The 72,089-nt window shown below is 37.1% G+C and overlaps 1 pseudogene; it reads right to left on the bottom strand.

Annotated features, from left to right (window-relative positions):
- Positions 1–51,553: 51,553 nt before the first annotated feature.
- Positions 51,554–53,529, bottom strand: LOC102120390 (60 kDa heat shock protein, mitochondrial pseudogene; annotated as a pseudogene).
- Positions 53,530–72,089: the final 18,560 nt, after the last annotated feature.

The following is a 72,089-nucleotide window of genomic DNA, read 5'->3' as shown; positions in this document are numbered from 1 at the left end:
TTGTCTTTATTCTACTTTAGATGTGTTTACTTTATGCTATTCTTTTTTCCTGTTATTGTTTCCAATTATTGCCAATTTGATCAGCATACTAATCTTATTTAATCTTTATATTTACTGGTAATTTCTCTTGTACCTTTTTTGAATATTATATAATCTTTTTTACCAATGTTCATAATGAAATATGTTTATATGTTATTATATATATATAATATATATTATGTCCTCCTCTCTCTTTTCTCTTCCTACCATATTCAAAATCACCACATTAAATGATCTATTTAAAATTTTTTTTAACATTCATTTTCCAAATAAATTTTTACTGTTCCTTCTCTTTCTTCTACTTACGTATTTCAAAACTCTAAGGTTTTACTAACTAATATATGCAACATTTAGCTCTAAGTCTTGATTAGCATTCACGTTAAGATATGTGTCCTCTTTTCCTAATGGTTTTATTATCAATAATTACTTAATTCATTTTTTTCTAGCCCTGTGTATTTAAAGGATCTCTATTGTTTTGAATTGAATGTTTGTGACTTTCACCCAGATTCATATCTTGAAGTGCTACCCCCCAGTGTGGTCATATTTGGAGATGGAGCCTCTAAGAAACTGGTTAAGGTTAAGTGAGGTCATAAAAGTGGGGTTCTGATTTCATAGATTAGTGTCCTTTGGGTAAGAGACATCAGAACTCTCTCCCTGACTTCTCTCTCTATACTCACATGCCAAGTAAAGCCATGTGATGACACATGACACAGCTAGAAGGCTCACATCTGCAAGCCAGAGAGAGAGAGAGAGAGAGAGAGAGTTCTTACCAGAAACTGGCCCTCTCATATCTTGATGTGGAACTTCTGGCCTCTAGAATTTTCAGAAAATAAATTTATCTTGTTTAAGCCACTCAGTTTATGGTATTTTGTTATGGCAGCCCAAGGAAAATAACACATCTAATGTTCCTAGTTCTGTCACAAAAACAAAAACAAAAAACAGAAGGAAAAAATCTCTGCTGTCATGGAGTGATGTTCAGTGTCACAATGTAAGTGCTAATAAAAAGGTCAGGCTTATTCCTTTTTGCAGATGTTTGACTAACTCCTTCTGGTAGAGTGATATTTGAAGATATCTTAGGAAAGTGGAGAGATCACCGTGCATGTGGGCTCACACCTGTAATCACAGCACTTTGGGAGGCCAAGGTGAGTGGATCACCTGAGGTCAGGAGTTTGAGACCAGCCTGGTCAACATGGTAAAACCCCATCTCTATTAAAAACATAAAAAGTTAACCTGTAGTGGTGGCATGCACCTGTAGTCCCAGCTACTTGGGAGGCTGAGGCAGGAGAATTGCTAGAACCCAGGAGGCGGAGGCTGCAGTGAGCCGAGATCGTGCCACTGCACTCCAGCCTGGGCGACAGAGACGTCATCTCAAAAAACAAACAAACAACAACAACAAAACAGGAAAGTGGAGAGATCAGCCATGCATTTCCTGGATAGATAGTGATCCAGGGAGAGAGAACAAGTGTAAAGATTGTGAGACAGGAGAAATGTTGGCCTAGGCTGGACACCAGCAGAAAAGGGCAGGTGAAGATGGTGCTAAGTTGAGATCAGAGAGATGGTTCAGGACCAGAGCAAGGAACCAATTTGAAGACCTTAAAATTTGTACTTTATTCTGAATGAAATGGTAAGAAAATGGGTGGTTTTGAGTGGAGCATTGACATTGTTTCATTTGTAATTTCTAAGATCTCTAATTGTTGTATGGAGACTATCAAGACAGAACTCAAAGGAAAGAGATATAGAATTTTTTCTGTATATTTTTAATAAATATATTTCCCCAAATCATATACTGGTAAAATAATACTTTAAACTTTGCACTGCATTACTGTGTAGTGTTTTATCTAACAAAGAATTACTAGCTCGACACAGAATTATTGACATTTTATCTTGTATTTCTCTTATCTCTTAATTTAAGATGTTCAATTCTTTTCAGATTTCCATTTGTGATGGCTAATTTTATATGTCACTTGGTTAAGGTAACCCAGATACCTGGCAAAACATTATTTCTCAGTGAGTCCATGAGAGTCTTTGTGGAAGAAATTAGCATTTAAATCAGTAAACAATAAAGAAAAGCTGCTCTCACCAATGTGAGTCACAGGGAGGCATCATTCAATCTGTTGAGCAGATGGACAGAAGGGTGACATTCTCTCCCTATTGTTGAGCAGATGGACAGAAGGGTGGCATTCTCTCCCTCTTGTTGAGCTGAGACACCTATTTTCTACTACGTTTGAAAGTCCCAACTCCATGACTTACAGCAGTGTGTGTAGGGGAGCCAGACATTACTTAAAGTCCCAATTTTTAGTGGGCTCTTCAGCTGGATCTAGAGAAAAAATTGACACCAAGCAGATAAATAAGAGAAAATTACACAAATGTTATTGGTTTTACATGTACACGTGGATCTTCACAAGAGAGTAAAATCCAAAGAAGTTGCCATAGCAAGATACTTTTATAACATTTTAGACAAAGAACAATACATTTGATAAGAAATGATACAACAAAGAAAACCTGTTTAAGGTGATAAAATTTTCTAGGGGGGCCATTAGGAGACATATTTGGGTGGGCAGAGGTTAAATAGGTGGAAAATAAAGGTTACTTCATTAACTATGCTTATTCCAGTACATTGCAGCTTTTGATTCCAAGTCTCTGGTGATAAGGACAATTTTCTTAGTGTAGTATGGAACGGTTACTCTTCCCAGAAAAATCTTTATTACTTGCTGCATGCAGGAAGAGACAATTCAACTTACCTTTCTGAAACTACAATTTCTCCAATGTGTTCAACTTGGAATATACACGAATCTGACACAATTTGGGCTGGCCACATCTTCACTCTTTCAAGTACCTCCCGCTACTCTCCTGGTTCTCTGATTCTCAACTCTTCAGCCTTGGACTAAGAGTTATTGGACTGGCTCCCCTGGTTCTCAAGACTGCAAATTAAAGCTGAATTACACCACCAGTTTTCCTGGTTCTCCAGATTCCAGATGGCAGGTTATAGGACTTCCTGGCCTCCATGATCACATATGCCAACTCCCATAATAAACTTCCTTATATCTCCTTCACACATATACTATATATAATCTCCATACACACAGACACACACACACACACATACACATGCATATACCTTTGGTTCTGTTTCTCTGGAGAAGCCTGACTAATACACCATTGTTACTAATAAAGCCAATCTGCATACATAGAACTACCTTTAAGACAGTATTTTCCTCCAATATGAGAGCTTGCTTTTACCCTAATTTCTGAAATACTTTTTATTAGCATGTACATTTTTCTGGTTCAGCTCTTCAGAACGCTTGTGTTTTGCTTTCCTTCAGGATTTTTATGGCTTTGATATATACATTCCTCTTTAATCTAGATCAGGGTTGATAATCTACAGGTCAGAGGTTAAATCTGGCCCCCTATTTATTTAGGTAAATATAGTTTTATTGGAATGTAACCATGCCTATTTACTTCTGTATTTCTGTGACTATTTACCTAAGAGGTGAATGGTCACAACAGAAGCCATATGGGCAGCAAAGACTGAAGTGTTTGCTATCTGACTCTCTACAGAAAAAAGTGTTGCTGATCATTGATCTAAATCACTAATTAAATGTTGTATCCTTCTTCTTCTTTATTATAAATAATTATTCTTAGAAAATAGATTGCTAATTGCCTTGAACACTCTTAAGATTTTAATTTAATGTTGTTGCTATTTTTTTAATCTCGTTCTATTTCATCAGAATCAAGTATTTCTTTCTGGGAGACCCATTTATACTTTCTCTCTCAATAGGCTAGCTGTATTAGTTTGTTCTTGCACTGCTATAAAAAACAAAAACTGAGACTAGGTAATTTATAAAAAACAAAGAGAGGTTTAGTTGACTCGCAGTTCTGCAGGCTATACAGAAAGCATAGCTTGGGAAACCTCAGGAAACTTACAATCGTGGCAGAAGGTAATGGGTAAGCATCCACATCTAACATGGCTGGAGCAGGAGAGAGAGAGAGAGAGAGAAGGGAGGTACTACATACTTTTAAACAATTATATCTCATAAAAACTCACTCTTGCCACAACAACACCAAGGGGATGGTGTAAAATCATGTGAAATCACACCAACGATCCAGTCACTTCCCAACAGGCTCTACCTCCAACACTGGAGATTACAATTCAACATAGGATTTGGGAGGAGAAACAGGTAAAAACCATATCATTCTGCCCCTGGTCCCTACCAAATCTAATGTCCTTCTCACATTACAAAACCCAATCATCCCTTCCCAACAGTTCCCAAAGTTTTAACTCATTTTATTATTAATCCAAAAGTTCAAAGTCCAAAATCTCAACTGAGACAAGGTTAGTCTCTTCCACCTATGAGCCTATAAAACAAAATAATAATAATAATAATAATAATAATAATAATTAACAATAATAATAACAAACAAGTTAGTTACTTCCAAGATACAATAGGGCTATAGGCATTGGGTAAGCATTCTGTTTCCAAATGCAAGAAATTGGCTTAAAGGAAGGGGCTATAGGCCCCATGCAAGTCCAAAACCCAGCAGGGAAGTCACTAAACCCTAAAGCTTAAAAATACTCTCTGTTGACTTCATGTCTCACATCCAGGGAACACTGATGCAATGAGTGGATTCCCAAGGACTTGGGCAGTGCTGCCTCTGTGGTTTTGCAAGGTTCAGCCCCTGCAACTGCTCTCAAGGACTGCTATTGAATTCCTGTGGCTTTTCTAGGTGCAGGATGTAAGTTGCCAGTGGATATACTATTCTGGGTTGGAGAACAGTGGCCCTCTTCTCATAGCCAGAGCCACTACACCCGGCCAACTGGCTCCTCTTTACTCCAATAGGCAGTGCCCCTGTGAGGACTCTATATGGGGTCTCCAACCCACATTTCCACCTCTGCACTTCCCTAGTAGAGGTCCTCCATGATGGCTCCATCCCTGCAGCAGACCTCAGGTATTTATTTACAGCAGTGTGAGAATTAACTAATATAGCTAGCCTGCTAAGAGATAAGTTATAAGTGGATCTCCAAGAAAGAAATAAAGTCTAGACATCCAGACTCTTCTATACATGCTCTGAAATCGAGGTGATGTCTCCCAAATTCAACTCTTGTACTCTGTGCACCTTCAGGCTTAACAACCAGTGAAAGCCACCAATGCTTACTGTTTGCACCTTCTGAAGCAGCATTCTGAGCTGTACTTGGTCCCCTTTTAGCCATGGGTGGAGACAGAGCAACCATAATGCAGAGTGCCATGTCTTGAGGCTGCACAGAGGTGCAGGTCCCCGAACCTGGCCCAAGTCACAATTCTTTACTACTAGGCCTCCAGGCCTATGATGGGAGGAACTGCTGCAGAGGTCTTGAAATGCCTCTCAGGTCTTTTTCCCATTTTCTTGTCTGTTAGCAACTGGTTACTCTTTTTTTTTTTTTTTTTTTTTTTGAGACAGTCTCTCTCTGTCACCCAGGCTGGAGTGCAGTGGCATGATCTTGGCTTACTACAAACTCCACCTCCCGAGTTAATGCCATTCTCCTGCCTCAGCCTCCTGAGTAGCTGGGACTACGGGAACCCGCCACCACGCCTGGCTAATTTTTTGTATTTTTAGTGGAGATGGGGTTTCACTGTGTTAGCCAGGATGGTCTCACTCTCCTGACATCGTGATCCACTCACCTCAGCCTCCCAAAGTGCTGGGATTACCAGCATGAGCCACCACGCCCGGTCAACTGGCCCCTCTTTACTTAAGCAAATTTCTACAGCCTGCTTGATTTACTCCCCTGAAAATTAGTTTTTCTTTTCCATCACATGGCCAGGCAAATTTTTCAAACTTTTATATTTTGGTTTCCTTTTAAATATAAGTTCCAGTTTCAGGTAATTTCTTTTCTCATGCACATTTTACAAGCAGCCAGGCCACATCTTGAGTCCTTTGCTGCTTAGAGATTTCTTCTGCCAGATACCCTAAATCATCTTTTTCAAGTTCAAAGTTCCACAGATTGCCTATAGCAGGGTGACAATGCCACCAATTTTTTATTTTTGCTAAAGCATAACAAGAGTGACTTTTACTCCAAGTTTTAATGAGTTCCTCATTTCTCTCTGTGACCTGCTCAACCTGGATTCACTGTCTGTTTCACTATCAGTATTTTGGTCGCAACCATTCAACAAGTCTTTAGGAAGTTCCAAATTTCCCACACCTTTCTGTCTTCTTCTGACCCCTCCAAACTGTTTCAACCTGTGCCCATTATCCAGTTCCAAAGGTGCTTCCACATTTTCAGGTATCTCTATAGCAATGCCCCACTCCCAGTATCAATTTTCTGTATTAGTCTGTTCTCACATTGCTAGAGAAAAATAACTGAGACTGGGTCATTTGTAAAGAAAAGAGGTTTAATTGGCACATGGTTCTGCAGGCTGTACAGGAAGCATGGCTGGGAGGCCTCAGGAAACTTACAATCACCAGAGAAGTTGAAAGGGATGCAGGCATGTATTACATATATGGAGTAGGGGGAGAGAGAGAGCAGGATGGTGCTACACACTTTTAAACAACCAGATGTTGTGATAACTCACTCTTGCCATAACAACACCAAGGGGGATGATGTTGAAACATGAGGCACTGCCCAATGATGTAATCATCTCTCACCAGGACCTACCTTCGACACCAGAGATTACAATTCAATATGAGATTTGGGTTGGGACACAGATCCTAACAATATCACTAGCCCTCCTATATGTCTTCCATTTTTCTTTGCCTACCCTTGATCCTCATCAACCCTGAGGCTCTAGGTAAGCTGGCCAGGTAACTTAACTAGCAAAGAACTTTCAAGCATAGGAGGATGTTGCAGGCAGCTTCTGTTGATGAGCTGAATAGTGTGTTAGGCTGCTGGCCTTGCCATAACAGAATACCTGAGACTGGGTAATTTATAAAGAAAAGAGATTTGATTCACTCACATTTCTGTAGGCTGTACAGCAAGCGTGATGCTGGCATCTGCTTGGCTTCTGGGGAGGCCGAGGGAGCTTTTACTCATGGCAGAAGGTGAAGTGGGAGTAAGGGTTGGGTATAGGCCACATGCTTTTAAACAACCAGATATCATGAGAAGCACTCACTAGCTTGAGGACAGCACCAAGCCATGAGTGATCCATCCCATCACCCAAAACACTTTCCCACCAGTCCCTACCTCTAACATTGAGTATTATTAGGTTGGTGCAAAAATAATTGTGATTTTTGTCATTACTTTTCATGGCAAAAACCTCAACAAATTTTCAACATGAGATGTGAGCAGGAAAAATATACAAACCATATCAGATAATCAGACAAAAGTGGAGAATTTCTAACCTGATTTAGGATAGGCAGAGAATTACTAACAGGGTGCAGGATCTTACGAACTCAAGATTTGTTGCAGGAAGAGCATGACTTTCCAAATGTCATAAGAATTCATCATCTAATTCATGAGTATAGTGTTGATTGCAACTCCTTTCCCCTTTCCTTCCATAATTTTTGAACTTCCTTTGAAAATCTGAAATGCAGAGGTCGTGGTTATAAAGTACAGCATACTCACAGGGCTTTGCAGTTTACTCTCTAGTTATAAGTAGTCAAATCACTCCTAAATGTGTCACTGGAAAGTATAAGGCTGGCAAAATACATGGCAAATAGTAGCACACATTTTAAATTAAAATAGGTTTGGGCAGGTTTTGTAAACTGCAAAAAAATTGCATTGAAGCAGGAGTGGGATATCATTTTTAAATAATTAGAGAGAGCTGAAAAATTGAAATGTGAGAGGTGATTCCAGCAAGATAGCTGCCCCATTGTCATGCCCATCTTCTTAACTTCCATCTATAAGTCAACTACTGAATACCTGTCTCAGTAGAGCTGCTACTAGGAGCAGGTGAAACCAAAGAGTTTATCCATATTCTTTGAGTATTTGGGTTTTTTGATAGAGAGAGTGAGTTCAGGCCTTCATTTTCTTTGTCAGGAATGAGGAACTGGGCCAGAAATCCTTGGTAGAGTGTTCAGAATTCCACAAAAAGTGCACTCAACCTAAAGAGATCCATGGACCCCAGACAATAATCTGTGGGTGTGGTTGTATGACAACATGCTCATGATTTCCAGGGACACAAAGCATTTCCAGGAGACTGCTAAACCTATGGTTCAAATTCTGTCCTAACCCTTAGTTTGGAATAGCCTTATGCTATTGCATTTAAAGAGGTTTAATTGCAATTACACCCCTCTTGTAAAGCCTTATGTTTTATACAAATATACATTAAAAACATAACATAAGAATAGATGATATAAGAATAGACGCATACTAAATATCAGAATCCAAAGACTAAAAGAATATACAACCATAAACTAGAGATCTAGAGAGGCCATATGGGACAGAGATATTTAGCATCATATATCAGTGTCCTGTGATAAGTCCTGTGGTAATGGTTTCTTTAGGTGTTATCAGAGTATTGACTTAGGGACTAGATCAGTCAGTAACTTTGCTGAAAAAAATCCAGTGGGTTCTTTCATCTACTTAATTTCCTTTGCCTGGGATGGAAAACCATGATAAATTCTCAACTACACAATGCCTATTTTTCTAATAAAATATAAATTAAAATTGTGACTATCTATTATCAGAGAATACAAATGTGTTTTTATCTATTTCTCTTTTAACTTCATCTTAATGGGAAATTCCTTGAGGAATCACACCCTAAACATTTATTGTAACCTTAGAAAACATAACAGATCAAAATGTCAATTATAATTAACTAAACTACATATAAGCCACTTTGAACAAAAGATGTAATAAGGTTATGTTTGGTTGTGTTAGAAAAACTCTGAGCAAAAGTAAAAATGAAATTTCGATGCCTGTTCTGGGAAGTCAGAATTTAATTTAATATTTTGTTAGTGATGTTGGATAATACTTACCATTTTAATGAAATTATTTATCATGACTTTATTTGTACAAACTAAAAAACATGATGGGATTATTTTGATATAAATTTTTTTCTGCCTAGAAGAAATGAGTCAGTGAATATATTAGATCAAAAGAAGAAGTTTCAAAAATAGAATTTATAAAGAGTGGAAAAAAGAGGGACCTTGTTTCCATAAACTAGAGAATAGCACACTCTTCTTAATGTTGTAAAGTTCTTAGTGGATTTAAAAATAAAGTGAAAACTAAATCTTGTTGGCTTCATAGCCTGGAGTGAAAACACACCGACACTTAAATATTAACATTTGGTGCCATTTCTTGTTCTATTAATGTTATGATGAGACTGACTTTCATTAATTTGTCTTCACACACTTCAGTTTCACAGTATAACTGCAGACAAATGGACTAAAATAAGCTAAATATTCTGTACATCTTATTCTTCTTTGCAATGATTTATTTCCCTAATAAAAAGCAACCAGTATTCTCTATTTTGAACAAGTATGATATAAATAATATAAAGTATTTTAAAAATGAAAAGAAAAGAGGGCAACATATTATATATAGGAAATGACTTTGGTATCATAGATCTAAGATCTAAGAAGCTAAAGTTCATTTCAATCTACACTTGGGTGAATTGGCTTAAGAACCCTGAAGGTAAAACAAAAACTTATTATTGGTAGAAAATAGAATTGGCTGCACTATTTCATTTTAGTGAGAGTTTGCTAGACATGATAAACTCTACAACATAAAAAATTGTGCCATCTTCATTATCAAGACTGCGGTTTTGCTTATTGCTTAAAACTGAACAAACAGAATTATGCATTCCTTCAATTGAATAAACTTCTGCTATAACATCAGTATTAAATGTCAATTTTAATCTTAGAAAGTTTTGCATTGCATGCATTTTGCATTGTTGCACATAATATAAGCAAAATAGGAGTAACATGTTTGCCAGTTTGTGTCAGTTGACATTCATATTTTAATTAGTATTTTTCTTCTAACATTTACTATATCATAATTATAATATGTTCACATAAACAACCTAAATGCAAGTATATTTATTTGTGTTGCTACCATAACAAATTACCACTAATTTAGCAGCTTAAAATGAAACATACATTATCTCCTAGTTCTGACATAGTATCATAAAAGTAGGGTACTGACAGAACTGCATTCTTTTCTTAAGTATCTATGGGAGAATCTATTTTCTTGCTCCTTCAAACTGTTGGTAGAATATAGTTTCTGCAAGTTGTAGACTCAAGTTCTCCTTTCCCTGATGGCTGTTCCAGGTGACCATTATTCCCAGTTCCCAGAGGCGACTCCCATTCCTTGGCTTGTGCCCCACCCCCTACTTTTTCATCTTCAAGCATGACAATGGTGAGTTGAATGCTTATGCTTTGAATCTCTCCTGCCTGTTTTTCCATACTTCCATTTCTCTTATGAAAACTTCTGCATTCCCACCTTCCTTTTAGGATCCCATCAAATTGTTAATATTGGGCCCACCCAAGCAATTCAGGGTAATCTTCTGACTCAAAGGAACCTAATTTTACCTACAAAATTCATTTTGTCATTTAAGACAGGTTCCACGGATTTGGATATGTACATCTGGGGAAGGGGCATTACTCCACCTACCATGAGTTACTCGAAAGGGTTAAGACTTCTTTAGAATCTAGACATTGGAGGGGAAAAAAAGTTGTCTTTTAACAAACAATTTGAGAGAGTTGTTTACTTTCGCAGAGGCTCAATTGGTAAGCTGATGTCCTCTGTTCTTTACCCTGTAAACCAAAAATAAAATACTAAGGCCCTCCTAACCAGCTGAATGGACCCCTCCTCTCAGCCATTGGTATTCCAAAGTTAAAGTGAAAAAGTGGTTCAGGCTAAAATGGGAAGGGAGAGTCAGAACACACTAGACCCCCCTCCCTTTTGGAATTCAGGAAAAGCCAACTAGCATTGACATCAACACAGATCTTACTTTGGATAAGAAACACTTACCATCTATTATCTCTGAAGCCTGCTACTTGGAGGCTTCATCTGCCTGGCGAGACCCCAGTATCCACAACCTCTTACTATAACCCTCTGCCCCCACTTTGAGTTGTCCCTCCCTTCCAGATCAAACCAATATCAATCTTACATGTATTGATTGATGTCTTATGTCTCCCTAAAATGCATAAAAGCAAGCTGTACCCAGACAACCTTCGGCGTATGTTATCAGGGCTTCCTGAGGCTGTTATGGGCATGTTCTTAACCTTAGCAAAATGAACTTTCTAAATTGATTGAGACCGGTCTCAGACACTTTTGGGTTCACCACCTCATTGAGGCTTTTGGCATATCTGGTGGACCTAGTAGACAAGCTTTCCCAGAGCAATTTTTCTCCTTTGGTACAATTTGATTCAAAGATGAGTCATAGACACTGGCTGATGTTCAGGTAGTTTATTCTGGCGTGACCTTACAAAATAATACGCAGGTACAAGCTGGTGACACTTGCCAAACACAGTCAGGGGTCAAATAGCTATCTCAGGGGGACAGTCTCAGTCTTGAGATTATTCTTAGATTCTTGGGAGCTGGTCCTTCTTTTTTATTTCTGTACTCAGTCTGGGTCAGTCACCAGGTGCTTCTTTAATAAAGGCAGTTTAAGCTATTCTTGCAAGGGGAAGCTTTATTTTAAGGTTCATGAAAGTTCCATCTGCGCTGAGGCAGCCTTGTCTCTAGGGTAACCAGGGCTTTTACATCCTGTTGTCATGGAGACCTGGTAATCCCTGGGCTAGGTTACATCATATTGTTAAGTGATACATGACGTAGGCCCTGCCAGAAGTCTGAGTGCTTCTTTTCATGATCATTAATCCTATTGCCAAGATATGCTCTTGTAGTGAACAACACCTATAATATGGGTTTTAATATATTAAATACTTGTCAATTCCTAGCTCAGCAAGGCAATACAGAGTAAAAGAAAGATTTTTATCATCTTCCTCCATCCTTTCCTTTATTGATTCCTTAATGTTTGTTGCCTCTAGAAAATAGCCTTTTCTTTCCTCTTTTATATGCTAGTAAATATCTCTGTCTAAATGTGTTAAATCCAAAAGATGGTTGATATTGTTTGGCTCTGTGTCCCCACCCAAATCTCATGGCAAATTGTAATTACCAGTGTTGGAGGAGGGACCTAGTGGGAAGTGACTGTGTCATGGGGGTGGACTTCCCCCTTCCTCTTCCCATGATAGAGTTTTCATGAGATCTAGTTGTTTAAAAGAGTGTAGCACCTCTCCACAGCTCTCTCCTACCGGCCATGTAAAGATGTACTTGCTTACCCTTTGCCCTCCAGCATTACAGTAAGTTTCCTGAGGATGTCCCAGAAGCAGAAGCCTCTACAGCCCGAAGAACCACCCAGTCTCAGGTATGTATTTATAGCAGTGTGAGAATGGACTAATACATGGGTTGATCCCTAGTAGATATCCCGTAAGTAGGTAAAATTTATATATTTTTAACAGAACAAATATGTTTAACCTCCATCTCACCACATCTACCTATCTTGTGTATTTGCTGCTTAATTAATGGTGTTCACCCCAATGACCAAGGCTAACCCCATGGACTATCCTTGACATTTTCTCCTTTGTAACCATCCCCAGTCATTTGTTCAGGTGCCATTCACACTACGAAATAAGTTCTCTCAAATATGCTCATCTTTTATATCAGGCTTTTAATTCTGGTTCTCGAAGTTCTTACTATTGTTCAGTGGAAAAAGACGGTTCAAAGGATGCTTTTTAATGCTTGAACTACTTGACCTCTCAGAAGTATTCCACAAGATTTAACACTTTTTCCTTCAAGGACTTATTCTTTGTATCTGTGGATTAAGATATCTTGTTTCCTTCTTCTATTATCATGTGCCCTTGTGAGGGTTAAATTTTATATACCAACTTTACTAGATCAGTGCCCAGTTGTTTGATCAAACACCAGCCTAGATGTTGCTGTAAATATATATATGTATATATTTATATATAGGTGCAGTTGACATTAACAATTAGTTGACTTTAAGTAAAGCAGATTACCCTCCATAATATGTGTGGGCCTCATCCAATTAATTGAAGGCCTTAAGAGCAGAGTCATATTTCCCAAAGGAAAGGAAATTCTCTCTCTAGACTACAATATAGAAATTCTGTCTGAGTTTCTAGCCTTCGAACTGAGGACTGCAACATCCACTCCTACCTGAATCTTCTGCATCCTGGCTGCACTGCAGATTTCAAATTTCCCAAACTCTAGAATCACTTGAACCAATTTCTTAAAGTCTATGTCTCTTTCTTTCTGTGTGTGAGTATACATAATATATATATGAACTAATAGATTATATTTCATTAATAAAACTAGTAGGAGATGTAATAAGATTTAATCTCATGTTGGTGATAACAGAAAAATTATCTTCTATTATTTCTGTTTTCATAGTGAATCTTTAAAGATATCTATTCCTTATGCCTCCATATTTAAGGATTGAAGTATTTTGGACTTCAGAGTTTTGTCTGAGGCCCCATATCCTTGTAATTTTCCATATTTTTAATAAAATAACTACCTTTTAAAAATTTTATATCTAGGTATCATTCTTCTGAACTCATATTTTAACATCTCTCAACTTGTCTATCTCACACTCAGCATGTTCCAACCTGAGCTCAACATCCCTCTTGTATCTACGCCTCCATGATTAGTTCTGCTCCTCTTCCAATACTCAACCCAGAAAGAGAAAAATCAAACTTTAATCCTTTTCAGTTTTAATCAGTCACGAATTTACCTTCCTGTTGATTTCAATATGAAAATATGTGTACCACTTCCCTTTACTTCTAAGAAAATCGTTGTTTAACCCAGTCTAATCTTTTCATAGACTACACTACATTTATATATTTTCTTTCTTTTTTTTAAATTTACCCTCCCTATAATACTATTTTATTGACTTTAGGAAAAATTATACATACTTCCCATCTTATTTCTCCAGTTTCTTTTCTCATTATTTCCCCTCTCACAAGACGTTTCTGTGGATGCCCCTTGTTTCTCTTCTTATGTTGTTTTCTTGTTCTGTAGACAAGAAAAGACACTGGGACATTATTTTCCACTTCTACCCAATTTATTTCTACCTATACTTAAATCTCATCATGTCCATCTTTTGTATATTTAGATAGGTCTTCAAGTTATTGTGTCATGTTCTCAGTGAATTCTTTGTTTCCATTTGTTTTCAGCATTCATCTGATTTAATCTCACTAGTTCACCATCTCTCTGCCTTTCTCAACTGTAGACCTTTAAAGACATAGACTGAGTTTTTATTGTTCATAATTGTATCCCTGTGGCTAGCATAGATTCTCAAACATGTCTGTTGCTCAATGCACCTTTGTTCAAGAGGGAGCTAATGGACATATGAATGAACTTCCCTCTATTTGTGGTATGTTGACTGATTCTCCTCAATCCTTTCTTTACTCAGTTGTTTCAGTCACTGCCCTAAAATATAAAATACATCATACTGTCCAAGCATGGTATCGCACTCCTGTATTCCTAGCACTTTTGGAGGCTGAGGCAGGAGGATCACATGAGCCCAGGAGTTTGAGATCAGCCTGGGCAACATAATGAGACCCTATCTGTACAAAAACAAAATAAGAAAAATAAATAAATAAAAGTAAAATTGGACCATCAGTCTTCTGCTTAAAATTATTCCGTGGCTTTTCATCAATTTATGAATAAATATACATATCTTGCTATTGTACATTAGAAACTTCTTTGTTTAATTAGAAATTTTTAAAAACATGTTTAAATAATGAAGAGCCCTCCAGCTCCATTTTTTCCTGTAATCTCAATAATGAAATGGCAGACAATATAATAGAATTAAAATCAGAAGTGGCCTGGTTTCTTATTCAGTTATTCTGAGCTCAAACAACTTCCCAGAGCATTGAGGACCCTGAAAAATTCCCAATTCTGAGGAATCAGAAAACAGTGCAAGTTTTTTCTGTCTTATTTTCCTTGTCTTGAACTTTCCACCTCTCCCCTACAGAGCCACATCCATTTGCCAAGTCAGAGAGAGACAACTACCAAAGAAACATAGCCCCAGACATTTGCACATCATCACATCCTGTCTTCTATTATTGTACTACTGCCTGAGCACTGCAGAATCAGCTTTAACATCTGCTATCCCCTTTCAGCAGTATCAAATCAATTGCAGTTGCTAAAGTTCATCGTATTCTGTCCCTCGTCTGACAAATATTCATTGAATGCTTATTGCACATCTGATAATTGTCTATGCTTGAGACACTTCAGTAAATAAAATAGGTCACTACTATATTATGAAACTCACACTGCAGTATCATGCATTTGAACCTTACATAGGCTAGTACATTTCAATAAAGCACAGTTTCCTAATTTCTGTGCAAATAATCCAACATTGTTTTCAAACTTATTTTAAGCACTGTCTCTTACAAGAAATTTTCCACATCTGTTCCCTCAATCCTATGCAGATAATTATTACATCACATAATATGCAAAATTGTAGTGTGGGTACTGTGTCATCATCACCTTTATATCTACGAGCTCTGTCCGTGGCTCAGATGAGGTTTTGAATGGAAATGATAGACAAAACTGTCACTTTTAAAGGCTATGTTTACACCTAATAAAGGCCATGGGGAAAAGAGAGTGGGGCAGATAAGTTTGGGTTATGGACTGCTAAGGGAAATAAAAGTGGGTGTCTGACTTGAAGGATAAGAGTAACAGAAATATCTTTGATAAGACTTAGTACAAGCTGTATTACAATCATGCTTGTTCTAATCTTATTCTGGCTGCTTACGTGTTTGTACTAATAGAGATGCTGAAGTGAAGTCAGTCTCATTGGATCTACTGGTGTTTGAATAGACTTAGTGACTTCTAGTTTCTCTTATGTCTCTCACATCAGAATCACAATATTGTAAGTTTAGGTTATCATCTTGGTTTCTAGAGAAATGTCCAGGGGTGGAGCCAATAGTAGTATGTACTTTGCAGGACAGGCAGCTCATATCCTTTCCTTTATCATTCTCTAAGCCTAATGAAATTGAGCATTTTGGATGCTCAAATTACTGGATCCCACCTTATTTTCTGACAAACAATAAAGCAGCATGCATTCTTCCTGCAACTAATCGGAACAGACCTTAGTGAGAGACCATAAAGAGGAATCCTCCTCTTTATCCCCGTGGTTGGATGCCTTTATCATAAAAGGTTTTTTTTCTTTTCTTTTTCATTGATGCCTATGTTGTTATTCTAACCATAGACTATTAGACCATCTGGACTGGACTCCCGAAATTTTTTCTCAAGGGTTTGAAGGCTGAATTAAAGACTATCTGTCTAGTCACTCCCCTAATGAGCAGGGAGATATATACCTAAAATTATCCTTTAGCTGACTCAGTTTTGTAAGTTCACATCTTCATTTTATGGCCTCTGAGAAGAGGTTAAGGAATAAATCAGTATAATAGAGATGGCAGAAAGCTTGCGGGTGATTCCAAGAGAATTTCACTTTTATCTTTCCCAGTGGTGGAATTTATTTATTCATAACTGGATAAATTTTCTACATTTACTATCAAAATGTAGTTCAGCAGATAAACTTAAGTCAGGAGATCTATAATCTGAGGATACTTTGCAGAGTAAAGGATCAAATCATTTAATTATTCCAGCTCCCTGTGGCTTATCAATATTCACGGATTCAGGTCATCCTTATCATGTCTTGATTTGTGCAAATTGAAAAACCTTAATTGTCCAAGTATTTCCCCACCATCTAGTGAACACAAATAGATATTCTTAGTTTATATTATCATATATATTTAGATATTATTTGCCCTGGGGATTATCCATCTCAAATTAAACACATAGCTGAATAACAAGGTTGACCTATTATTAGTAAGGAAATATATACATCAAAAAATAGTATAGCTGCTGTTGAAGGAAAAACCTCAGCTGAACTGGATTCTAAAAAATTTAATTGAGCAACGAACAATTTGTATATCAGGCAACCCCCAGAATTACAGCAGATTAAGAGACACTCTAGGGATGCCTCATGGTCAGAACAAATTTATAGACTGAAAAAGAGAAGTGACATACAGAAAGCAGAGGTGAGGTACAGAAACAGCTGGGTTGGTTACAGCTTGGCATTTGCCTTACTTGAACACAATTTGAACACTCAGCAGTGTATGACTGGTTGAAATAGGGCTGCTGGGATTAGCCAAGATTCAGCTATTGTTACAGGCACATACTCCTAAGTTAGGGTTTCGATCTTGTCTACCTATTAAGTTGGGTTGAAGTTTGTCCATAAGGACTCAAATATAAAAGTACAGCGTCCTTCTCAGGTCATATTTAGTTTGCCTTAACACTTCTAAAAACACAAATTGTAGAGTAAGACTCACTGGGTTCAAAACCTGGTCCACCCCATATAGGTCAGAGGACTTTGCACACAACACTTAGTCTCCTTTGATTTCACTTTATAGCTGAAGAGCTATAAAATGGTGAGAACAGTGAAACATGTATCACAGAGTGGTGTAAAGGTTAAATAACATAATTGATGTGAAATCCACAACACAGTGCTTGACACAGAACATGCACAATAAATTTAGAACTTTATGGTTTATGCAATGAATATTACAACAGAATTCAAGGGAGCTTGGACAGACAGAAATAAGAAATAACGGATCAGCCTGATACTCTAATATATACTGATATGGTATGGCTTTTAAAATGTCTATCACTTAAAAATTTCGCTAGTAAAAACATAGCCTTCATTGAGATAAAAAGTACATATGAGATCCTTTAGAAGAAAATAAAATCTTATTGATGGTGATATAATTTGGTTATAAGTAGTGTAACTGTACATCCTCGTCTGTCTAATAGAATCTTAATTTATACCTATCATGGTGTAATAATTAATAGCATCCTCTTACATTCTCAAAATGATTTGGTTGTGTAACAAATTATACGGTCACACTAATGTTAAAAGATGTACAATAAGATAAACATTAGATAAACACTATCTAGGCCCTTAATTAAATTTTTTACTGCATTATATATTCCACAGGCAGATTGAAACAAAGTATAAGAAATTTATATGTTTAATCACAAATCCACAGTTCAATAGGTCTATGTGGCCAGTTGGGTTTAATTGAAAATAAATTATAATCTATCACGTTATTATTGACAATCTAATTTCCATGAGGAGATTCCAAATCAAATATTCAGAGTCAAAATACTTCCAGCTCATGAACCCACAAAATACAACAAAAATTCCATTGAATTTCAAAGCTACTGCACCAACAAGGGAAGCATTTTCTTTTTAGTACTAGAGTCCTAGTATGAAAATTGGTATTTCAAAATCACATTTCCCTGATAACCAGGACAACATACACATTTAATATGAAAAACTCAATATCTAGGGTAGTTTCTTAAATTTATGAGTTATACTGCTGTTACTCTCCATCAAATTCTCATGTTTCAGTGGATCTTTATGCATAAATCCGTGTTTCATGTGTTAAACCAATGAGTAAGAGGACTATAATCTTTGTTGGAAGACAATTCTCTATGAACCTTTTGCATTTTAGCACATAATGCTAGTAGATATTGATAGCCTTTTCTTACACTATCTATCCACAAATATTTGTATAACAAATAGCATTGTAAGATAACGATGCTGCTTCCTTCCAGAACAGGGTGCCCGTGTATTCAAGTTTAATCAAGATAATATCTTCCCACTGGGGAAAGTTTGGTCAGATTTTGGGGCATCTCATTATGAAAGTTTAGTGTTTCCTTGGATCTGGGGTCCTCAGGGTGATGTAAATCAATATTTACAGCATCTGTCTAGGCCCACCTTCATTGCTTCCCTGGGATTTGTGGTACATGGAGAACAAGCATGAATGTGAAGCTCGCATTGCCTGTTCTAACATAATAATAAAGTCCTTTGTTTTTGACATAGTACCGAAACTGTTGCCAGCAACCATGAAACCATTGCAAGCTAATAAGTTAGTTCAGTTCGCAAGTTAGTAAGTTTTCTCTATTAAATTGTAATAAGAAACATATTAGTATTATTGATGTTACTGTTATTTATTTATTTATTTATTTTGAGATGGAGTTTCACTCTTATTGCCCAGGCTGGAGTGCAATAGCATGATCTTGGTTCACTGCAACCTCTGCCTGCTGGGTTCAAGTGATTCTCCTGTCACAGCCTCCTGAGTAGCTGGGATTACAGGCACATGCCACCAAGCCCGGCTAATTTTTGTATTTTTAGTAGAGACGGGTTTTCATCATATTGGTCAGGCTGGTCTTGAACTCCTGACCTCTGGTGATCTGCCCGCCTCAGCTTCCGAAAGTGCTGGGATCACAGGTGTGAGCCCGTGTGCCCAGTCCACATTTAATTTTTTTCTTTTTTTTTCCCCTGAGACGGAGTCTTGCTCTGTCGCCCAGGCTGGAGTGCAGTGGCGCAATCTTGGCTCACTGCAAGATCCGCTTCCCGAATTCACACCATTCTCCTGCCTCAGCCTCCGGAGTAGCTGGAACTACAGGCGCCCCCCACCACGCCCAGCTAATTTTTTGTATTTTTATTAGAGACGGAGTTTCACTGTGTTAGCCAGAATGGTCTCAATCTCCTGACCTCGTAATCTGTAGATTTAATTTTTATACATAGGTTTTACGTATGTCTGCCTAGGAATACACACTACACAAACATCTCTCTCTCTCTCTCTGTTCGTATGTGTGCAATGTACACTTTAAAGTAAATTACATTACTCAAAAATAAATTATATTTCCCACAGAAAATTATGACTTTACACAAATGTAAATCTGGTCATGTTATCAGAACAAGTTATCCTGATTAAATAATAGCAATTTTTACTGTCTAGCACAAAGACAATTTTTAAGACAAAGACAAAAATAATTTACCATGTATATTAGTTTGGTTTCATGTTGTAAATACAGACAGACCCCTGGGTGATTAATAAGGAAAAAAAGTTTAAAAAAGAAAAAAGGAGACATTTTCCCTATCGTCTTTGTGATGACCATTCAGCTTCTTGTTACTTAGGCAAATTTCTGCAGCCGGCTTTAATTTCTTCCCAGACAATGTAGTTTTCTTTTCTTTCACATTGACTCATGGTTCAGCGAGACTGGGGAGGCCTCAGGTAACTTACAATCGTGCCGGAAGGGAAAGCAAATGTGTCCTTCTCCACAAGGCGGCAGCAAGGAGAGGTGCAGCGTGAAGCAGGCAGAAGTCCCTTATAAAACCCTCAGATCTCATGAGAACTCACTCACTATCACCAGAATAGGATGGAGATAACCACATACATGATTCAATTACCTCCCACTGGGTCCCTCCAATGACACATGGGGATTATGGGAGCTACAATTCAAGGTGAGTTTGGGTGGGGACACAAAGCTAAACCGTATCATTGTACCCCTGACCTCTCCCAAATCTCACGTCCTCACATTTCAAAACACAATCATACCTTCTCAACTGTACTCCAAAGTCTTAACTCATTCCAGCGTTGACTCAAAAGTCCAAAGTCTCATCTGAGACAAGGCAAGTCCCTTCCACCAAGAGCCTGCAAAATCAAAAGCAAGTTAGTTACTACCTAGGTACAATGGGGATACAGACATTGGTTAAATACATCAGGTCAAAATGGGAGATACTGTCCAAAACAAAAGGGCTAAAGACCCCATGTAAGTCTGAAATCCAATAGGGCAGTCATTAAACCTTAAAGTTTCAAAATGATTTCCTTTGTCTTCATGTCTCACATCCAGGTCACATTGGTGCAAGAGGTGGGCTCCCATGGCCTTGGGCATCTCTGCCCCTGTGACTGTGACTTTGCAGGGTACAGCTCTCCTGCTGGCTGCTTTCATGGGCTGGCATTGAGTATCTGCAGCCTTTCCAGGCACATGATGCAAGCTGTCGGTGGATCTACCACTCTAGGGTCTGAACAATAGTGGCCGTCTTCTTATTGCTCCAGTAGGCAGTGCCCCAGTGGAGACATTTTGTGGGGCTCCATCCCCACATTTCCCTTTCACACTGCCCTAGCAGAGGTTCTCCATGAGGGCCCTACCCCTGAAGCAAATTTCTGTCTGGACTTCCAGGCCTTTCCATACACATTCTGAAATCTAGGTGGAGGTTCCCAAACCTCAATTCTTGAATTCTGTGCACCCTCAGGCTCAACACCATATGGAAGCTGCCAAGGCTTAGGGCTTGCATTATCTGAAGCTATGTCCTGAGCTGTACTTTCACCCCTTTTAGCCAAGACTGGAGCAGCAGGGACACAAGGCTGCACACAGCAGAGGGGCCCCGGGAAACCATTTTTTCCTCTTAAGTCTTCAGACCAGTGATGAGAGGGGCTGCCGTGAAGGTCTCTGACATGTCCTGGAGACATTTTCTCCATCGTCTTTGTGACTACCATTCAGCTTCTTGTTACCGAGGCAAATTTCTGCAGCCAGCTTTAATTTCTCGCGAGAAAATGTAGTTTTCTTTTTTTTTCACATAGTCAGGCTGCAAAGTTTCTAAACTTTCATTCTCTGTTTCCTCTTCAACACTTTGCCACTTAGAGATTTTTTCTGCCAGATACCCTAAATCCTCTCTCTCAAAGTCAAAGTTCCACAGATCTCTAGGGCAGGGGCAAGATGCTGCCAGTGTCTTTGCATAGCAAGAGTGACCTTTACTCCAGTTCCTAACAAGCTTCTCATCTCCATCTGAGACCACCTCAGTTGGACCTTATTTTCCATTTCACTATCAGCATTTTGGTCAAAGCCATTCAACATGTTTCTAGGAAATTCCAAATGTTCCTACGTTTTCCTGTCTTCTTTTGAGCCCTCCAAACTGTTCCAGCTTCTGCCTGTTATATGTTCCAAAAAAGTTGCTTCCACATTTTCATGTATCTTTACAGCAGCACCTCACTACCTGGTACCAATTTATTGTTTTTTGTTTCTTTTTACGCTGCTAATAAAGACATATCTGAGACTGAGAAATTTATGAAAAAAAGAGACTTAATTGACTCACAGTTCAGCATGGTTGGGGAGGTCTCAGGAAATTTACAGTTCATGGTAGAAGAGGAAGCAAACATCCTTCTTAACATGGCAGTAGCAGTAAAAACTGCAGAGCAAGGGGGACAGGGAAGCCCCTTATAAAACCATCAGATCTCATGAGAATTTACTCACTATCATGAGTACAGCATAATGGAGGTAACTGCCCCCATGATTCAGTTACCTCCCACTGGGTCCCTCCCACAACATGTGAGGATTATGGGAACTACAATTCAAGATGAGATTTGGGTGGGGACACAAAGACACACCATATCACCATGTTCTTAATGATTATCTGTAATAAACATATATATAACAGGCAGAAGTTCATATATATATATATGTTTGCATGTGGGTGTATATATATTCAAATGTTAATTTCATTAATTTATAACCACTACTATTAAGGGATAGAAAAATTATATTTAAATGTCTAAAGTAAAGCAAAAATGTCAATAAAGATACATATTTGCTAAAGGCATTTAACAAAGAAGTTTGAATTTTAAAACCTTAATTTTTACCAGGTTATTAGTACTTATTAATTTTCTCTCACATGATATACTCTGTCACCTGTAGTACAAAACAATATTTTTTTCTTTTAACTTCTGTTTTCACTCTGTATCTATTCTTGAGCTAATAGCATGTACTCTTTGAGACTTTAAACTCCCAAATAAGTTACTGTCAATCTGGACAGAAATACCTATTTACTGCATTAAAATAAATTTATAATTTCAAATATTGTAATTTATTTTTTCCATTAGATTTAACAATAAATAATGAATAAATAGAGAAGTGGTTGAAGTGAGCTATTTTGTAAATGCAAAGTACATGAACTGTGGGGCTAGCTTTCACTCTTTGTTTAGAACCAAACCAAAAAAAATAAAGAAGAGAAGGCTTGAGACTCTAGAAATACAGAACACCGTAAAATTCACATCACCCAAATGTATTTTAAATCTTTTCAACAAAGTTGAATTACATTCATTGTTAAATTGTGTGAAGTTCTTCTGTTTTACTTAGAGTTTACAATCATAGCTTTATTGTGCGGACTGTTGAATTAAAAAGGAAAATCATTCGCCATTTCTCCCATAAAAGATGTGTTGTATTTCTCCTCCCTTTAAGGCTGCCTGGTAATCTAATGGCCTTCAATCAGCAGAAAATATCCAAAGTGATGCTCTGTAAATTCCAAGGCTAGGCCTTAAGGAATCTTCTGCTTTTACCTCTCTTGAAATGCTCCTTTTTATGCAACATGAAGAGGTTTGGAAAGCTGATAGAAACTGAGGAATCCAGATACACAAACCCTTCAAAACTGCTCACTCCCATTAAATTCCCAGTCACCAGCCCTTCCAGCTGGCATCTTCAGCTGAGCTCCCAAGCCAACAACAACAACCAACTGCAAGTCATGTGACTGGGGCCATTTTGGACCTTCCAGCCCACTTTACCTACTCCAGCCAAAACCATATGAGGCAGTGAGGAACTATCCCTAGCAAGTCCTGCTTAATTTGCAAAATAATGAAACAAATGAGTGTAAATATTTTAGGCCAGGGATCAGCGTGCATTGCTATAAAGGGTTCTATGTGGACCACACGTGATCACTGTTGCATATTTCTTTATTGTTTTTGTTTTGTTTTGTTTTTATGAATCTTTAAAAATGTAAAAGCCACTCTTCACACATGGTGGTTCATAAACAAACTGCAAGCAAGGTTTGGCCCATGGATCGGAGTTTGTCATCCCCTGATTTAAACCACTAAATTTCATGGTGGTTTGTTATGCAACAAATAGGTAGCCAAACCAGACTATATCATATAGTCTCCAGCATGCTTACATTTAAAAGGATGCATTTGTTTGTTAAAATATTTGTTGTAGAGAATTGTGTTCCTAACTTGAAAAACTAAACTGAGTTTTCGTAGATGGTTCAATATCCTCTTCCACTTCCATGTAATTATTCCCACCGATTTTTCCTCATTTGGCTCAATAAGAATGTGAAAACAGTGCAAGTTATTTTACAAAATAATGTTTTCACCCCGGCAAAGGTAATTTTTCCAAGTAATTGAGTAAAATGAGAAAAATAGCTTACTTGTTATTCTAAGAAGCTCACTTTAAGCCCTAACATTGTATCTAGTTTTTCCACCAATCTCCAACTGATAGTTGTCTCTTTTGATTCCAGACTTTTAAATACATTCTTGTAAATATTAGCAAGTGTCTGCCACATTTGCTTGTCCTCTTTTGTAAAAACTATCTCTGTTATTGACATCACAACTCTCTCTCTCTTCGTGACATCACCATCCCTCATTTGCTCAAACCAAAAGAATAAAGGAAATCTCCAATGCTTCCCTTTTTCTCCTCACAGTCAAGCAATTATCTTTCAGCTAAATATTATTCACACCTCTTCTTCCTCTTCATTCCAATTGCCTTTAATTTTTTAATCCCTTCTTATCTGTGAACTGAGGTCATTATATATATTATTCCTGGCCACCAATGTACATGCAGCACAGAAATCCAAGAGAACTTGGCTTAAAATTCTTAATGGTAACTAATGGAGATTCCAGTACTCAATTTGTTAGACATGGCTATGCATAGGCATGGCAACAACTCTGCACTTATTAGGTTCAGTATCCTTTATATGCAGGAAACTTTTTCTCCCTTCCCTTTCAATCTTCCTGGTTATAACTTCACTGTCTGCTTTTAAGCTACTTACATTTATTCACCAAATCCTCTTATATCATCCACGAATTCCTCTGATATCAGGCAATGGCAATTTTTTCTTTGTTTGTTTAATCAACTTTCTCTAGACAAAAACATATCTATGGCTTTTTATTTTCTCCTTACTTGCAAATTCATACCCTCTAATATATTCTTCCTGTGCTAATTGCCTTTTTAGCATATAGATAGTATCCAACCACAACTTAAAACAAACCCCCATTGCCTCAAGAATGTGATCCTACTCTATAGCTGGAAATACATGCTTTTTCTTGAACTGCACCTAATCTAGTTTAACAAATCTATCACACTTCTCCTCTGAATCTTAAACACAAACCTATCTTCAATGTTTCTGAAGTTAAATATTGTCTTTCAACCTATCCGCTTTTGCACACACTGATTCCTTTTTCTATGGTACTTCCCATTACCCTTTTCTCTATTTGTCCAATTCTAACAATTCAGTCTAAATACTGACTCCTCTTGCAAACCTCCAAGACACGTGAGAATAATTACTTGTTCCATTAGCTTTATTTCCACATGACTCTTTTCATTTATTATGTAGAAAAAATAAGAAATATAGAAAGTCTATTTTCTCATTAGATTTTGATTCCTTCACGGAACATGGTAATGATGTAGTATTATAGACCCTTGAACTTACTATTTATTTGCAGGTTCTCTCTCAGTAAAAGAACCAATATTTTTCCTTCAAATATTAACTTGCCCTGGTCAAGTTGTTCTAGTTGAACATTACACACTTATATATGTCCTGTAAAAGTAAAATCAATAAGCACAAATAAACTTTTTTATTACAATCAAAAGTAAAATAAGAAAATATGGGATGAGTTTTTCAGGTTCTCTCTCCCCATGAAGATTCTCCATTTTTACAAACAGATGTCAAATATTCCTTAAATTTGATTTTTTTCCCCATTCAAACTTAATTAGATTTTACCTGACATCACTAGCTATCTGTATGATGCCTGTAACTATTAGATAGTTTTTTAAAATTTATGAAATCATTGTGAATCCATAGTTTCTATGATCTAGCAGGGAGAGTTCTAAGACAACCCCTGGCATCTCTTTCTCCTGGTGTAATCCTCTCCTCTTGAGTGTAGGTGAAAAGCTGACCTCCTTCCAATAATACAATATGGCAAAAGTGATGGGATATTAAGCCACAATTAAGTCTTAATTGTACAAGACTCTGTGGTAGCAGAGTAGAGACAGAGACAGTCTCCTGCTGGCCTTGAAGAAATATCCTGTAGGCTATGAATAGCTTATGGGGAGGGCCATGTGTCAAGAAGCCTCAGTTGACATTTAGGAACTGAGAGCCACAGCCATACAGTGACAAGAAAATAGATTTTGCCAACAAGCTGTGTGAGTCTGGAAACAGATTATTTTCCAGGTGAGCTTCCAGATGAGGGTGCAGCCCAGCTGAAAACATAATTGCAACCATGTGTGAAACTGACCAAAGGACCCAGCTAAGCTGTACCTGGATTCCTGACTCACATAAACTGTGGGAAAATACATGTGTGTTACTTTAGGACACCAAGTCTTGTGGTTATTTGTTACACAGTTTTAGAAAATTCATTCAGAACAGCAATTGAACTCTAATACACATACTCACGGCTGCTAAATTTAGGCTAATGTGAAATAATTTTATATACCATAGTAGAAATGTCTCAGAATACAAAAAAATCTAGAGACTATTCATGGGTTACTTCAATTATCTTCAATTCAAACTCAAAATATTGTTTAAATATATTCATTTTGACAACATTCATTTCAGTCTCCTGCTTATGAGATTTCTGTCGTTTTTATATGTCTTATTTTTCTTGACCCCTAACCTCCTGCAGCAGATTTACTGTGAAGCTAAATGATCCTGGCATTGTGGTCACATTTTATTAAAACACGCAACTTTGAAGTATTTTAACCACAGTTGTTTAAGACTGCTGCTTCTAGCTTGCATACTTTCCCTCTTGTGGGTGATTTTGAAATGGCTACAGTTATTTCTGAGATCCAGCCATGGAAAGATGATTTGGGATATATTTAATTAGAATTTAGCATAATATATTCATTTTCAGAGTAACATCTATATATTTTTAAGTTGTTGCCTATATTCCTGATTGTTGTGATGTCTTCCAGAAATTCTTCTATGGCCTGGACTTCTGACTCACATAAAGTCGTGACACCAAGAATTTGTATAATATGTGCTTATACAGCTCTGAATCTAATCAGGGAAAAGGTTACCTCCATGCTACTTACATTTGCCAGCTTTTACTACCTTGCAGTTTCTTATATATCCTTATTTCAAGTTCAGCTAGCTCCCAATTTGGATTTTTAAGTGTAATGAGATAATCTGCCCACTTTTAAAGCTGTTCACACTTTGCAATATGGGTATAAAATTGTTTTAAGCATTCTAAAACATATTTTCATAATCTCAGAAGTGGAATCCAAACACAAATAAAATGCTAAATTTTGTTCAAAAAGTTTATGTGGCTCAAAAATATCATTCGATTGCAATTTGAAAGACATGTCAGAATGTTTTAATAAAAACACATGGGAAATAACAGATGCCTGATTTGGACACTTACGGAGGGTTTCCTTTTTGTTGGATCAATATTTGCTTATTGAAGAACTGAGAAAAAATTTAGTTTAAAAAAAAAGTGGAATGTGAGGAAATAGTAATAAATACATTATTAAATCAATAGAAATATTTTGATATTAAGAAGCAAATTATAGCCAACATTTTCAGGTAATATTAAATGTAGTAATACTTTAAGAGGAAGAGGTAAGTTTTAAGAAGAATTCATGTATAAGGTCTTAGGTTTTGCAAATCCATTTATCGAAAAAACATAAGTACATATCTTAAAAATGGACATTTGTTGTTCATTTGAAATATACTACCAATGAAGTAAACAAAAAATAAATAACGTGCTATTTCCATAAAGATATTAAAGATACCATAGTTGAGGAGTTAATACCTAAGATCAGTCACTGCAGAAAAAATTTTGAAATAACCTGAAATCTTATATTTCATATATCAAAAATATTTGATAGTTTTCCTCACATTTGAAAACATTCCTAAAAGTTACATGACATTAAAAATTCCTTGATTTTTAAAAATACTTTTCTAAACCATTAGTAATAGTAATAAGAATATATCAACTATACTAGAGGAAAGATTGGATATTTTTTCTCTTTTTTAAAAACACAAAATATTTTATATCAGAACATGATCAGAATATATAGCCAAATATTATCAAAAATTATTGTGGGGTTAATAAAAATATTTTATTTTATAGCTTGTTGATTTGTGAGTTTATGATGCATTATAATTTATTTTCTTATACTAATATATAGTCACTTTCATGATTTATTTTATAGTTTTTTAAATTGAAATGGGCCACTCAAATTGCATAACCTTGGAGCCAACCCAACTTTGGTGTGGGGAGTGAAACAGAGTATTTTTCTTATAATTTCATGACTTTTCTACTGAGAAGTTAGTAATGTTTTTACATCCAGACTTTGAGTAGATACAGTTAGCATTTAGAATACCCAGTTTGGGATTTATATGTTCATTGAGACAGGTCAATTCTATTCCCTAGCCTCACATTACACAAAAGCCTGGAACAATTTTTGAATAGAGGCCTCTCAACTTGGCAAGTTTTTAATGTTCCATCTCTTGCAATAATATAAAAGAAGATAGATGACCCAGGTGAGATGTAAGGGACTTCATGATCTACTTGAGCATAATGCTTAGCAGTCACTCTTTGAAATTGACTCTTTTTGTCCCTTCCTTCCTTTCTTTTCTTTCTTTCTTTCTTTCTTTCTTTCTTTCTTTCTTTCTTTCTTTCTTTCTTTCTTTCTTTCTTTCTTTCTTTCTTTCTCTTTCTTTCCTTCTTGATCTTTCTTCCTTTTGTTTTTCTTTCTAAGAAAAAATGAATTTCCAGTGATTGCTAGGGAAACTTCAGTAAATGTTGAAGTCAATTTTACAAAAAGTCTGTGGAATCAACAATACCCTTAAGTAGTGTTAGGGGTATCAATAGTTAAGAAGATTCTTAGCTAGTGTTAAAGGTATCATTGATAGGTTATCTAGAGCTTAGCTTACGTAGAGCTAAGACACAAAGCATTGACCTACTGAATGTGCCTACATCTATACATAACATTTTGTAGCCTGATCTGTCCTAACCCTTATTTGCCCATCTTCTGCTTTTAGATTTAAGATAATCAATTTTCTTTTATATATTTTAAGAGAGATATGCTAAGAGAGAATCCTGTGAAACAGTCACCATTAGAAGAGTCAGATGTAGTCTTTGCAAAAGTTGTGGCCTCATGGATTCCTGGGGAAATAGAGGAGGCAAAGGCTAGTTGGTATTTATTGATTTCATGGTGTTGACTTGTGTAAACCAGATTTCTATTTGAAAGGACACACGGTGGGCCACAGCGATGTATACACATGCCTAAGATTCTTTTAACTTTGAAAAACGAAATTTTTAAATATATTTTTATAAATAATTCTCCAAGCATTGCAATAGCTTTAAAACCATGCAACTTGCATAATTTCCCAAACGCTCTTTATGATTTTGTAATACAAAACAATGCCAACAAAGGTTAGCATTTGTCATTGTTCTTTAAAGATTTCAAGTTACATATATTTTAACTGTCAATAAAACTGAGGATTTTCAATCAGAGGAACCATTGTTTGGGGCTCAACCAAGAGCAATAGGAAAATTTCATCTTTCACCTTGTAATCATCCCTAAGAACTAATGTCAGATCTTCAGGTGAGAAAGAGAGGATAGGACAGAATCAAATGCACTGTATTTGTTTGAGGCCATACCAATTCTGTTTGAATTTTATCACTTATTATTATTAACAATGGTTCTCTACAGAATAAAGACACCTCAAATTTAATATTCATCAACCCATTTCTTATCAAGTCTTTTGAGCACAATTTTTCTTACATTATTCATGTCTGCTTGAAGACGCTTGTAAGAAATTCCTCCTGACTCTTAGTTTTAAAAAGTATAATGCCACAGGGCAGATAGTTTTATTTTCATCTTATGAACATGGTGAATTACATGAATTATAAAATTTCTGAAATGCTTGCCAGAAAGCCTAGAGCTAAGATACAAAACATTCACCTACTGAATGTGCCTAGATGTATACCTAAAATTTTGTAGGCTGATATGTTCTAACCGTTATCTGCTCCTAGATTTAAGATAAGCCATTTTCTTGTATATGTTTTAACAAGTCACCTTAAAATCTATTTTAGAATAAACCATGATATTAAAAAAACTATTAATAATCAAGCCATGAATACAATGGAAGCTGAGTCATGGCATAAGTCTAGCTCTGTGGGTTTCTCTCACTAGTTTTCTGGCATAGTTTTGAAGTTGAGAAAATGTACATGAATTCCATTGTGCTATTTTTTAAAACCCAGAGCTTCTCTAGTATATTTTAGTTAGAAATGTCATGTTACCCAAGGTTCTGAGATGTGCTTTGCTTAAATAGTCATGTCTACTTCACACGTTAGTTTCTATGACCTAGATTATTTTAAAACCTTGTTGGACTGATTCATTGATTCATTGATGCTTCCAAGTATTAAGGTCTTTTCATTACACACTCAGTACTCACCTACCCAAAATTAATATTGAATGAATTCTGAGGAATACATTAAGTTTTGTCTACAATTGTGGAATGTTTGGATTTAAGTCGTGATTTCAAAGATCTATCTATATATCCAATGTTGTTAGATTAAGGTTTTATATCTACCTTCTTATCAAAGTTTTGCTTAATTTTCTAACTCATTCACTTTCTGTGAAAATTCAAACCATCCACTTCAGTTCAACCATTTTTGGTACCCTGTCTGATCTTTGCCAGAACATTCTTTTGAAACCAGACTGTTTCCCAAACTCCTACCCAGTAGTTAGATGGTTTATCCTAAACAGAAGAACCACATCCTAACACATGAATAATCGCAACAGTACCCTATTTAGAACACGATGTTTGCTTTGCCCAGCGATGATTGATTGTCTCATATCATCAATTGAATCACAAGATAAGAACTTGCCTACAAATAGGTTCATGCTAGTAGCCCATATTTGCATTTCTTTGACTTCCTTCCCATCTTCAGGGAGCAGTGCTGGCTGCTAAGTTTACAGCAATGTCACAGAGTTACAACATTTCTTTATTCTCCTTCCTATTGGGAGAATTTTTTTTTAAAGTGCTTTATTTATTTATTTATTTATTTAGAGACGGAGTCTCGCTCTGTCGCCCAGGCTGGAGTGCAGTGGCGCCATCTGGGCTCACTGCAAACTCCGCCTCCCGGGTTCACGCCATTCTCCTGCCTCAGCCTCCCGAGTAGCTGGGACTACAGGCACTGCCACCACGCCCAGCTAATTTTTTGTATTTTTAGTAGAGACGGGGTTTCACCATGTGAGCCAGGATGGTCTCGATTTCGTGATCTCGTGATCCGCCTGCCTCGGCCTCCCAAAGTGCTGGGATTACAGGCGTGAGCCACCGTGCCCGGCCAAAAATGTGCTTTTTATTCTAAGGATGGAAATTTCTGTTTTGAAAGCAAGGATTGTTTCCATGCCAAATGGGCAAGGAACACTTAACTAGTTGAGATGAGCCTCATGTTTTATCTTGAAAACTCTGGTTAAGGGCTCATGAGGTGGCCCCAAATCTGGTTACAGCGCTCATCTGATTATCTTTTGGTTTTATTTTCCCACAGCTGAGGACAAATGATGATATTTTTTTTTTTCTAAAACTCTTTTTCTTTCTCTTGAGTCTTTTTTTTAAAGGGGCATTCATTCTTCAAAAACTCAAAACATAGCAATAATGTTTCAGTCCAACTTTTTCTTAATTTTCCTGTAAAAGAAGCACATTTCTTCAATGACAGCTCTGCTTGTGCAGAATCTCTGCATATATTACACAGGAAATTTGAAAATGCTCTCACCACCAAATATTTCCACAATTTAGTCTGTTAAATTATATATCAAACTTATTGATTTTTCAGAGACAAAATAGCCTCACTGGAGGCATACTTGTTACTGTCAAGTCGGATTTGTGTGCTTTTATACTAATGGCTAAAAATCAGGGTCCCCGTGCCTTACAGACTGAAAAATGAGGGCGACGAATGGAAGTGCTCCTGACTATGCAGGCAGACGTGCTACAAGTAATGGCTGACGGTATTTCAAGAGCTGAGCAAATAACACAGAGAAGAGACTGATGGATTCAAAAGCTCTAACAGACAGATCCTTTAGACAGTTTATGTATTGAACATTCCATGGCATTTTTATACTTCGGATCACTAAAATCATCATATTAGTCTGCTGCGATCATAGATGTTTTTCATGATTAATGATCAGAAACCATTGTAATAGATACAAGAATGGAGAAGGATATGCTCTTCAAGGTTTTGGAAGACATTATAGCTGAGTAAGTACTGGGATGGCAACAGACCTGAAAACAACGTTGTGTCATCACTGTAATTTGTTCTGGATGTTCCATCATAAACATTGTCCTTTAAAGAATGACCTTTGCGATGGTTATGCTTTGCACAATATCATTTTAGTAACAAAATTAATACTTGTTGCAGTATATTAAATCTCAACACAATGGAGGCCCAAGAGTGTGCAAGACAAATTGTGAGACTGTAATAAATCTTTTGGAATGGATCCATTTGATTAACCAAAGTAGACTAGGTTATATTGCAAAAAGATATATCAGTGTCTCAATTCAGCAAATGGGTACTTCTGAGTTTGGCAGCATTCTAGGCAGGCGCTTCCCATGTATGCCTCCATGGTTCAGCTGCTTCTACCTTGTTCTTCCCCAACTCAAATATGTATTCTTGGACACCACTAATGAGGAATAGACAGCATAGATAATTCACACTTTTCTATTAAATATCTTGCACTACAAATAGCACAAATCACTTCTGCTTACCAGCCGATGGTGAATACTGGACGTATGTTCCACTAACTCCAAGAGTCCAAAAGGGCTGAGAAATGTGGTCTTCCCAGGTGCACAGGAAATTGAGTACTAGAAGTATATGCTACACTAATAGATGGGAAACTGAGGTAATTTTCTAAATGAGGTCTTATTGGCAATAAGAAAATGATTCTGTTTAAACTATTGGGGTTCTTTTTGGCTGTCATGATTTCGTATTTTATTTCATATGATAGTAAAATGTTGAATCAATCCTGCCAGGGACTGTACTACTCAATGACTGGAATTTAGGTAATTTTACATATGCATTGAATTCTTAGACACTAAGTTTAAAGATTATCTTATTTATATTAAAAAATCATACAATCATATAAGATTGCATTATATACTATCTAGATGTCAAAGCATCTTATGTTTATTTTCTTCAGAACCCATATTTCTATACTGTGTTTCCCACCATGTGTTCTATAGGAATGGAGCAGAATCAGGCATATAATAAGGAGGCCATGACAAACTAAATTTAGAACTTGTGTGAAGCAACTGTCCTTTCACTCTGCAGTATAGTATTCTTACACCACCCCCATCACAAAAGCGTTGTAAAAGCTGCTAACAATCAGCAGCCTTGCAAATTCTCAGTTTTAGGCGTTAACTGTGAATTGTGTCATCATTATCATTTGTTCTGGATGTTCCATCATAAATATTGCCCTTTATAAAGAATGCCCTTTGTGATGGGTCTTATTGGCAATAAGGATATTGTCAATGAGGATACCCATGCAAAATTGCTAACCATGTTTCAGATTTCCTGACCAGCATCACTGGTCCCTCACTCTCTCTGAACATAAAATAGAAAGATAATTGATATGTTTTATCCCATTAAGGAACATATAATAAGAAACTTCTATTCTTATATTGAATACCTTTATAGTATCTCATATCAAGAATTTGAGGTGCTATTTAGATTCCATGAGATTTCTTATGGGAAAAAATAATCTTTGTTCTAAATGTTAGTTTTTATTTTTTTTTTCGTGACTATAATATAAATGTTAAATTTATTTAAATAATCCAAAGCACATATTTGTCCTTTGTAAAATTTTAATTGAAACAATTGTATATATGTATAAAGTGCGTTGTTGTATTCCCATATGTGTATACATTGTGTAATGATCAAATAAGTGTAATGGTTTAGGGGCGATATATCTGGCTGGTGAGCACGCACCCATTCTGGATACAACTTCTCTGGGCAGGACTGCTTGTTCTTGGGGGCGGGGTCCACGGGGACTCCAGTGTCAGGTTGCTGGACCTATGATCCAAGAGGCTAGGGTCTGCAGTTTATAGGATATGGAAGGCATAGCACCTCCTAGACAGCTTGTTCTCTAGGTATAGGAAGCTGTGGCAGCTCAGTGAGTGCACTATGATGTGTGAATGTGGCATCATGGTAGCATGGACTCAGGAATGGAAAGATGTAGTGGCTACTGGCTCCTGAAGCAGGATGCACTTTAGCTGTGACTCCAGTGTCAAGATGACACCATACAGATTCAGCTTGGGTCATGGAGTGAGGAGCAGGGCACACTGTGGGCTTCTCATCTAGTGCAGTGCAGTGGTGTGGGTACAAGGCAGCTCCCAAAACTAAGCTCAGTGCCTGTGGGGACTACAGGATTCTCCATTAGCAAAGACTGCAGGTGTTTGCAATGTTGCCGGGGCTGCTGGGAGCCTCCTGCCTACCTTTTCTCTCCTGGGGAAAGTACCTTCTTTCCCTGAGTTGAATCTGGCTGGGAAGAAGATGTGGCAGAGGCAGGCTGTTTCCTTTTATTCTTCAGACCCTCCCTAAAGTTCTCCTTCCTCTACGCATTTTATCATTCTGACACTGTACTCCATCACTCTCTCTCAAACACTCCAGTTCAAATGTGTTGGTTTAATTGTTGTTTTGATCCTTTATATGGGGGTAGGAATGTCAGGCCCCTCCATTCAGCTATCTTGCTCCACCCATGTCAACTTTATTTTTCTTGATTTTGTTGGAAGATTTATTTATATTTTTGTTGAAGAGATTTTTTTTTGTTTTCCCAGAGAAAATTCAGGCAGTCATTTTAATTTCTTCCATTTTGTGTGTATTTGGCTATAAAGTTAATATTAAAATGCTCCTAAATCACAAAGATTATTTATTTATTTATTTATTTATTTATTTACTTATTTTGAAACACAGTCTCACTCTGTCACCCAGGCTGGAGTGCAGTGGTGCAATCTCGGCTCAATACACCCTCCACCTACCAGGTTCCAGTGATTCTCCTGCCTCAGCCCCCTGAGTAGCTGGGACTACAGGTACATGCCAACACGCCCAGCTTATTTTTGTAGTTTTAGTAGAGATAGGGCCTCGCCATGTTGGCCAGGCTGGTCTCGAACTCCTGACTTCAAGTGATCTACCCGCTTCGGCCTCCCAAAGTGCTAAGATTACAGGAGTGAGCCACACTGCCTAGCCTGATAAATTGTTATATCAAATGTTTAGTTAGGAAAATGTTAATATAGAAAGAGAAAAAATATACAACAGAAATTTAGATTTTAAAAAAATTACACGTTTTAAAATGTGTGGGCAGCATCTCTGACATACCAGTTATTTATTTTACTTTTTTTATCCAGAAGTAAGATATAGAATAATTTGACCCATTTTGCAATTCATGGGTTATTTTTCTCAGTTATAAGGACAAACTCACCTTAACGCTGAATTTTCACTGAATTCTTACTAGGCTCACCCTTTTCCAAAATAGTTGGAAATATTTCTTTCAAATTTGGTTTTAAGGCCTTCTCCTTGAGAAACTGATATTGATGCTTTAATTTTAGAAGATTATTTAATTGTTCTTTCTGATATTGTAATAATGATTCATTTTTGTAATAATGTTTTTTAAAACTTAATTTGAATTATATTTTGCCTGATTTTTTTTCTTTATTTCTTCTAAAAAAAAAACAAAAAATGGGATACATGTGCAGAACATGCAGGTTTGTTACATAGGCATACGTGTGCCCTGGTGGTTTACTGTACCTATTGACCCATCCTCTACCTTCTCTCCCCTCACCTCCCATCCCCCAACAAGCCCTGGTGTATGTTGTTCCCCTCCCAGTGTCCATGTGTTCTCATTGTCCAACTCCCACTTATGACTGAGAACATGCAGTGTTTGGTTTTCTGTTCCTCTGTTAGTTTGCTGAGGATGGTGACTTCCAGCTTCATCCATGTCCCTGCAAAGGACATGATCTCATTCCTTTTTATGGCTGCATAGTATTCCATGATTTAAATATACCACATTTTTTTTTAATCCAGTCTATCACTGATGGGCAATGGGTTGATTCCATGTCTTTGCTATTGTAAATAGTGCTTCAGTAAACATACTTATGCATGTGTATTTATAGTAGAACAATTTATATCCTTTGGGTATATAACCAGTAATGGGATTATCGGGTCAAATGGTATTTCTGGTTCTAGATCTTTGAGGAATTTGCCATACTGTCTTCTACAATGGTTGAACTAATTTACATTCCCACCAACAGTATAAAAGCATACCTATTTCTCCACAGCCTCACCAGCATCTATTGTTTCCTAGCTTTTTAATCATCGTCATTCTGCCTGACATGATATGGTATTTCACTGTGGTTTTGATTTGCGTTTCTCTGATGTTCAGTGATGTTGAGCTTTTTTCATATGTTTTTTGGGCATGTAAATGTCTTCTTTTGAGAAGTATTTGTTCATATCCTTTGCCCACTTTTTGATGGAGTTGTTTTCTCTTGTAAATATGTTTAAGTTCCTTGTAAATTCTGGATATCAGACCTTTGTCAGAAGGGTGGATTGCAAAAATGTTCTCCCATTTCGTAGGCTGCCTGTTCACTCTGATGCTAGTTTCTTTTGCTGTGCAGAAACACTTTAATTAGATCCCATTTATCAATTTTGGCTTTGGTTGCAATTTCTTTTGGCATTTGTCATGAAGTCTTTGCCCATGCCTATATCTTGAATGGTATTACCTAGGTTTTCTTCTAGGGTTTTTATGGTTTTGGGATTTACATTTAAGTCTTTAATCCATCTTGAGTTAATTTTTTATAAGGTGTAAGTAAGGGGTCCAGTTTCAGTTTTCTGCATATGTCTATCCAGTTTTCCCAGAACCATTTAATGAATAGAAGATCCTTACCCTGTTGCTTGTTTTTGTCAGGTTTGTTGAAGATCCAATGGTTGTAGATGTGTGGTGTTATTTCTGAGGTCTCTGTTCTGCTCCACTGGTCTATATGCCTGTTTTAGCACCAGTACCATGCTGTTTTGGTTACTGTAGCCTTGTAGTACAGTTTGAATTTGCATAGTGTGATGCCTCAAGCTTTGCTCTTTTTGCTTAGGATTGTCTTGGCTATATGGGGTCTTCTTTGATTCCATATGAAATTTAAAATAGATTGTTCTAATTCTGTGAAGAATGTCAATGGTAGTTTGATGGGAATAGCATTGAATCTATAAATTACTTTGGGCAGTATGGCCATTTTCATTATACTGATTCTTCCTATTCATGAGGATGGATTTTTTTTTTTTCCCATTTGTTTGTATCCTCTCTGATTTCCTTCATAAGTGGTTTGTGGTTCTCCTTGAAGAGGCCTTTCACATCCCTTGTTAGCTGTATTTCGTAGGTATTTGATTATCTTGTAGTGATTGTGAATGGGAGTTCATTCATGATCTGGCTCTCTGCTTCCCTATTGTTGGTGTAAAAGAATGCTCGTGATTTTTGCACATTGATTTTGTATCCATAGACTTTGCTGAAGTTTCTTATCAGTTCAGGAAGTTTTTGGGCTGAGATGATGTGGTTTTCTAAATATAAAATTATGTCGTCTGCAAACAGAGACAACTTGACTTTCTCTCTTCCTATTTGAATACCCCTTATTTCTTTCTCTTGCCTGATTGCCCTGGCCAGAAATTCCAATACTATGTTGAATAGGAGTGGTAAGAGAGGGCGGGTTTGTCTTGTACCAGTTTTCAAAGGGAATGCTTCCAGCTTTTGTCCATTCACTATGATATTAGCTGAGTGTTTGTCATGAATAGTTCTTATTATTTGAGATAAGTTCCATCAATACCTAGTTTTTGAGAGTTTTTAACATGAAAGGATGTTGAATTTTTTTGGAGGCCTTTTCTGCATCTATGGAGATAATCATGTGGTTTTTGTGCATGTCTGTAGTCCCAGCTAGCTTATAGGCTGAGGTGGGAGAATCACCTGAGCCCAGTTGGTTGAGACTGCAGTGAGCTGAGATCATGTCACAGCACTCTGGCCTGGGCAACACAGTAAGAGCCTGTCAAAAAAAAAAAAAAGAAAAAAATTCATGTAAAGTGTTAATCTGGTAGATACACAGATAAAAACACTTTAAAATGCAATCAACTTAAAGTAAGAATAATATACTTCTATTTTTTATCAGAATTTTATTTTTTTCAAGCAAAATATTATAATAATTAGCTTTATAATGTACAAGGAGATGAATGTCTTTACAAATTCCATGACTAACTTATGGAGCATCACTTTTTATAAATTAAGTTGGAGATACTTTGATTCAAGTAAATAGATGTTTCCATCAACTTCAGTAGAAACAGAGTTAGACTTGAGAATAAGAACTCTGTTTAATCTTTTTTTTTTTTTTTTTTTTTTTTTTTGAGACGGAGTCTCGCTCTGTCTCCCAGGCTGGAGTGCAGTGGCCGGATCTCAGCTCACTGCAAGCTCCGCCTCCCAGGTCCACGCTATTGACCAGGAATGTATTGAAAGCCAATTGTGTCATAAAGATCATCAAAGTCTCCATGGATTGTTTTGTTTTCATTTAAAATCCTGGACTTTGTATCTAGTATTAATCATCAGAGTGAAGAAACAGCTTTCTGCTTAGCTTCTATTAATCATTTCAAATCATTTTTTCCTCAGTTTCCTTAGGGAAACTATAGGTTTGAAACAATGTAGGGTTTCTCCTACTCTCTCTCCTATATACCTTTATTATTGTTAACATTATTTTTTCTTTTTGAGATAGACTGTCACTCCATCTCCCAGGCTGGAGTGCAATGGCACAATCTCAACTCACTGTAACCTCCACTTCCTGGGTTCAAGTGATCCTCCTGCCTCAGACTCCTGAGTAGCTGGGACTACAGGCATATGACAGTATGCCCCATTTATTTTTGTGTTTTTAGGTACAGTATGTTGGCCAGGCTGGTCTTGAACTCCTGGTCTCAAGTGATCCACCTGAGTAGGCCTCCCAAAGTGCCGGGATTACAGGCGTGGGCCACCGCACCTGCAATACTTTTATTGGTAAACAGTTGAAATCATTGACAGCGCACATGCCTTTTAAAAGAAGATAGTAATTAAAAACAACACCCTTCCAGCAGACCATCTGCTGTCCATAAACATCACAGAAAGCCATCCTAAACTTGAAATGATGGTTTAAGGTAAGAACAGCTTATCTCTCAAGTTTTAGTGAGGGAGAAACAATTTTTTTATATCTACTTAAGAAATAGCACAGATTTTAAAATAATATTAAAAGAAAGTTTAGAGATCCTAATAAACATAGTATGGGGATGCTTAAATATTATCTTTTATCTTACAAATATATATTTTAAGTATTTCAAAATAAATAACAAAGAAAGCTTCCTATAGTCTATTGTCCCCATGTTATCGGCCTGTTTTTATTCTCATTTTTTCCTTTGGGATTTTCTAAGATGTCTGTTTACCTGAAGGGGCCACTTTAATAAGGAGCTATCAGCAGTTTGTTTTTTAACAAGCTATCTCATAAACACAACTATTTTATTTCCATGCGAACTTAAAATTATTAAAATTTAGGCCATGAACCTACTTTTTTCAATTAAAAAATATTTTGTCTTTTTATTAAGCCAATATACTACTGAACCAAATGCATTTTGAAAATATAACTTAAATTGCTCTTTTATTGACAGTGTTTAAATGATGCATGGTATTAGATGTTAGAATTTGTTGTGAAAATTAATTAGATATTTCTAAATATGTGTTTGCTTTATCACTTTCACTCTTGTAAAAATGAGATGTTGATTTTTAGTGAATCTTCCTTGATATTAAATCTTTAGCACAAATGAATCAAATTCCTTGTCATCTAATAGAGCTTACTCTTTAATACACAAGACAATTTTTGGTGTCAAAAATAATACGATCTAGTGAACTTGGTATAGTGATCTCTTGTCTTTAGTAAACTATGACAAATTTACATTTTAGTATAAGTAGACTTTCAATTTCTGTCTCTCCGTTCAGCATTTTGCTGTAGTAGCGAAATAGTTTCTTAGCAAGGGAAGAAAAAGGATTAACTTGACTAAAACCCAGTTAAAATGCAAATGAAATGAATTTCTGGGCAATAAAGCATGCATTAACCTGGAACTCTAATGAAGATAATAGTAAAAAGCCCCTGGAATATTTTATGCACCTCTATCTACTTCATCTTTATGCTCATTCAGATGTAAAACTTCCAATCATTTTAGAGGCTTTGCATTTCTGTTTGCCACAAACATGATTAACAGCTTTATTGCTCCATTTTATCCAGAGACACTCTCGGATCTACTTCATTTTACTCACTGAAAACCAAGCCATGAAAGCAGAAAAAAAAAAAAGAATCATATCTTGTTTCTAAGATTTATGTTCATTTCATAGGAATTGCTAAAAATCAGTATTAGTGGTGGAATATAAATTGACTAAGTATCATGAAATCTCAAAAGAATTTTACATTGAAAACAAAAGAAAATTTAATGTTTATGTAACATTAACATCTGAATTACTAGGCTAGAAATAAGAGGGGATGGTTTTGTCAGAGGCATTTGAACCAGAGAGACTCCATCTTGAATAGGGGCTGGGTCACATAAAGCTGAGACCTGCTGGGCTGCATCCCCAGTGAGTTAGGCATTCTGACTCACAGGATGAGATAGGAGGTTGGCACAAGACACAGGTCATAAAGGGCTTGCTGATAAAACAGGTTGCAATAAAGAAGTCGGCCCAAATCTACGAAACCCAAGATGGCAACAAGAGTGACCTCTAGTCATCCTCACTGCGCATTATATGCTAGTTACAAGGTATTCGCATGCTAAAAGATACTCCCACCAGAGCCCTGACAGTTTACAGATAGCATGTCAACGCCAGGAAGTTACCCTATGCAGTCTAAAAAGTGTAGGAACCCTCAGTTCCTGGAATTACCACCTCCTGTGCCAGAAAACTCATGAATAATCTACACCTTGTTTAGCATGTAATCAAGAAATAACCACAAAAATGGGCAACCAGCAACCTTCTGTACTGCTCTGCCTATGGAGTGGCCACTCATTTATTTCTTTACTTTCTTAATAAACTTGCTTTCACTTTATGGAATTGCCTGGAAATCTTTCTTGCGCAAGATTCAAGAACTGTCTCCTGAGGTCTGGATAGGGACCCCTTTTCTATAACAGTTTCTTCCTATAAACAGAGACATAGATCCCTGTTATCACCCTGGTGATAGAGCTTAGCCACTTGTGGGCTGAGGAGGAGAGTCTTTTCGTATTGCTGATGGATTTTGCTGAGGCAGGTACCCTTTCTGAGGAGACAAACCGCAGTTTAAGCAAACAGAACTAGGTCATTTCTTTTACCTTGTTAGACCTATTCACATTTTGCTCAAAGGCTTTTTAAAAATTCAGAGGATTTTAATATATTATCCTATAAAATAATTGTGTAATCTATTATTATACTAGATCATAAAAGAGTATGGTCATTATGGAGTAAGTACTGTTCCAGAATCATAAAATGTTAATAAGTGGTCAAGGTCAAGAAAATATAGGATAGGTTGAGAGTTAAATCTACAGAAGCTGGCACATTGTGAGTTGAAATAGCTGCAAAAGATTCATGAAGTCTATTCTATGCCACGAACAGTATCCCTGAAACTAATTTAAATAATTAGTTTTACTATTTTCATGTTCATCCGTTAGAAAGCATATGGTATAGCCTCAATGATTACAGCAATAAAAAAGGACCATTTGCTAGTCATAGCAATGCTGTGACTAGGAGATGTGAGGTCAAATAGAGCTCAAGAAAGTAGTCTTGAAACTAAAAGCCACAGAAATATGTCATTTAATGTGCATTATCCACTTTTATGTGCAGTATGCTTTTGATATTGAAAAAAAAAGTATTTTGGCCTTGACTATATGTTTTCATCTATCTATCAGAGAGAACAAAAGAAGTCATTGAATTAACTGGGGCAAATGAATTACTAAGTGGGTGGCCCCATCTATTTATTCTATTTGATAGACAATCTGTGGTCTTTCTCTTTCTAAAGTCAGAAGATTAACTTTGCTAACTGCTTCATGAATCAACGATCCTTTATCAAGTACATGCTCTGTCCTTTAGGAAATACAAAGCACCTTGCTGCCTGATGACTCAGATGCTACTTTAAATAGCTCGGGATATGGAACTCTTTTATTGTCCCACTTAAATTATTCTTTCTACCGTTAGAGTTGAACTGTTATTCTACCATAAAATATGTACCTATATACTCATTTATATTCATATGATCATAGAGTGCTTAATCTTAGCTCCTTTGGAACAATTAGTTCTATTCGAGTTGTGCTGGGGGTCATGCTCCTTCCCACTGTTTCTACCTGCTCTACGTCTACCTTCTTTCGGAGTTCTTCCTCATTATTTAAGAGAAGAGTCCTTACATGAATAGGACTTTATTGTGCTTATCGGAAGCAGCAGGGCTTTGTCTCTGTGAAATCTTTCTACTTTGAATGTGTAATGTATGTTTTACTCTTTATGTTTCTCTACTATTTCATTCCTTAATGGTGGTGGGGACAAGCTACATTCTTGGTGAATTCTTGGTATGTAGGTTATTGGCTTGGAGACCAGAAGTGAGAGCACTTGACTAAGCACCACCACCATTTTTGATGGCCTAACTGTTTTCTCCAGGCACATTCTTACATGTCTAATATCACTTTATTTGTTGGAGAACTTCTGCCCTTCATTCAGTGTTGTATATCCTTCTGGTAAACAATCCAGTCAAGGTGCCAGTATCATCACACTCATCCTCTATGCTGTTAATCGGTTGGATGAGCATAGGTTCAGGCATCATTATTATGACAAAAATTGATGCACGGAATTTGAATCAAATTATATCTCAGGGAGGTTGTAGAAATGTATGCTATTCAATACATAGGCTTTAGGCATAAAAGGATACAATATTACTTAAAATTAAGATACAGATAATTATTTCAATTAATAAAAATTGCGTAATACCATTTGATAAGGTCTGAAAAGGAAAAGAGTGCTATTCTACTAATAACTTTTTCCTTGCCACAATGTTTTCCACACTTTTGAGACTTTTAATGAACACTAGATATATTTAGGTCTGTTGTTTTGAGATTTCACTATATTGGCCAAAATATGTGTTAATGGGAGTAGTTTAAAAATATTATAACAATAATAACAATCAACTTATAAAACCTTCCTGGTGATTTTAAAAAATTCCTCATCAATTTAATTATTCAATAGACAGTAAGGTTAAATTGAACACAGACATCCAATTTCAAATATCTGATATAAATTATAATGCTATGATAATATATGGGATATAAATTAAAGCCTAAGTAACATTTTTAATTCAAGATGTTCTGGGCAGCAATAGCATATGATTGCCATGGAATCCCATTACAGTTAACAACAGGAAGCTTTCATGTCCCTATCAAAAGAACATGAAAATTATTTTTTTGAGCCCCCCTCTACTTTTAGCATTCTGGAACCCTTTCCCCTGCCTCCGCCATTCACATGCTTACTTCCTACAGCCATCTGTGCATAACACCTGACTCAGACCCTTCTGCATACACCCATCCAAACAATACTGATGCCTGTGACAAGGGGGCCTTTTTGTAATACTCACAAGGTCGGTGTCTTACAGTGCACAGCATCACGGGAATTCCAGACATTTTCATGGGTATATTTTGTCTTCTCTTTTTCACAGCTACCTTCTTTTCCCATGAGTTTCAGTCCTTACCACATAAAAAGTCTGTGTCAGATTTTCAGGCGTCCTAAGCCTTAAGGCTTCTACCTATTATCTATTTAGATCTGGATCAGAGTGGGAGAACGGAATCTTTTCTTCTCAAAACGCACAGCATGGGGGTGGATAACAATCCCTGATGGATGTCGATCTTTCTCGCAACACGTCTGGACTGTGGGCAGGATCATTCAAACAATGGAGTGACAGGGAGGTGAGGATTGTCCAGGAAGCCACTCACGCTAACCTCACTAATATAAACAAGTTTTTGAGACCCCCACATTCAGGGACCTGGAAGAGAAGCCACGTACGAAACTGTTCCAAATTAGGCACAAAGGTGAGCTGTTTCTATGCCTATATTGAGAGAGAAACTTAAACGGAAGAAAAATAGTCCAGAGGCTTTAAATGTATAAATGAGTGAGTTGTATAATAGTGGAGGTTGAGACAACCTAACAGAGTTAATACTTTGAGGGAAAGAGGCGAGAAACAGAGCCTGAAATGATTGGAGTCAAATAATAATTGTTACCATTAGCTCAAACATTTATATTTTAATACGTGGTTAAGATACTCAGAAGAGAGAATCCAGATGCTTCTGTCCTATCTGCTTTGGTTGTTCTTTTCCCTTGACTCTGTTACAACTACTTTTTCTTCTCACTTAACTGTTTTTCTGCTTTTTTTCCCTTCCTTCACTCTCTCCCATGGGACTTAGCTAACAGCCTCAAGCGTGCTTTCTCTCTATGAAATGTGTCATCTTCCTTCACTGTCTCCCATGGGACTTAGCTAACAGCCTCAATAATGCTTTCTCTCTATGAAATGTGTCTTCTAATTTTAATTCGTTTGTGTTCTTTGTGTTAATGTGTCACTTACATCATTAATGGTGATAATTTACATCCAACATTCTAGATGAGATACATGTGAGTTATTAGCTGGAATCACTTGACTGTATTGTGGCAAAGGATGGTGAAAACCTTTATTTAGAAAGATTTTATAGTAAGGGACCTTTATTTTTAATGATTAATAAAAGAGAAAAAATAATATGATGATCCCTCCACAGGAATTTACATTTCATTGGTAAAAACTTACATCAAATTATGTCTTTAAATCCCAATGATGTTTGTGTTTAAAGTACAGTGAAGGATTTAGAATGTCACCACTCGACTCTCCTATAAGTAAGTATGAGGCAGGTTTTGGTTATGATTGTACTAGAGATAGAGATACAACTCTTTTGTTTGACATGTGTAGTATTGCCATGTACTAAAGTATGAAACGAGATCTGGAGAGAGCTTCTGACTAACAAATGGTTTTTGAAATTTTAATGGTAAGATATAAATTATGCTGTAACAGAATTTATAAGAGAGCAGTATCATATAAATCATAATTATATAATTAACATTTAATCATATAATATGTTGCTTCAAAAATAGGATAAACAGATTATTTGATTTCAAGAGCAAATGAATCCTAGTCAATTGTGTGTGGTTTACACAGAACCATCCAGGGTGGTCCTGGAGATGAGAATTTTCTCCTCTTTAAGCTTTCTTTTCTGCCATGCTTGTCTGTACATGGACATTTGTAGAAACATTTTTATTTTGACTTACCTATTTGCTTAAATTTTTCTATTGTATTTATTTTTGGAAGTAGAATATTAATGTTATGCAAATAATCTAATAATTTTGGCAAACATACAATCAAAGTAGGGGGATAGTATAGAGTTAAAGCATGGCCATAAGAATACAATTCAAAAAGTGATATTTTATCTCCTTATTAATGTTTATTATTTAACACTGATTAGCTCTAAACACAATTAGTCTCACAATGTGTAATATCTAATTTTGCTTTTTAGTACTATAAATGTGGAGGAGTTTCACTCTTTTGTTTAATGTTATTCATTTACAAAAGAAAAATTTAAATTAATAGTCTGGCTGGATTATTGAATTTTTTAACATAACACTATTTTATAATATAGTCTACTCTTACAAACTTTTTACTATTGTACAAGGTTTTGTTATGTATAATGTCCTTCTTTTGTTCTCATTTTGCCTGCTATCCTTCTTTGGTGCAACTTATTCTAATGTGTATGGAAACTATACTTTTTAATAAAATCTTCCATGTAGCCATCTTTCTTCACAGGTATTTTGAGTAAGAAAGTTTTTCAATAGTGCATTTATAGAACTGTTTCACTCCATCCATCCCACATGGAGAATGCCTTAGGATGAGATTTAAATTTATTTTAATAACATATTGGTAATATTCATTATCATCTAATCCAACTCAGTTTTTGGTTCTGTAATGTAGAACTCTGTAACTTAAAAACCACTTTATGGAACACCTGTTTTGTACCATTTCTGATCTCCTTTCCCTCCCTCCCTCTCATAGTCCAAATGTTGCTGTAGTAAGCCACTCTACATGGGCTCCAGTCTACTTTACCTAGTCACCACCTGACATGCCTTGCTATACCCTATGCTTCTTGTTCTAGAATGTATTTCAGTTGAGAGTTCCAAAATGCATTTTCTGCAGGTTCTTTGGGATAGAGCAAGATATTAAACAGCTCAACATTGTATCATTTGTCCTTACTCCTCCTTGGATTTATACATCTTAGTAAGTAAAAGAAAAGCACATAAGTCCTCTACTTCACACTCTACTTTGTAGATAACCTATGTGAAGAGAGTTGGAACCACAAATGGCCCTAGAAAGTAGATCCTAAGGATCAGAGTTCGCACATGAATTACTAAGAAGCTGAGCTAAACTTTTTAGTAATTAATGTGTGAAGGAGGTACTTGTGTGGTGGTAAAGTCTGGCATTCAATGTAATACAGCTACTGTGGTTTTAACTTGTGCTTAATGAGGATGGTGTAAATAGGAAAGTAAGCCATTGTGATGCTCATTTCCTGGGCACTTGACCTGTATGGGAAAAATAAGTAAACATGACAAGCTGACTTTGTTTCACTGATTGGAACATTTTTAAAAATTAAAATGTTAGGCTCAGAACAGCAACATTCAACTAAATGCATACTGAGGAGGACATAAGGTCTCTAAGGTAACTTTTAAGCAGATTATGGTCTTCTGTAACCACAGAAAAGTTTGTTCTGAAAATCAGGCCAAAGTTCAAAATATAAAAGTGGATGACCTTGTGAAGTCTTCACAGATCTCCTTTATCAAAGTCAAGGTATTCTGGAAAAAAAAACTGTGAGACTCAAACCTGGAATGGGTGACAAGCCAAAGAAGCTTACACTCCATGTGTCCCTTGGACATTTTGAGGAAGGTTCAAAATATGCCCATTTAAGATCATGGTAACGAAGAATTTTGTCTCTTGTTGGATTAAAGTCTTAATATCCGTAACAGGAAGCAGCTCAGAACAAATTAATTGCTCACTAAGTCTGAGGGTATATTAGTCAGAGTTTTCTAGAGGGACAGAACTAATAGGATAGATGTACATGTAAAGGAGTTTATTAAGGAATATTGACTCACACAATCACAAGGAGAAATCCCACAGTAGGACGTCAGCAAGCTGAGGAGCAAGGGAGCCAGCAGGAGTTCCAAAGCATCAAAAGTAGGGAAGCAGACAGTTCAGTCTTTGGTCTGTGGTCAAAGGTCCAAACATCCAAAAGCTGAAAAACTTGGAGTATGATATTCGAGGGTGGGAAGCATCCAGCACGTGGGAAAGATGTCAGCTGGAGAACTAAGCCAGTCTAGTCTGTCCACATTCTTCTGCCTGCTTTATTCTGACCTTGCTGCCGCTGATTAGATTGTGCCCATCCGGACTGAGGATGGGTCTGCCTTTCCCAGTCAACTGACTCAACTGTTATTATCCTTTGGCAACACCCTCACCGGGAACAATACTTTGCATCCTTCAATCCCATCAAGTTGACACTCAATATTAACCATTACAGAGGGTAATCTAGAAATTGTAGCAGAGGAGGAAAAAGATAATGGCTATTACTACAATCTGTGATCAGTTGCGGTAATGGGGAATGTAGCTTGCCTGAAGGCTTTTAGTTATTGCATATGGCTACCACTTGAAAGGAAATGTTTTTTATTGAACTTTTTCTTCCACTTTTGTTAAAAAAAAGAAAAAGATCAGGACCTCTTATTCTGATAGATATGTAATCCCTATATTGCAACATGAGAGCCTAATATATTGGAAAAAATGGGTTTGGTTCTGATGGCACAGCTAGTATACTGGATCAGACACTTTAAATATAGCAATTTGTATATATTTTTGCGGGGTCACCTCTCTGTGGACACAAATGCAACCTGATTGTGCCTGACCTCGTGTTGGTACAACATCTCTTTGCCTCATTTCCTGAAATTCACTCTTGTTGCCATTATGGGAACCTCTAGATACCTACTCATATGATACTTGGGAGTGTGAGGGCATTAATGGCAAACAGTTATGATGATATGGTTTGGCTGTGTCCTCACCAAAATCTCGTCTTGAATTGTACTCCCATAATGCCCATGTGTTGTGCAAAGGACTCAGTAGGGGATAATTTGAGTCATGGGAGTGGTTCCCCCATACTGTTCTCGTGGTAGTGAAAAAGTTTCATGAGATCTGATGGTTTAATCAGGGTTTCCACTTTTGCATCTTCCTTATTTTCATTTGATTCTGCCACGTAAAAAGTGCCTTTCATTGTCCACCATGATTCTCAGGCCTCTTCAGCCATGTGGAACTGTAAGTCCAATTAAATCTCTTTTACTTCTCAGTCTCTGGTATGTCTTTAACAGCAGTGAGAAAATGGACTAATAGAGTAAAGTGGTACCGGGAGTGGGATGTTGCTGAAAATATACCCAAAAATTTGGAAGTGACTTTGGAACTGGGTAACAGACAGAAGCTGGAACAGTTTGGAGGGTTCAGAAGAAGACAGAAAAATATGAGAAAGTTTGGAACTTCCTGGGAACTTGCTGAATGGCTTTGACCAAAAGCCTGATAGCGATATGGACAATAAACTCCAGGCTGAGATGGTCTCTGATGGAGATGTGGAAATTTTTGGGAACTGGAGCAAAGGTGACTCTTGTTATGTTTCAGCAAAGAGACTGGAAGCATTTTGCCCCTGCCCTAGAAATTTGTGGAACTTTGAACTTGAGAGAGATGATTTAGGATATCTGATAGAAGAAATTCCTAAGCATCACAGCATTCAAGAGGTGAACTGGGTGCTATTAAAAACATTCAGTTTTACAAGGAAAGCAGAGCATAAAAGTTTGGAAAATTTGCATCTTGACAATGTGATAGAAAAAGAAAAATCCATTTTCTGAGGAGAAATTCAATTGGCTGCATAAATTTGCATAAGTAATGAGGAGCTTAATTGTTAATTCCAAGACAAAGGGGAAAATGTCTCCAGGGCATGTCAGAGGTTTTCTTGGCAGCCCCTCCCATCACAAGCCCAGAGGCCTAGGAGAAAATTATTTTGTGCGCCAGACCCAGGGACCCTGTGCTGTGTGGAGCCAAGAAACTTGGTGCCCTGTGTCCCAGCTGCTCCAGCTGTGGCTGAAAGGGGCCAATGTGGAGCTTGGGCTATGGCTTCATAGGTTGCAAGCCCCAAGCCTTGGCTGCTTCCAAGTGGCGTTGAGCCTGTGAGCGCACAGATGTCAAGAACTGGGGTTTGGGAACCTCTGCCTAGATTTCAGAAGATGTATGGAAACACCTGGATGGCCAGGAAGCAGTTTGCTGCAGGTGAGTGGGGGGCACTCATGGAGAACCTCTGTTTGGGCAGTGCAGAAGAGAAATGTGCACAGAGTCCCTAATGGGGAACTGCCTAGTGGAGCTCCGAGAAGAGGGCCACCATCCTCCAGACCTCAAAACGGTAGATCCACGGACAGCTTGCATTGTGTACCCGGAAAAGTCGCAGACACTCAATGCCAGCCCATGAAAGCATCTGGCAGGGAGGCTGTAGTTTGCAAAGCCACAAAGGTAGAGCTGCCTAAGAACATGGGAACCCACCTCTTGCATTAGTTTGACCTGGATGTGAGACCTGGAGTCAAAGGGGATAATTTTGTAGTTTTAAAATTTGACTGCCCCACTGGATTTTGGACCTTTATGGGCCCCATAACCCCTGTGTTCTGGTGAATTTCTCCCATTTGGAATGGCTGTATTTATCCAATACCTGCACCCCCATTGCGTCTAGGAATAACTCTCTTGCTTTTGATTTTACAGGCTCATAGGCAGAAGAGACTTGCCTTGTCTCAGATGAGACTTTGAATTGTGGACTTTTGGGTTAATGCTGAAATAATTTAAGACTTTGGGGGACTGTTGGGAAGGCATGATTGGTTTTGAAATGTGAGGACATGAGATTTGGTGGGGCCAGGAGTGGAATGATATGGTTTGGCTGTGTCCCCACCCAAATCTCACCTTGAATTTTACTCCCATAATTCCCACTTGTTGTGGGAGACACCCGGTGGGAGATCATTTGAATCATGGGGACAGTTCCCCCATCTTGTTCTCATGGTAGTAAATGTGCCTTACTTTTATAAGGGGTTTTTGCTTTTGCATCTTACTCATTTTCTGTTGCTAACGCCATGTAAGAAGTGCCTTTTACCTCCTGCCGTGAATCTGAGGCCTCCCAAACCCTGTGTAACTGTAAGTCCAATTAAACCTCTTTTTCTTCCCAGTCTCAGGTATGCCCATATCAGCAGCATGAAAACAGCCTAATACATATGTCTTTTACCAATAGAAGATAAAAGCCAGTTGATAAATCCTACTCTCTTTCTTCTCCATGATGGTGTTCCTGAGATGTACTATGTATAGCTAAGATAGTACATACCTGTGACTTTAATAATTAATCTCTTAGTGCTGGTCCTTAGTGCTTTGACCCCTTCCCTGCATTCTCTAGGACTACATGATTAGTGCACTGAAGGTCTCTGCCTCAGATTTCATTTTCTGGGAAACTCAAAATATCATCCAATAAAAAAAACTAAATCAATTAATCAATAAAGACTATTTTGTATTTAGAAAATATACTAAAACTAAATGTGTCTCACTTTTTTCTTTTATTAAAATTAAGTTTTCAAAAAAAAAACTGTTTCTTTTTTCTTCTTTTCTTTTCTTTCCTTTTTTTTTTTTTTTTTTTTTTTCCTTTCTTTCCTTTTTGAGACAGAGTCTCACTCTGTCGCCCAGGCTGGAGTGCAGTGGTGCAATCTCGGCTCACTACAACCTCTGCCTCCCAGGTTCAAGCAATTCTCCTGCCTCAGTCTCCCAAGTAGCTGGGGTTACAGGTATGTGCCACTGTGTCTGTTTAATTTTTGTATTTATAGTAGAGACAGGGTTTTACCATGTTGGCCACGCTCATCTCAAACTCCTGACCTCAGGTGATCCCCCCACCTCAGCCTCCCAACTCTACTGTTTCTAAGATTTTCTTGTCTGCTGTTCCCTTCTTTGAAGAGTAATTTGGAAATATTTGCTATAAACCTTTTTTCCGGCATTGTGCTTTCAATAAATTATCGAAAGGATCTAATCTAAAGGTGGCTGCAAAACTTCATTTTTATAAACTGTAAACAAATTTTTTTTACACAAAGGTTGTCACCTAATCATATATTTCTCTAATTTAAACACCATTGTTCTTACTGTCTGCAGAAAGGCTGCTTCTTAACTTCCAATCTAATGATGGCAAGCACTAAATCCTGACTTTAACAGAATACTAATAAAAATGCCTCAGTTATTTAAGTTGAAAGCAATACTTTGGTAAATGGCTCTTGCAACGAATATTGGGAATGTACAAATATATTTTTTATTCAAAAATTCAAAATAAATTATCTTACAGACAATGACAGCAATAGACCATTATATATTGTCAACGAAAATGGTCACTGGTGATTACAGTGATTTCTTAAACATCAGCTAGCCTTTTCTCCTATCATTTTCTTTAACTGACTTCTCTGAAGTTATTGGTTAGAAACACTGCCTTGAGCTTTCTGTCACAGTTTATTCATAATGGTGAAGTGCTATTCTGGAAGTTAGAACATACCACCTCCCATTCCTCCCATTGCCCCCACATCAGGGTCCTTCTCTTATTTAGGTGTTTCTGTCACTACACCGTCTGCTGTAGTCAAAGCCATTTCAGCAGCATCCACTAAAGTGGTTCTCCAGTGATTTCTTTCCCCACCATATTCACAAAATCTCAAAGCATAATGTCATAACCGATCTTTGAGGATCATTGCATAATGTTCTCAACTTTCAAAGATTCTTCAACATCTGCATTCCTAGCCATAGTCACTGCAGAAATTTTGAGTGGTCTGTTAATAATACATATGCCAACTTTTTATCTTTATAATGAATCCAAGGCTGGAATGCACCAAAGCAATTCAACAATCCCTTCCCAGAACAATACCTTCTTCAAAACTAGCTATTGTAGCATTAAGGGTATCTGTTACTTCTTTTCATTGACTTTGACATCACTCATCCCACCAAGCTTCAGCACAGCTACTTCAACTGATTTTTTTTGCCAGGTATCAATTTCATTCAGTTTTTCTTTTTTTTTTTTTCTGTTTTGTTTTGTTTTGTTTTTGATGGAGCCTCACTCTGCCACCAGGCTGGAGTACAGTGGCTCAATTTTGGCTCACTGCAACCTCTGACTCCCTAGTTCAAGCGATTCTCCTGCCTCAGCCTCCTGAGTAGCTGGGAGTACAGGTACACACCACCACACCCAGCTAATTTTTATATTTTTAGTAGAGATGGGGTTTCACCATGTTGGCCCGGATGGTCTCGATCTCCTGATCTCATGATCCGCCCACCTTGGCCTCCTAAAGTGCTGGGATTGCATGCTACTGCACCTGGCCCAGCTTTTCCTTTTTGTATTCACTAGTTGTGACATCTAACTGGAGGAGTATCTTGAATACACTTTTGAATTTGAGCCTTGTCATCATTTCCTTTTAAGAGCGTACCGTCATCTTTTGTCACAATGACCTCTCTAATTTCTTCTAAGTCATGAGGCTGAACAACTTCAAGATTTAGGGTCAACCCTTCTTGTTCAAACACTTTGTCACCAATAGCAGTAGTTGTATCTTTAAGCTTGTTCCTTCAATTGTCACTAAAACCTGGATCTTTGGCTGTTACAGCCTAAAGACCAACTTTTATACTATTCAAAACAATATTTTCAGCAGTTACAACCAAGGGCTTATAGTGAGCACTGGCGATTTAAAGACCAGGTATAATGGACTGGACACTGGAAATTTCCTTTTCACTCAATAGAACATACACATACTGAAATTCATATACTATTATTCACAATATAATACACTTTTGATGTATTAATAAAGTATGGAGAAATATAGCCTTGATCAAACTTCATGCCTGCCATAATTTCTAGTTCATCTTTCAGTGTTTTTCCATTATTTACTGTGATGACACCCTTTCTTTCAGCTTTATTCATTGCATAAGAAATATGTTGCCAATTTCTTCCTCTCTGTTTGCAGAAATCGTAGCATCCTAAGCAGTTTCTTCAGGAGTTGCTACTGGTTTAGACTGATTCTTAAGTTCAGCAACTACAGAACCAATAGCTAACATAATATGTCTCCTGATTTCCACTGGATTAGCACTTTTGCTAATTTTCTCTTTCTTTGACAATAGGGCATGCCAGTACAGTAGCAGTGGTGGTGCAATCCCCAACCTCTTCATTTCTGTTACTGGAAACATCTTGAACAGGTTTAGCTCCAATATTGTCACATTTATCTTCTAAGTTAATTGAGTGTGCAACAATCACTCCGTATTTTGTTACTTTAGGACTTCCCCAACTCTGTTCAATAATCACTATTCTTCTCTTTGGCTCCATTGTAACAGCTACAGCATAGGCTTAAAGTCGTATAACTTGAAGCATTAGGGCTCAGGCTTCTACACCAAATTTCACATCTTTAGCATAAGCCCAAGTGACAGGAGAAGCTAGTACCCTGGATGCAGGTCTCATTTGGTGAGAGATTGGGAATAATCAAACCATATCTGTAAGGCAGTGGCAGGGAGCGTATGCATTGAGGCAGGTGATTATCAGCAAGTAAGGGCCAAAATCTCTTATAATTGTGGTTATCATGTTATTATGTACAATAGGAGAAAATCTTTGCAAACAGATGTATAGAGTCAAGATAAATTATTTAAACAAGTTTTGATAAATATAAAAAAGAACATTATGCGGTGATTAAAATTAATATTCTGAAAGTTATATACATATCCTTGATATGATCTTAGGAGAACAACCTGTTAAAACCTGTATATAGGGTATGATATTTGTTTGAGAGACATACCAAAATATAAAATACAGATATGTATGATTTTTGTAGAACATTTTCTTATTTTGAATATGCTTTTCATTGTTAAGTTTGGTATTATAAATTATTACATCTAAATAAGATAAACAAATAGCATAAAGGATCTGATTCTATGTGTAATAATTTATCTTTGACAACTAAAATATTTTTTTCAAAGGAAATTATCATTTTTCAAATACTTCACAGTATATAAATATTTATGTTCTTCCCTTGCCAAGTGGTGGCCAAATACTTTTTTCTCTTATTAAGTAATGTTTGTAACAGATTGCATCAGATATCTCTGAAAGCATTGATGTCTACTCTTAGCAACATTTCCAGAATTTGCAATGGAAGTCACATGGTATATTTTAAGAAGGCAACACCTAGTTAGCATATTTGTAGAGTTGTTTTCAATGCAACAATACTAAAATGTGAAAAATAATCTTAAGACATTGATATTACATTTATTTTTCATATTTATTTGCAAAAAAATTAAAATTGCATTCAAATGGTATGAGCAAGCATTCTATTGACTCCTAATTTAATATCCCATTGTCCAGCCTCCTCCCTAATCTTTCAATTAATATATTTATCAGATGTCATTTTGCATTTTAAACAGATATTTTCTCCAAAGTGCTCCTTCAACCATTAGCGTTTTCTGTCTCTTTCGTGGCAACATCAGGTAAATTTTGCAACAAATAAGATGTAATACTGCCTGGGGAAAAAGACAAAAATGTTTGTGTGTATGTTTTTTTAATTGTTGAAGTCACACGTATAAGATAATAAAACTAGGTCCAAGATCTCTTCATTGCTATCTATTTCATATGATTATGACTCTGTTAGAAGAGGCTTGCTTCAGCACATACCCAAGTTTCTACTTCCTGGGAAAATATCTATATGCCTTCAACTATGAAGAATAAAGTCCTGTAGTAGAGATAAAATCAATTTCTAGAAATTATGATGAAGATCTAATGCATTAAATTTTGTTTCCTAGCATCTTTCTAGCTCTTTCTCAACCAATAGAAGAGCCACAATTTATAGTTATGTAGACATTTTTGACATATTTTTTCTATTATTTCTGGAAATGCCATGGTCAGTGGCAAGTAAACCCAGAAAAACTATTTCCAGAAGTTCGGCCAATAGCAAAATTAACTACTGGCAACTGATTTGAAAAACAATATTATGTGCTGCCAACAGATAAAGACATGAAATGTATATTGTATGCAAATACTTTACAAAGGAACAAATCAACTGAAGAATTACCAGATTGGACATTGATTGATATTTCAATACTGCTTATTGATTAGCAAAACTATAACCACTGTTATCTTTTCTTACAGACTTTTGAGATCAATTGCCTAACCAAGGATGACTGCAAAGACTAGTATCATGAAAAAATGTGTTCTAGGCACAATATTGTCAAGACCAGAAGTGTTTTACCTTTAGTTTTCTAGGTATTATTTGTATGTTACAATATAAATGCTATAATAACCTGATAAATGTTTTTCTGGTCTACTTATAAAGAGTTGAGATTTTATTAAACCTAGAAGCAAAAACAAATGGCTATATACATTTCCAAAATTAGGATATGGATGGGTGCACCACTGATATGGTTTGACTCTGTGTCTATACCCAAATCCCATCTTGAATTATAATCCCCACATGTTGAGGGAGGGGCTTGGTGGGAGGATATTGGATTGTGGGGATGGTTTCTCCCATGTTGTTATCATGATAATGAGTGAGTTCTCACAAGAGCTGATGGTTTTAAAAATGTTTGACAGTTTCCTTCTTGTGCTGTCTGTCCTGCCTCCAGGTAAGACGTGCCTGCTTCCCCCTCACCTTCTGTCATGATTGTAAGTTTCCTGAGGCCTCCCCAGCTATGTAGAGTTGTGTCAATTAAACCTCTTTTGTTTACAAACTAAATTACTGACTTTCAGGTAGTATCTTTACAGCAGTGTGAAAATGAACTAACACAAAACCTTTTTTGAATTGTCTAATGATTACAATAATGAACCACATTTTCCCAGTGATTGTAAATAATAGTAGTACTACTATTACTGATCTTACTAATGACAATATGTTTTCAGTTCAGTTATCAAAATATATATGCACCTTCTCTCAAAAATCTCATTTAAATGGCAGGAATCTATCCAGCTGTCTATCTTGAAAGATATAGAAGAAATCTGTAAAATGTAATATACCAGAAAGATCTTAGAATTCCCCAGATATAAAAGGAATTGTTGTTAATTTCCTAAGTTCTGCCATTTCATAGAAAACCCCAGAGCTGCAAGCTCAGTGTTTGCCTTGACAATTACTAGACATGAAGGAATGTCCTGGAGAGCCATCCTGCATGTAGCATGCATGCTGAGGACTTTCATCTTGGAAGACTTCTTGGTAAGTCCTTGAAGTTCATTTATAGACATGTTTGCCACACATGAGAAATTCTTCTAATGCAGTTAACAACTCCCTAGAATTTACCTCAATGGTTCTCAGTACTTAGAACCATGGCTAACAAACTTATTAGAAATGTTGTTTACATAAATCCAGGTCTGGGCCTAGACATCTGCATTTTGACCATAAAAATAGGTGATCTTTATGCAGGCAGCCTAATGTCCACATAAAAACTTAGACCTAGATTATTTTTTCTATGTGGTTTGTCACATCTCAAATTTTTAATGAATTAATTTATTTTTACTTTTACACAGTGTCTAGTTCTGTTGCCCTAGAGTGCAGTGCAGCCTGAAGTGCAATGGTGCAATCATAGCTCACTGCAGCCTCGAATGCCTGGGTCCAAGCAATCCTCCTGCCTCAGCCTCCTGAGTAACTAGGACAACAGGTGTGCACCTCCACGCCTGGCTCAATTATTGTATTTTAAATTGTTTGCAGAAACAACGTCTTGCCATGTTGCCCAGGCTGATCTCAAACTACTGGTTTCAAGTGATCCTCCTGCCTTGGTCTCTCAAAATGCTGGGATTACAAGAGCAAGCCGCATACCCAGTCAGTTCTCAATTTTTTAAGCTTATATTTTTTCCTAAACAGATTGAAAATCTTTATATCTATCTTGCATTTCTGGATGACTTTCAGCACCATGGTTGGAAAAGTTCCTACTCAGATATTTCTAATTAGGGCTCATGATCTGTATGTTAGACTAAGCGCATTCACATAGAATGGAGCTTTTCTGAAGTGAAGTTGATAGCGACTACGCCAAGTTGATTGAACAGAAATCAACCTAATTTTTTCATTGAAAAAAATAATTACTAGAAATATAAAATAACTGCTTATAACCTGACTTACACTTTTTATTACAGAAATAAATTTAAATATATTACCTTATGCTATTGAAGTTTTATGTCTAAAATTATTGAATTAATACAAATCTTGATATCGGTCAACAGAATAAAAGCCTCATGAAAGTAGGTGCTATTATATCTCTAGCACCTGGAAGTGTGCCTGATTAAAATGTAAGGAAGAATGAAAACAAAATGATAAAGTAAAGAAAAGGGGAAGGAAGGTAAGAGGAGGGGAGGGGAGGAGGAGAGGAGAGAAGAGAAGACAAAAGGAAAGGAAAAGGTAAAGAAAAGGAATGGGGAAAGGAAAGTAGAAAAGAAAGAGGAAATAAAAGGAAAAAGGGAAAAAAGATTACCAGTGTAGCTAAGTGTGTAACTGATTAAACTAAAATATCCCTAGGCATTTTTTTTTCCCAGCAGGAAAAATACATTTAGCGTAACTCATGTGTTTCAGTATAGCTTTATTTTTTTTCTATCCCAATGTCTTTTCCTATACTTAAAGAACCCTAGACAGCTATTCATTTTCCCTAATACTCCATTGTGAAGCGCTTTCCTCATCCTGGAGTGCATTTGAATTAAAGTACCATATGCTATTCTGAAGAGCTTGTTTGTATAAAGTGTTCATTATAACCCTGGGCACCCTTTTTCAATTTTTGTTGCTGCTGTGTGGTAGAGTTGGAGCCAAACTAAATAATGTGAGAATGAATGTGTATTCGTGTGTGTATTTGTGCGTGTGCATGCACGTGTATGTGTTTTCTTGACCTATAGCTGTATCTTTCCATGTAACTCTATTTTACTGATATCAAAGATGTATTGCTAATACAAAAATTTGTTTAATTTAAATGATTGATCAAAGTGAAATGTAAGAAATGTACAAAGCTTTTTTTTTTTTTTTTTTTTTTTTGAGACGGAGTCTGGCTCTGTCGCCCAGTCTGGAGTGCAGTGGGGCGAGATCTTGGCTCACTGCAAGCTCTGTCTCCCTGGTTCACGCCATTCTCCTGCCTCAACCTCCCATATAGCTGGGATTACAGGCACCCACCACCACGCCTGGCTAATTTTTTAAATGTACCAAGTTTTTAAGAACCAGATATGTAACTGTAGAACTTTAAATCCAACTGATGTGTAAAAGAGCAGTGTAAAAACATATATTTGAAGGCATATTAAATCTTCTGCAGTAATAAATTAGATTTTGGTTGGGCGTGGTGGCTCACGCCTGTAATCCCAGCACTTTGGTAGGCTGAGGCAGGCGGATCACGAGGTCAGGAGATCCAGACCATCCTGGCTAACACGGTGAAATCCCGTCTCTACTAAAAATACGAAAAATTAGCCGGGCGAGGTGACAGGCGCCTGTAGTCCCAGCTACTCGGGAGGCTGAGGCAGGAGAATGGCGTGAACCCGGGAGGCGGAGCTTGCAGTGAGCCGAGATCGCACCACCGCACTCCAGCCTGGGCGACAGAGCAAGACTCCATCTCAAAAAAAAAAAAAAAAAAAAAAAAAAATTAGATTTTATGTGATTTAAAATTTTTGTTGTTGTTGTTGTGTGTGTATGTAAATCAGCTGTCCCTTTTGATTTCAAAGAAGTAACATTTTATTTGTTTTCATTTGTTACTGCATGATCCCAAATCACCCTGAGTTATTTCCTTTTCTCCTGCAAAAATTAGCAGGTGTTTCTTCAGAGTAAAAGGAGTTATAGTAACATTACTGTGTTCAAAATTATTTATGAATCTTGGAAAACATTTATTTAGGGTAGGAAAAATGGCTTTTGGGATTTTATTTTATTGAACATATAAAATTTTTTTTAATCCACATAATCCAAATGTTCTAAAACTTTGTGATTCAAAGCTCTCTAAACAACTCCTATGAGTGTTTATCTCAGATAGAGTATAAATACTTTGGTGTAGCAGATACTAAATGTGCAGTGCAATTGAATAGATCTGTTTTATCTGTAGACTCTGTGAATCTGTAAATCTATTTCTAGTCATGAACCAAACTGAAATTGTGAGCTGGAGTGGGTAAGGGAAAATAAAATAACTATGTACACTTCTAGAGAAAGGTAGTCTGTTGTATTTATCTCTATGCGCCCTTCAAAATGCAAGGTGCCCTCCCAACTCTTACTCAGCAGATAAAGAAGTAGGTACTGCCTTATCTCAAAATTTGAATTATTCCTTCCATGCCAAATAATACAGGGTACTTTTCCTCTTTAGGAGTAATCAAAGCTGTAAATCCCAAAGACCTATCACTTAAATAAGATGATAATTATTATTTTTAAATGAAAGACTATTTTTTACAGGCAGTCTTGAAAGGTCCTGATTCAACTCCAGTAGCATCTTTATGTAATTTTTATTGTTTCTAGTAAACTACATATTTTCTGGTGAAATAAAAGCCATGGTCATATATTCAATAGTTGGACTGTTCCTCTAATGACTAGTAAAAAGCTAATGGTAAAATTAGCTTTGTAAAAACATTAAATGGAAAGCAAACCTTACTTTCTGATATTTTCCAATGTTTGAAAAAATTTTATAAATTTTGTATTTGTTTGTAAATTTATTTCAGCACAATCGATGGAGTGTGTGTGTGTGTTTGTGCCAATGTGTGTGTTTTGAAATCTCTGTTGAGCCAGTTGTAACATATTACTGGTTCCCTTATTAATTAATAAGTTAACTAAAACTTTTGACATTTGTTCAACTTATGTTTGTATAAAAACCGGGATTTTAGTTTAAACAAAACATATCCTTTAACAACTATCTGTTAACACAGACCACATAAACATTGTAAAATAATCTTAATTTTGATAAAACCACAGCAGGATATGACAAATGAGCTGAGATTACAGAAAATAAATTAAATAATAATAAAAAGCAGCAGTGATTTAAATCACATCAGCAACAATCATAATTAAATCATTAACACCAAAAGCATAGTCAGTGAACTAGAAAACTGCTTAAGAAAATAATAACGCAAGAAGAGAAAAATATTAAATAGAGCAAATAAATGAGATATTTGGAGTGGAAAAAACATGTAAAATATAGAGATATCCCTGAATTTCAGAATGAAATTAAAGAAATTGGCCAGATGCATTTAAAATACATGAAGAATATTGTTCTCAGGTGTAAAAATCTTGCTCTCAGATATAAAAATCACATTTCCTCTGGGGCGCGGGGGGTGGGGAGTCAGAGCGACTTCAGCTTTTATACACACACAGACAACATCACTGTCGAAAGACAGTAAAGGAAAAGTTAGGAGAAAGGTGTAACATATGAAGTAATTATTGATTTTTAGAAGAAAGTGACACCAATTTCCAAATACAACTATTGATGAGGATACTGGGCAGGTAGAATTGGTGTTATCTTAGTGTTTAAATATTTTAATCTCCCTGATTTCCCCTTATCCCACTCCAAAACAGAGTAACTAAGGTAATTAAACAAACAAACAAACAAAACCCACTGACAAATAACTGCATACGTTCACAGACATCAAAAGCTGCAAGACCTGCATGGTGTCAGAAGCTGTGCAGAAGAAAGAAGACTGAAGTAAATGGGCAAATTGGACACTTGCAGGTGGGAAAACCCCACATGACCTAACAGGTACTCATTGGAAAGTGGGGGTTACTAATTTAAGATCCGCAACTGATATGATGAGGCATTTTGTACACTCCAATCCATTTGTGAGTGGAAAGGAAATTTGAGGATCTGGTAAAATAGCTCCTCAGATCTAGGATCCAATGCCAAACAAATAGATTTTCAGGAGAGTCTCATTCTAAAGAAAACAGTGTTGAACATGAGCAGGACAGGGACCATGAGGGCAAAGAAAAATAAAAAACAGCAACAAAAGAAATCTTTTAGATGAAAAGGAGGAAAAGAGAAGAGAAATTCACAATGCATTAAGCCATATGTTTGAATCTTGATCCAAGCAACAAAAAAAGTTCTAGCATTGCAAAATTGACTGTCTATCATTACCTGTGCCCCTGTGCAACCTACTTCCTTCTACAATTTGGGAACGCTACTTTAATATACAATAAACAAGAATAAAAGACTGCATTTACATCCCATAAAGGTTTTATTGTTGTTAGGTGCATAAATTTAGAAAAAAAAAAAAAATCCCTTTAAACCCAGAGAAACCTTTCCAAAGGCAGAAGAAAAAGAGAAGATGTAGAATTTGATTTTCTGTTTCTGCATAATTCTCTTAGGATAATGGCCTCCAGCTGCATGTATGTTGCTGTAAAAGACATGATTTCATTCTTTTTATGGTTGTTTAGTATTCCATGGTGGACATGTACCATGTTTTCTTTATCCAATCTACTATTGATGGGCAAATAGGTTTTTTTCATGTCTTTGGTATTGTGACTAGTACCACATTGAACAGATGAGTGCATGTGCCTTTCCGGTAGAATGATTTGCTTTTGTTGTGTATATACACAGTAATGGGATTGCTGGGTCAACCAGTACTTCTGTTTTGTGTTCCTTAAGACATCTGCATACTGCTTTCCTCAGTGGCTGAGTTAATTTACATTCCCATCAACAGTGTGTAAGTGTTCCCTTTTCTCTGCTGCCTCATCAGTGTCTGTTATTTTTTGACTTTTTGATAATACTCATCCTGACTGGTGTGAGATGGTATCAATTGTGGTTTTGATTTGTACTTCTGTGATCATTAGTGATGATGAGCATTTTTCATGTTTTTGGGCCATTTTTATGTCTTTTTTTGAGAAGACAATTTTTAATGGACTTACTTGTTTTTGCTTGTTCATTTGCTCAAGTTTGTTTTAGATTCTCGTTACTAGACCTTTGTTGGATGCACAGTTTGTGAATATTTTTCCCCATTCTATAGACTGTTTACCTTGTTGATAGTTTCTTTTGCTGTGCAGAAATGCTAGTTAGTCCCACTTGTCACTTTTTGTTTTTATTGCAGTTGCCTTTGAGAATTTAGAATATTCTCACTTATAAGTGAGAGCTAAATATTGGGTACAACTGTACATAAAGATGGAAACAATGAACCGAGAACTACTATCACGGGGAGAGAAATCAGCTTTTCCTTCTATTCAGCCCTTCAATTGATTGGATGAGGTTCACCCATTAGGAAGAACAATCTACTGTATTCAGAAAACCAATTCCTTTTTTTAAAATCCTTTTTAAAGCTTTTTATTTTGACATATGTGTAGATTCATAAGCAGATGTAAAATACAATACACAGAGGCTTCAAACACACTTGACCCAGTTTCTCCTCGATGCTAACATCATCTTCACATCAAGATACAGGACAATTTCATTACAAAGTATCCTCCTGCATCCTTTTACAATAGCACCTCACTTCCTTCCCTCACTTTCTATACTTAATACCTGGCAACCTCGAATCTGTTTTCTATTCTATAATTTTTTCATTTCAAAAATGATATTTAAATTGATTATGTGGTATGTAATATTTTAAGACCGACCTTTTCACTAAAAATAATTTCCTGAGAGCCATCAAAAGTTGTTGCATTTGTCACTCAATTATTTCTTTTTATTGCTGGGTAACAATCTATGTTATAGATGTACCATAGTTGATTTTACCTATCACCTACTGAAGGTCAAACGTTAATGCTATCCAGAAGCACTCTCACAGACGCACCCAGAATTATATTTCATGAAATGTTTGGGCAGCCAAGTTGGCAGATAAAATTAGCCACTACAGCAGCTAAAGATCCATCCACAAGAATTACCAAATGAATTCTAGTTAACCAAGGAATAAATAATTTGCTAGCAACTGATCAAGAACCTAGAACATTTTTGGAGACTAACAAGCTGATTTTACAAACTAGTTGTATATTAAAGGAAAAAAATCTTGTGAATAGTGACATCTTTAACAAATTTGAACATATATCTATATATAAATATGTTATGACTGAACAAATATCATGGCAAAATTCATAAAAAGTTAATGTGATGTACTATTTACCCTATTACACAGGGGTAATTAACAGTTTTATTCACTTTACCCTGTTATCAAAGAGTGCTTCATCCATGATGTCCACTCAGTAAATATTTGATGACTAAACTAATAAGAAAAACAGTATCGTTATCTCAATAGGCATTAGAAGTATCCAACACCTATTCACCTAAAACAATAAACTAGATGTACAAAGAAACTCTTGATCTAGAGTAATCTTGACAAAGGATATTTACAAAAAATAATACCCACACTGACATAATTAATAGTAAACTATTGGTGCAACTCCCAGTAAAATCAAGGAAAAAGCAAAGAAGTTTCTCACTGTTATCTTTTTTCTACACTATTAGATAGCATCATTAGCAAAGCAATGGGGTGAGGATAAAAGATAATGACATATATATATGTATATATGTATAAGCCAAAGAAAATCTCTCATTATTTAGAAAATAAATGATTACATGTAAAATCAAAGAAAATATGTGGTTCAGTATTTAAAAAGTTTAAAATACCATATAAAATATGTATAATATAAAAAGTTAATATTCAATAACTTTGGTAAATAGAAAGAAGTCAGTCCCTGGCGTGGTGGCCAGCTTTCAGTATAACCCCTAAAGATCCCTACCTCTTGGAATTCGAGTCCTTTTGCAATCCCTTTTAATGAGTGAAGGCTTTATAAAGCAAATTCTTTTATTAATATAAAATAAGTGATGTCTGACTCCATGACTAGACCATGAAAGGCAGAGTGGTATCTTGAGCATTCTCTCTTTCACTCTCTCATTCACTCTAACTCGTATCACTTGCTCTTGGCCTGACAAGCCACACAGAAAGGCTGACAAGTTGGGGGATGGAGGCCTCTGGAAGGAAGGCACATGAGCAAGTTTAGAAGCTGATCCTGCAGCTCCAATCCAGCCTTCAATTCATTGCAGCCAACATTTTGGCTTCAACCTCTAGAAGATCCCAAGACTCAAAGACACAGTTAAATTGTTTCTACACAATTTTGCCCATTGTGTAACTCTAATTAAATTGAAAAAATGAACTAACTGTAATGTTGATAATTTTATTAATCTGAGTTAGTTTGAATCAACTCAAATTATATCTATATCATAAAATTATGTCTTGAAATTTCACTCAATCATAGATAGTACTTTTTTCCGATTGATTCAAATGGTCCTTTATATATAAAGGGTCATTATATATAAAGGTATATATATCTTTATATATTTTATATATGCTCATCTTTGACTCCTTTAATTCCTATGTACATATATACATACTCCTACATGTACATACATACATATATATTCCTATACATATATATATACCTACATACACTCCATATGTATGCATGTAGGAGTAAAAGAAGTGAAAGGTGAGCACTGAAGAAAGAACATCACTGAAGTATGCATTTTTGTTATGCAAATTTTAAGCATAACCCGAATGGTAATTAATGAGAGCATTTAATTGGAGATATCCTTCTCATCCAATCACAAGACAAGCATTTATTAGAAGCAAAAGAAAGAGAAAGCAATAGAACAACCTGACTGTGTAAAGAAAAGAGAATGTTTGATACGGAAGTTTGTGCTCTTGACTACTGAAAAAAAAAAACAACAAAAATCACGGGAGTTATTTAATCAAGAGTAGATGTTAGATCCAGGATAGGACTATGAGAAAATAGGGTAGGTATGTAGGTTTGCATATAGGGAGAAACTGAAAGAGAGAAAAATTTTCTTTGCCTAGGGATTTGTCTGAATGTCTGGAATACTCCTCTGATTGTGTGCAAATCATGGACTTTTAAAACTAATTCCAACGCTGTTGCATCACACTGTCTGTGTGAAACCAAAGATTTCCCAGAATATTGACAAACACACATTTCTAGCTAAGAACGAGTGTGGCAGCCACAGCCATGATTCTTCTGAGTCCAAAATTAAGAAGCGTGGTAAGAACCTGTAGCAGAGACACTGGCACTCTTAAGTGTACAGTCAGGTGTTTCCAAGCACATCCAGACATCCAGGACCACATTAGAGTGGGGGCTTTTGTTTTTGTTTTTGTTTATTTAGACGGAGTCTCGCTCTGTCGCCAGGCTGGATTGCAGTGCCGATCTCAGCTCACTACAAGCTCTGCCTCCCATGTTCAAGAGATTCTGCTGACCCAGCCCCCCAAGAAACTGGGACGACAACTGCACGCGACCAGGCCCGGCTAACTTTTTGTATTTTTAGTAGAGATAGGGGGTTTCACCATGTTGGCCAGGCTGGTGTCCGACCCCTGGCCTCAAGTGATCCGCCCACCTCGGCCTCCCAAAGTGCCTGAATTACAAGCGTCAGCCACTGCCCCAGCCAAGTGTGGGATTTCTTGATCTCCAGGTGATACTCTAGTGGGCGAGTGGTAGAGTTTTCCTGGAAACGAATCCCCCCAATTGATTAATTTTCCCCAAGTCCGTTTCTGCCGTATTCCCAACTTCTTTATGAAGTCGTCTGTGGTCAGTAGCATATGTTTCTGTCTTCTCTTCAGTATGACAAAAAGAATAAGCGTTAACATAGAATATCACCTAATACATTTCAAAGCCTTAGATTCTAAGAATTTTTGCACGTCCGGCTGAGTTTCCGTAGATAGGCATTGTGCAAGTATAATTTGTACAATGAGATTTCTATATAGGAAGATGACATCACTGGAAAGAAAATAATGAAAATAGTATGCCAACATTTTTTGTTCAGAAATGTAATACCATTGACATCCACACTAGAACTGGTATTCACTGGTGTAACTCTTTTACTTTGAAAACTATTGCCGAAATTAAAGTGGGGAAATATTTCATAAATATTAAAGAGATATTAAAGATTATAATGATTATAATATTTAATAGTGAAGCACTCAGTGTCTTAACTTCATTGTGAAGACCATATCCAAAAGGTTAAAAAGTGACTTATTTCTCACTATACATTGTGTGCTTATGCATGTGTGTGTATTTCACAAAATATAATATATTCATTATCCTAGTAATGCGACTGTAAAATTCCATTTAATTTTATTTATTGAGCCAGCATTTAATAAAATGTTTTCATTCATGTAATTTGGCAATTACACTCCAAAAGAGCTATATAAAAATGTAAAAGTCATGTTTAACCCTGTCTTTCCATTGTTAATATTTTGTTTCCCCTTTTGATTGATTGATATGCAGTGCCAGTTACATTTTACAAAAAAAAGACTACATTGTACTAGTGTGTTATAAAATATCAATCACTTATCTAAGCATAAAATTTTAAATAATGTGAATTTCCCACAAATTAAAATTTTTATAACATTACATTTTGGCTGGGCACAGTGGCTCACACCTGTAATCCCAGTGCTTTGGGAAGACAAGGTGGGATCATTTAAGGACAGGAGTTTGAGACCAGCTTGGCAAGATCCCATCTCTACAAAAAAAGGAAAAATAAAAACCAGGTGTGGTGAACAAATACTATCATTGACCGCTGACAAAAAATTGTAATGTCTACATGTCACTTGACATTTTCTTAATAAAGGAAAATTTAAAAAGAGGATAATACACACACACACACACACACACACACACACACACACACACACAGAGGAACCTGCACCCCACCAACGTTTCAACTGAACTTCATTTCTGCATTCTCAAATGATGTTCCTTTCATTATGTTCTAAAGAATAAATGGAAACATAGGTAGTTGATAGATAGATATTCTTAAATAAGTCAGTTTTTTTGTTGTTGTTGTTTTGTTTTTGAGATGGGGTTTTTGCTCTGTTGCCCAGACTGGAGTGCAGTGGTGTCATCTTGGCTCACTGCAAACTCTGTCTCCTGGGTTCAAACAATTCTCCTGCTTCAGCCTCCCGAGGAGCTGGGATTATAGGCACTTGCCACCATAACTGGTTAACATTTGTATTTTTAGTAGAGATGAGATTTCACCATGTTGGCCAGGCTGGTCTCGAACTGTTGACCTCATGTGATCCACCTGCCTCAGCCTGCAAAAGTGCTAGAATTACAGGCACGAACCATGGCACCCAGCAATAAGTAAATCTTATGAAATTTTGGCAAAACAATGATCTGTTGCATCATTCTGCTTTGCTCATTTAATAATTTAATACTATGTCATGAGCATTGTATTTGTCCTTAAGTAGTCTGTGATAACCAGATATAATCAGAGTATATATATCTGGTATAATCAGGTTAATACATGACTCCGTACATATTATGTGAGGCACTGTTACGGTGATTATGCATGGAAGTTGCGAGAGTGAGATAACATAGACTGAAATCTATAATTTGCTACATATAGGATATATTATACATTAAATGCATAATCTGAATAGGTCTATTACATAACTTGAGACAGATTTAATGGACAGATCACCTTATATTTTCTAGCAGAAATAATAAATAAAAAGGAAGCATAATTTCTAGACAAAAGTGAGTTTTCAGTGTAGATTTCATGATTAACACTACTAGTACCTCTATCATCATGTGCAACAGCACGTAACTTTTCTCTCCCAGTTTGGGTCGAAGAGACTGAAGTATATAGAGGGGATACACAAATTGTCAAGGTCACATATCTAGTAAGTAGAACATTTCAGATTTCAATTCAAATTATGTCACCCCCAAAACACTCCCTCATAATCACTGTAACAGTGTCTCACAAATGACTCCATAAAATTCCACAATGAAAATATATCAAAATTCACTTGAATGGATATTTAAACATATTTCCAAATTAAACTTGTGTAAATGACAGTATAGTAAATATATTGTACATAATTATTTTTCTTTTCTTTCTTCTTTTGGTTTTAGAAAATAAAACTAAGTTAATGCATTTTTATATTCCAGCATGTTAAGCTTTATCTGCAGTATCATTTTTACATATTTTATTTCATATATCCTTTCTTTTAAAGCAGTAAGTGCTTACTTCATGTTGAAATTTTTAATTTTTAGTTTTGGGGGTGCGTAGCAGGTATATATATTTATGGAGGTACATAAGTTATTTTGATAAAAGAGAAAATTAATGAAAATTACACTTTAACTTCTTCCCTCTACTTTTTGACTTTTTGTTGTTTCTAGTTATATCTTGTACTTTCTGTATCTTGAAAAGTTGTAGTAATTATTTTTGATTAGTTCATCTTTTAGTCTTTCTAATCAAGATATGAGTAGTTGAAACTAGTAATTATGGTATTATTCTATTCTGTGTTTTCTGTGTGTGTACTATTACAAGTTAGTGTTACACTGACACATGAATTCTTTTTTTTTTTTTTTTTTTTTTTTTTGAGACGGAGTCTCGCTCTGTCGCCCAGGCTGGAGTGCAGTGGCCAGATCTCAGCTCACTGCAAGCTCCGCCTCCCGGGTTCCCGCCATTCTCCTGCCTCAGCCTCCCGAGTAGCTGGGACCACAGGCGCCGCCACCTCGCCCGGCTAATTTTTTGTGTGTGTTTTTAGTAGAGACGGGGTTTCGCCGTGTTAGCCAGGATGGTCTCGATCTCCTGACCTTGTGATCTGCCCGTCTCGGCCTCCCAAAGTGCTGGGATTACAGGCTTGAGCCACTGCGCCCGGCCATGACACATGAATTCTTACTGCTCATTACATCTTTTTTCTTTCACATTGAAGAACTCTCTGTATCATTTATTGTAGGACAGGTCTGGTATTGATGAAGTTCCTCAGCTTTTGTTTGGGAAATTATTTATTCCTCCTTTGTGCTTGAAGGATATTTTGAGCAGATACACTATTGTCACAGGATCCTTAGGGTGTAGCTTTTTCAGCTGAAAAACTGTGACCAGTGGCACTTTTCCCCAAGTTTTGCTCGGACCCTCTGGGCTTGTTCCACGCACTTGACCTGGAAGGTTGAGCTTGACTTACGCTGCCAACCAAGATCCCATGCCTGCGAAGGGCAAGGGAGGTATGGAGCAGCAATGGATGTGTGAGCAAGTGTGGCATCTGGCCACTGCACACAGCCAGGTGTGGCAGCTGTGGCAGGCCAGGTAGCTCCAGGTACCAGTATAGGAACTGGATCCATGTAAGGCTGTGGCTAGATCAGACATAATGCAAGCAGCTTCCAATTTGGGCATCAGGGAAGACGGTGGCACTTGAAAGCTTGGAAACACCAGGAATCACAGAGCCCTGGAGAGAGTGTCACAACCCTGGCTCAGAGAGCCCTTAGGCCTGGGAACCCCGAAGGGCTGCAGCTCATCTCTCCTCTTGTCACCTGCAATGTGGTGAGCAGCAGGCAAGTTTCAGCCCTGTTTGTGTTACAGCTCTTTCAGTCCTACTATTTGGTGAGTCCCTAGTTCTTATCCTGCGTTCAAGAAGAATTAGGTAATTGGACAACTAGAGATTGAGCAAGGTGGAGAGGAGCTGCACTGAGTGACAGAAGGCTTTCAGGAGACCTGAAGTGGGTAGCTCCTTCTGCAGGCAGGTTGTCCTGATTAGTTTCCAGCCTTTAGTGGAGGGGAGACCTGTGGTGGACAGTTCCTTTCCACAGCTGATAGTCCTGATGTCTGTGTGAGTCTGGCTGAATCTGGGGGTTTTATGGGCTCAGAAGGAAGGAAGAGAATGCTGATTGATTCATGGACAGCCATGGGAGGGCCCAAGAAAAGCACCATAAGTTCTCCCTCCAGGTCATGGAGTCTACCTGGAATTGGCAGCCAGGTCCCCAGGCTTCAGGCTGTCCCTGACTTAAAGATAAGGTTTCACCAGGGACCTGCCCCTTGCTGTCTAGAAACCTGTCTGCCTACCACCATCACCATGCTGTCCACAGTGTCCAGGCTGTTTGGGGCTAAGGGGCACCTGCAGACCCACACCTGAGTTGCCCTCAGTGCCCTCAGCCTCCTTCTCACAATCATCGGTTCCCAAAGTTTCAGAGGGGCAAAGGTGGTGGGTGTCTGGCATGTCAGAGCTGCCTTGAGTGTGCATACACCCAGCTGAGTCTGGACAGATCCAGGGCTCAGCTTCAACTTTGCTCTGAAATCAGAGCAGGTACCATGAGTGGGAAGAGGCCAGGGAGTGACAGCAGGCACTTCTGAGCATGCAGTGGCAGGGAAGGCTTCCCGGGCTCCCAAGGGGGCGGGGATGCCTAGATACAGAGCCGCAGATGAGCAAATGCATGCAGTTGCACCTGGGAACATGGGCTCCTGCCCCACCAACCCAGTAGGGGGTGGGGCTCCTGCCTGTTCCTAGCTCTTACAGGTTCCACGGACCATGCAACCCTGGCTACACATTCCCTGCTGCAGCTGCCATCTTTGCAGGGGCTGCTCCAGACAGGCTGCTGCTGCCATCACTTTTGTAGGATAAAAGTGTTTTCTTCAGCACTTTAAATATGTCATGCCACTCTCTCCCAGCCTTTAAGCTTTCCACTAAAAACATGTTACCAGATGTATTGGGGCTTCGTTTTATGTTATTGTATGTATTGTATATGTATTGTTTCTTTTCTCTTGCTGCTTTTGGGGTCCTTTCTTTAACTTTTCTCTTTGGAGATTTGTTTATTACATGTCTTGAGGTAGTTTAACTTGGTTTAAATCTGCTTAGTCTTCTATAACTTTCTTATACTTGAATATTGATATCTTTCCCCACCTTTTGGAAGTTCTCTCTTATTACCCCTTTGAATAAAGTTTCGACCCCTATCTTTCTCTCCTCTGACTCTGTATTTTTAAATAGCCTGTCTTCAAGGTCACCCATTCTTTCTTGTTCTTAATCAATTCTGCTGGTAAGGGGCTCTGATGCATTCTTCGGCATGTCAGTTGCATTTCTCACCTCCAGAATTTCTGCTTGATTCTTCTTATCTCTTTGGTAAATAAATCTGATAGTACTCTGAATATCTTCTCTGTGTTATTTTGAATTTTGTTGCATTTCCTCAAAAGAGCTATTTTGAATTTCTCTGTCTGAAAAGGCACCTATCTCTGTCTCCCTAGGATTGGTGCCTAGTGTGTTTTTTAATTTGGTGAATGCATGCTTTCCTGGATGGACTTGATGCTCGAGAATGTTCATAGGTGTCCGGACATAAAAAGGTTTAGTGTTTATTTTATTCTTTGCAGTCTGGGATTGCATGTATATAACCTTCTTGAAATGGCTTTCAAGGCATTCAGAGGGACTTGGGGGTTATCAATCTGAGATTTTTGTCTCTGCCACCATATCTGCATTGAGGGACACCATTAGCCCAGTCATGCTGTGGTTCTTGCAGATTTCTTGAGGTACCACCTTTGCGGTCTTGGATAAGATCTGGACAAATTCCCTTCACTACCAGGCAGATATTCTTGTTCCAATCTCTTATTTCTCTCAAACGAATGGAGTCACTCTCTTCCTGTGCTGAGCTACCTGGAGTTGAGGAAGAAGTGACACAGCACTTTTGTGGCCACTACTCCTAGGACTATGCTGGATCAAACCTGAAACTAGTACGTTACTGGGTCTCACCTAAGACTTACAGCAATCGCTGCCTGGCTGTCACCTATGTCGACTCAGGTCCTAGCTCTATACTCAGCAAGTTGCAAAGCCAGTCAGGATTGTGTCGTTCCCTTCGGGGCGATCAGTTCCACTGGCTCTGGGTGAGTCTAGAGATACTGTCTAGGAGCCAGGGTCTGGAGTCAGAAAACTTGGATTCAACCTGATTCTCTATTCTACTGTTGCTGAGCTGGCACCCACACCACAAGACAAAGTTTTTCCCACTCTTCTTTCCCTTTCCACAAGCAGAGGAGTCTCTCTCCATGTCCACCACCACACCAAGTCCACAACAAGTACTTCCTGGTTACTAATGATGATCATTCAAGGCCCAAGGCCTCTTCAGTCAGCTTGTAGTGAGTGCAACCAGTCCTGGGACTCTCCCTTCATGGCAGTGATTTTCCCTGTGGCCCAGAGAATGTCCATAAATGAGAGCCAAGACTTGGAACTGTGGCTCTGCTGGTGCTTATACGGAAAGATAAAGTCCCCTTTACTCTTCATTCTGCTTTTCTCAAAGAGAAGCAATCTCTCCCCATAACCACCACAGCTGGGAATGTGCTGGGTCACACTTGAAGCCAGGATATCTCAGAAACCCATCCAAAGCCTACGGTGGG

The sequence above is a fragment of the Macaca fascicularis genome, chromosome 6 (assembly GCF_037993035.2).
Source record: "Macaca fascicularis isolate 582-1 chromosome 6, T2T-MFA8v1.1".
Lineage (NCBI taxonomy): Eukaryota > Metazoa > Chordata > Mammalia > Primates > Cercopithecidae > Macaca > Macaca fascicularis.
This window is presented reverse-complemented; position numbering and strand designations above follow the sequence as displayed.